Genomic DNA, 69,531 nt, shown 5'->3' on the forward strand with positions numbered 1-69,531 from the left:
CCCCGGCTCACTTGGTGCAATGTTCTGTTCTATAGATGAGACACAGGAGGGGGCTGTCCCATTGCAGCCACCTATCTTCTTAGTGGTGGGTTTGACAGGACACAGCTCTTGGTGGGTGGAGAGTGTTCAGCAGCCCCTCGTCATGAATGACAGACCCCTGCACAGACAGCTGTGGACCTCACACAGCTGGGTTGTCTCCTTACTGTGTGGTATGAGCTGAGGGTTCCTTTGGATTTAAAGGCTGTATGATTCTTTCAGGCCCCTTGGTTCTGAGACTTGAGGCTGGTTTCTGTCCCCAGATCTGTCCTCCAGGGTTTGCTATTCTTTGAGCTCCTCAGCTCTGTGCTCAGACTTCATGGAGTCTGTGGACACCCCAGGAGGGGAGGCTCTCTGATAGGAGCTGGTGGTGGTGTGGAGAGGGTGTTCCCCAATCATATTAGGAGATTGTGGCCAATTCTCTGGAGGCTACAGACAGAAGGCTACACGTACCTCATTTCTGGAAGCCCTTTACAGTGACATGCCATGGTGAAGATGCAGCATCATGGTAGGGCTTGTCCCTTTCTGGGCCAGCTGTAGACCACCTGCCTATTTCATCCACAAGGCGAGTTATGCTGCTTGGGCTGTGCAGAGAGCAAGGTAGGGCACAGGGTCGTATCTTGCAGAGCATCTGGGTTCTGCCAGTGTCCCTGTCCCCAGCTCAGGGCTTAGTTGCAAAGATAAAGCACCCACTGAGACAGCTGAGTCCCCCACAGAGGATGTGCAGGTTCATGGCCAGAACATGAGGACAGCAGAGAGCAGGCCTGGGGATTGGGGCGCTCAGTGATCAGGCTGGGGTCTGAGCCCCTGTGTGAGACACAGAATGGCCAGGGGCTTAGAGGTCTGCCCAGAGTCCCTCGGGGGTGGCGTAGCACCAGTGTGGATGGGAGAGTAAGGAGGCCACTTCAGAGAATGTGATTCAGCCAGGTGAGGCTGACACTGTAGCTGGGATGGTGCACATATGGCCTGGAGCAAATGGGACTCAGGCCCAAGTGTGGGCTGGGGAGGGGAGCCCAGGCTCAGGATCCTGGTGTCAGGCTGCACATTGATCCTGCTCAGGGAGCAGCAAGGGCACTTTCTGAAGATCCCAGAATATCGTTTGCTGGGCTTCATCAAAATTAGGGACTTTTGTGCATCAAACAGCACTATCACAAGAGAGGGAGGGCAGCCCACAGAATAGGAGAAAATCTTTGTAAGTCACATATCTCACTAGGGATTGATACCCAGAATATAATAAAACTTTAAAGTACAACAACAAAATGCAAACAACCTAATTCAAACCCCGACAAAGGACCTGGACAAACATTTCTCCAAAGAAGACACTCAGAGGGCCAAAAGGAATACAGGAAGATGCTCGCCAGCGCTCAGAGGCGGAAATGCAGATCAGAACCACAATGAGAGACAGCTCGCGCCCCCTGGATGTCTTCTCTGAAAAATAAAACCAGAAACTGACCAGTGTCAGCAGGATTGCGGGGAAACTGGAGCCCTGGGTGTCGCTGGGGGAGATGGCTCCCCAAAATATTCAGTTTGGGCTCTTCGTGTGGCCCAGTGATTCTACTTCTAGGAATATATCCAGTGGGCTTGAAAGCAGGCAAACAAACTGGTATTTTTGTACACTCGTTTGTGGCAGCACCACCCACCGTAGCTGAAGTGTGGCCGCACTCGAGTGAATGAGTGCACGGCCGCGGATACACACAACACAGTGCCATCCAGCCTCACAGGAGGAGATCCTGGTGCTCGGAAACCCCACACTACACGAAATAAGCCAGACACAAAAGGACAAACCCCGTGTCATCCCACTTGCATAACTATTTTTACAAGGGCCTAATGTACCAGAAAAGAGTAGAACAGAGGTTGCCAGTGGCTGAGGAGGGGTGGCAGGAGCTAGTTAATGGGCATGCACTTTCTCTGTAGGATGATGGAAAAGTTCTTGACACGGGTGGTGGTGACAGTTGCACAGCACTCGATGCCATACACTTAAAAGTGGCTAAAATGATACATCTTGGGTATATTTTACCACAATGTGCATTTTACCACTAGGCATATGACGACACAGTTCACTGAGACATTATCGGCAGCAGTGGAATATATATCTATGCAGATATATAAACGTGTATCAGGCAATAAATGGCGGTAAAACAGACACTGGCACATTGAACGTTACAGAGGGCAAGAGGCAGCAAAGCATCATTTGCCATCTCTAATAGCATTTCGATTCCACATTCTTTATACAGATTTCATGATTTCTTTTGTTACTGGTACCACCTTTTTTAATAATAAGGGTTTTCTGATTTTATAGGATTACTTTAAATTTTGAAATTAAGCACAAGTTTCTATATAATCCAGGTTAATCTCCCTCCCCTCTTAGCAATCAGCCTATGTCTTTACGATCCACAGGGGGGATAAGACCCAAAATCAGAATAAAAACTGCTTATTTTATATATTTTATGCACACATGTAGGTAAAATGAGAGATTTTTTTTGCTCTGAATTTAACCAAATATTCTTTTAATCCCACAAATAGTACAAGCCTAAACCGATGCCACTTTATGAACTTTAAATATTTTGCAAATTTAAAAATATCCTCTGTTCACTTTTTTACTATGTTTTCTAACACAAGCATTTTAAAAAGACATTTGGGTTTTTTTTTAAGATTTTGCTTTGAAAAGATTATAGACTTGCAAGAAGCTACAAACTACAAAATAGAGAGTGCCATATACCTTTGGTCCTTAAGCTTTCACCTTTAAAAACCCACATGTGGGAAGGAAGGGGCAAGATGGCAGAAGGGTAGGGTCCCCAAGTCACCTGTCCCCAGCAAATTACCTAGATAACCTTCAACTCATCCTGAAAACCTACGAATTTGGCCTGAGATTTAAAGAGAGACCAGCTGGAATGCTACAGTGAGAAGAGTTCGTGCTTCTATCTCGGTAGGAAGAGGGGGCGGGGAAGAAAGAAAGAAACAAAAGGCATCCAAGGGGGAGGGGCCCGCGAGGAGCCGGGCTGAGGCCGGGGCGAGTGTCCCAGGACAGGAGAGCCCCGTCCCGGAGGAGCAGGAGCTGCACCAACCTTCCCGGGCGGAAAGGGGCTCGCGGGGAGGTGGAGCAGGACCCAGGAGGGCGGGGGTGCCCTCGGGCTCCCGGGGACAGTAACAGACACCTGCGCCCCGGGAGAGTGCGCCGAGCTCCCTAAGGGCTGCAGCGCGCACGGGGGACCCAGAGCAGCTCGGGGGGCTCGGGGGCGGCTCCGCGGAGGGGGCTGCGGGGCGGGAGCAGCTCGGGAGGCTCGGGGGCGGCTCCGCGGAGGGGGCTGCGGGGCGGGAGCAGCTCGGGGGGCTCGGGGGAGGCTCCGGGGAGGGGGCTGCAGGGCGGGAGCAGCTCGGGGGGGCTCGGGGGCGGCTCCGCAGAGGGGGCTGCGGGGCGGGAGCCGAATCCAACAGCACAGGCCCCGGAGCACAGGGCGCCGGGACACACCCCAGGATCCGGCCTCCCCTGGGACAGGCAGAGGCCGGGAGGGCCCAGGACAGCAAGGACGCTCCTGCCTCAACCTGAGCAGATCAGCGGCCTGCCCCGGAGCCTCCAGGCCCTGCAGACGGAGAGCTCCCGAGTTACTGCGGGGGCTGACTAGAGGGCTCCAGAGCTGGCCCTGCCACTGCAGTTGTTCCTCCTGGGGCCTCACGGGGTAAACAACCCCCACTGAGCCCTGCACCAGGATGGGGCAGAGCAGCTCCCCCAAGTGCTAACACCTGAAAATCAGCACAACAGGCGCCTCCCCCAGAAGACCAGCTAGACGGACAAGTTCCAAGGGAAGTCAAGGGACTTAAAGTATACAGAATCAGAAGATGCTCCCCCGTGGTTTTTTGGTTTTGTTTTGTTTTATTTTTATTATTATTATTATTATTATTATTTTGCTTTTAGATTTCTGTTTGCTTCCCCCACCCTTTTTTCTTTTTTTTCTTCTCTTTTTCTTCCTTTCTTCCTTTTTTTTCTTTTTTCTTTTTCTCTTTTCTTTCCTTCTTTCTCTCCTTTCTTTTTCTCCTTTTCCCAATACAACTTGTTTTTGGCCACTCTGCACTGAGCAAAATGACTAGAAGGAAAACCTCACCTCAAAAGAAAGAATCAGAAACAGTCCTCTCTCCCACAGAGTTACAAAATCTGGATTACAATTCAATGTCAGAAAGCCAATTCAGAAGCACTATTATACAGCTACTGGCGGCTCTAGAAAAAAAGCAAAAAGGACTCAAGGGACTCATGATTGCAGAATTTAGATCTAATCAGGCAGAAATTAAAAATCGATTGAATGAGATGCAATCCAAACTAGAAGTCCTAATGACGAGGGTTAACAAGGTGGAAGAAAGAGTGACTGCACAGAAGAAAAGTTGATGGCAAAGAGGGAAACTGAGGAAAAAAGAGACAAACAATTAAAAGACCATGAGGATAGATTAAGGGAAATAAACGACAGCCTGAGGAAGAAAAACCTACGTTTAATTGGGGTTCCCGAGGGCACGGAAAGGGACAGAGGGCCATAATATGTATTGGAACAAATCATAGTTGAAAACTTTCCTAATCTGGGAAGGGAAACAGGCATTCAGATCCAGGAGATAGAGAGATCCCCCGCTAAAATCAAAAAAAACCATTCAACACCTCGATATTTAATAGTTAAGCTTGCAAATTCCAAAGATAAAGAAAAGATCCTTAAAGCAGCAAGAGACAAGAAATCCCTGACTTTTATGAAGAGGAGTTTTAGGGTAACAGCAGACCTCTTCACAGAGACCTGGCAGGCCAGAAAGACTGGCAGGATATATTGAGGGTCCTAAATGAGAAGAACATGCAACCAAGAATACTTTATCCAGCAAGGCTCTCATTCAGAATGGAAGGAGAGATAAAGAGCTTCCAAGACAGGCAGGAACTGAAAGAATATGTGACCTCCAAACCAGCTCTGCAAGAAATTTTAAGAGGGACTCTTAAAATTCCCATTTAAGAAGAAGTCCAGTGGAACAATCCACAAAAACAAGGACTGAATAGATATCATGATGACACTAAACTCATATCTTTCAATAGTAGCTCTGAACATGAACGGGCTTAATGACCCCATCAAAAGGCGCAGGGGTTCAGAATGGATAAAAAAGCAGGACCCATCTATTTGCTGTCTACAAGAGACTCATTTTAGACAGAAGGACACCTACAGCCTGAAAATAAAAGGTTGTAGAACCATTTACCATTCAAATGGTCCTCAAAAGAAAGCAGGGGTAGCCATCCTTATATCAGATGAACTAAAATTTACCCCAAAGACTGTAGTGAGAAATGAAGAGGGACACTATATCATACTTAAAGGATCTATCCAACAAGAGGACTTAACAATCATCAATATATTTATGCCCCGAATGTGGGAGCTGCCAAATATATCAATTAATAACCAAAGTTAAGACATACTTAGATAATAATACACTTATACTTGGTGACTTCCGTCTTGCGTTTTCTACACTCGATAGGTCTTCTAAACACAACATCTCCAAAGAAACGAGAGCTTTAAATGATACACTGGACCAGATGGATTTCACAGATATCTACAGAACTTTACATCCAAACTCAACTGAATACACATTCTTCTCAAGTGCACATGGAATTTTCTCCAGAAAAGACCACATACTGGGTCACAAATCGTGTCTGAACCGATAACAAATGATTGGGATCATCCCCAGCATATTCTCAGACCATAATGCCTTGAAATTAGAACTAAATCACAACAAGAAGTTTGGAAGGACTTCAAACACGTGGAGGTTAAGGACCATCCTGCTAAAAGATGAAAGGATCAACCAGGAAATTAAGGAAGAATTAAAAAGATTCATGGAAACTAATGAGAATGAAGATACAACCGTTCAAAATCTTTGGGATGCAGCAAAAGCAGTCCTGAGGGGGAAACCCATTGCAATACAAGCATCCATTCAAAAACTGGAAAGAACTCAAATACAAAAGCTAACCTTACACCGAAAGGAGCTAGAGAAAAAGCAGCAAATAGATCCTACACCCAGCAGAAGAAGAGAGTTAATAAAGCTTTGAGCAGAACTTAACAAAATCGAGACCAGAAGAACCGTGGAACAGATCAACAGAACCAGGAGTTGGTTCTTTGAAAGAATTAATAAGATAGATAAACCATTAGCCAGCCTTATTAACAAGAAGAGAGAGGAGACTCATATTAATAAAATCATGAATGAGAAAGGAGAGATCACTACCAACACCAAGGAAATACAAACGATTTTAAAAACATTATGAACAGCTATACGCCAATAAAAGGCAATCTAGAAGAAATGGACGTATTTCTGGAAAGCCACAAACTACCAAAACTGGAACAGGAAGAAATAGAAAACCTGAACAGGCCAATAACCAGGGAGGAAATTGAAGCAGTCATTAAAAACATCCCAAGACACAAAAGTCCAGGGCCAGATGGCTTCCCTGGGGAATTCTATCAAACGTTTAAAGAAGAAACCATACCTATTCTACTAAAGCTGTTTGGAAAGATAGAAAGAGATGGAGTACTTCCAAATTCGTTCTATGAGGCTAGCATCACCTTAATTCCAAAATGAGACAATGACCCCACCAAAAAGGAGAATTATAGACCAATATCCCTGATGAACATGGATGCAAAAATTCTCAACAAGATACTAGCCAATAGGATCCAACAGTACATTAAGAAGATTATTCACCATGACCAAGTAGGATTTATCCCCGGGACACAAGGCTGGTTCAACACTCATAAAACAATCAATGTGATTCATCATATCAGCAAGAGAAAAACCAAGAACCATAGGATCCTCTCATTAGGTGCAGAGAAAGCATTTAATAAAATACAGCATCCATTCCTGATCAAAACTCTTCAGAGTGTAGGGATAGAGGGAACATTCCTCAACATCTTAAAACCCATCTACGAAAAGCCCACAGCAAATATCATTCTCACTAGGGAAGCACTGGGAGCCTTTCCCCTAAGATCAGGAACAAGACAGGGATGTCCACTCTCCCCACTGCTATTCAACGTAGCAACTGGAAGTCCTAGCCTCAGCAATCAGACAACAAAAAGACATTAAAGGCATTCAAATTGGCAAAGAAGAAGTCAAACTCTCCCTCTTCGCCGATGACATGATACTCTACCTAGAAAACCCAAAAGCCTCCACCCCAAGATTGCTAGAACTCATACAGCAATTTGGCAGCGTGGCAGGATACAAAATCAATGCCCAGAAATCAATGGCATTTCTATACACTAACAATGAGGCTGAAGAAAGAGAAATTAAGGAGTCGATCCCATTTACAGTTGCACCCAAAAGCATAAGATACCTAGGAATAAACCGAACCAAAGAGGTAAAGGATCTATACCCTAAAAACTATAGAACACTTCTGAAAGAAATTGAGGAAGACACAAAGAGATGGAAAAATATTCCATGCTCATGGATTGGCAGAATGAATATTGTGAAAATGTCAATGTTACCCAGGGCAATTGACACATTTAATGCAATCCCTATCAAAATACCATGGACTTTCTTCAGAGAGGTAGAACAAATTATTTTAAGATTTGTGTGGAATCAGAAAAGACCCCGAATAGCCAGGGGAATTTTAAAAAAGAGAAGCATAGCTGGGGACATCACAATGCCAGATTTCAGGCATTGATCACAATGCTGTGGTCATCAAGACAGTGTGGTACTGGCACAAAAACAGACACATAGATCAATGGAACACAATAGAGAATCCAGAAGTGGACCCTGAACTTTATGGTCAACTAATATTTGATAAAGGAGGAAAGACTATCCACTGGAAGAAAGACAGTCTCTTCAATAGATGCTGCTGGGAAAATTGGACATCCACATGCAGAAGAATGAATCTAGACCACTTTCTTGCACCATACACAAAGATAAACTCAAAATGAATGAAAGATCTCAATGTGAGACAAGATTCCATCAAAATCCTTGAGTAGAACACAGGCAACACCCTTTTTGAACTCGGCCACAGTAACTTCTTGCAAGATACATCCATGAAGGCAAAAGAAACAAAAGTAAAAATGAACTATTGGGACTTCATCAAGATAAGAAGCTTTTGCACAGCAAAGGATACAGTCAACAAAACTCAAAGACAACCTACAGAATGGGAGAAGATATTTGCAAAGGACGTATCAGATAAAGGGCTAGTTTCCAAGATCTATGAAGAACTTATTCAACTCAACAAAAAAGAAACAAACAATCCAATCATGAAATGGGCAAAAGACATGAACAGAAATCTCACAGAGGAAAACATAGACATGGCCAACATGCACATAAGAAAATGCTCTGCATCACTGGCCATCAGGGAAATACAAATCAAAACCACGATGAGATACCACCTCACACCAGTGAGAATGGGGAAAATTAACAAGGCAGGAAACCACAAATGTTGGAGAGGATGTGGAGAAAGGGGAACCCTCTTACACTGTTGGTGGGAATGTGAACTGGTGCAGCCACTCTGGAAAACTGTGTGGAGGTTCCTCAAAGAGTTAAAAATAGACCTGCCTTATGACCCAGCAATTGCACTGCTGGGTATTTACCCCAAAGATTCAGATGCAATGAAACGCTGGGACACCTGCACCCCGATGTTTCTAGCAACAATGTCCGCAATAGCCAAACTGTGGAAGGAACCTCGGTGTCCATCAAACGATGAATGGGTAAAGAAGATGGGGTTTATGTATACAATGGAATATTACTCAACCGTTACAGATGACAAATACCCACCATTTGCTTCAACATGGATGGAACTGGAGGATATTATGCTGAGTGAAATAAGTCAATCTTAGAAGGACAAACATTATATGGTCTCATTCATTTGGGGCATATAAATAATAGTGAACGGGAATAGAAGGGAAGGGAGAAGAAATGGGTAGGAAATACCAGAAAGGGAGACAGAACATAAAGACTCCTAACTCTGGGAAACGAACTAGGGGTGATGGAAGGGGAGGAGGGCAGGGGGTGGGGGTGAATGGGTGACGGGCACTGAGGGGGGTTCTTGATGGGATGAGCACTGGGTGTTATTCTGTATGTTGGCAAATTGAACACCAATAAAAATAATTTTATTATTAAAAAAATAAAAATAAAAATAAAATAATAAAATTAAAACCCACATGTGCGTGGGGCTCTGTCCATCTGGATCCTGTGAACAGATTCAGATAACCCCCAACCAGGGTGTGGAACTATACCATTACCCATCACCACACCACCTCTTAAGAATCACACCTTTCAGAAAGGTGAAATCACATCTTCCATTTTTCTGCTAAGCAGCTTCAAAAGCTATCACAACCAACTTTTTCAGAACTTTGAAAATTATTCAAAACTTTGACACAACTCAAGCAGCATCTTTTTCCTTTTTTCAAAATTTTATTTAAATTCTAGTTAGTTGCTGTACATTGTAATATTAGTTTCTGGAGTGGGATCTAGTAGTGGTTCATCACCCAGTGCTTATCACATGTGCCCTCCTTAATCCTCACCCCCATCTAGCCCATCGCCCACTCACATCTCTCTTTCAACCCTTAGTCTGTTCTCAATGGTTAAGAGTCTCTATGGTTTGTCTCCCTCTTTTTTTCCCCCTCCTTTAAGTAAGTTCCCTTGTTTTGTTTTTTTAAATTCTACACAATGAGTGAAATGAGATGTCCCAAAACCTGCAGATGTCAAACTGGAGATCAGGAGAGTTGATGGCATAGTTTCACTCTGAGTCCAAAGGCCTGGGAACAAGAAGAGTCAATGGTGGACATTCCAGTCTAAGGGCAAGAGGAAACCAATGTCCTTGTCAATATTCAGGCAAGGAATGCTTCCTTCTTATGTAGAGAGACAGATAAAAAGAGAATTATTATAAGGAATTTGTTTATACAATAAGGGAGGCTGTGAAATCACCCGGTATTCTTCTTTCTCTGACTGAATTATTTCACTCGGCATAATACCCTCTAGTTCCACCCACCTCATTGCAAATGACACAATTTCATTCTGATCACGATGTCATATTTGGGTCGCATGAATTGAAAGCACTCCCTCAACTTCTATCTTTGGAAGACTTTGTGAATGAGTATTACTTCTTTAAATGTTTGGTAGAATTCACCCCCAAAAGCATTTAGTCTGGGGTTTTTATTTCTGGAACATCTTAAATTTACTCAATCTCTTGTAATAGGTCTATTCAGACATTCTATTTCTACTGGGGTCATTTTAGATAGTCTGTGCCTTTCTAGGAATCAATCCATTTCATCTCAATTTCTCATTAGTTGTCACAGATGTCAATAATGTTCCCACAGAAAACTTTTTTTTTGTAAATAATTACTGATTTTATTATGTGAGTCTTCCTTTTTTCTCATTGTCAGTCTAGCTAGTTTGTCAGTTTTGTTGATCTTGTCTAAGGCCTTCAATTTTGTTGATTTTTCTCTATTTTATTTTGTATTTCATTGATTGGCTCCCATATTCATTATCTCTCCCCCCCCTTTTTTTTCACTGTTGGTTTTGTTTCTGCTTCTTCCTGTTACTTAAGGTGGAGGGTTAGACATGGTTTGAGAACTCTCTCACTTTTCATGTGGGCATTTAAAGTTATACTTACTTTTAAGAGCTGCTTGAGCTATATCTCTTATGCTTTGACATGTTGTGGATGTTGTGCTTTCATTTTAATTTAGTTCACAGTATTTTCTAACTTATCTTGTGATATTTTCTTTGACCCCCTGGTTACTGAGGAGTGTGTTGTTTAATCTCCTCATATTTTCAAATTTCCCAGATTTTATTCTATTATTCATTTCAGGTTTCATTCATTTCGACTAGAGGACATAGTTTTTATGACTTCTTTATTTAAATTTATCAAGGTTTAATTTTTGACCTAGCATATGGTCCATTCTGGAGAATGTTCCATAAGTTGGAAGATGTGTATGCTGCCGCTGTCAGGGGAAGTGTTGTAGAAACCTGTCAAGTCTGGTTAGCTTACAGTATGTTTCAGGCTCATTTATCGTTGCTGGTCTTCAGCTTTGTCATTTTATCCAGTATTGAAAGTGGGCTGTTAAAGTATCCAGCTTAGGGGACGGGGGGGCTCCATGGTTGAGTGTCTGCCTTCAGCTCAGGTCATGATCCCAAGGCCTGGGATCGAGTTCCACATCAGGTTCCCCGCAGGGAGCCTGCTTCTCCCTCTGCCTGTCTCTGCCTCTCTCTGTGTCTCTCACGAATAAATAAAATCTTTTTAAAAAATAAGTAAAGTATCCAGCTTGTTATTGTTTGTCTGCTTTTCCCTTCAATTCTGTCAGTTCCTGAAACAGGAATTTCGGGACTCTGTTTTCAAGTGGCTATATAACTATTGCATCTTCATGACACATAACACAATTCATGATGAACTGATGCTTTTATTATTTTCAAATGTCACTTTTTAAAAGATCTTATTTATTTGAGAGAGAGAGTGTGTGTGTGTGTGTGAGAGAGAGAGAGAGCCCAAGGGGGGAGCAGGAGTAGCAGACTCCCCACTGAGCAAGGACACACCCCCCCCCCCCCCCCGACTCAGGGCTCCATCCCAGGACCCTGGGATCATGACCCAAGCCAAAGGCACATGCGCATATGACTGAGCCACCCAGCCACCCGTCAAATGTCATTTTTTTTTACCTCTAGTAATATCTTTTGTTTTGAAGCCCTAATGATGCCCTGAGCAGAGAATCCAGCCACACCATTCTAGACTCCTGACCTACAAAGTGTGAGATGACAAATAGCTGTTTTTATGCAAGCTGACAGGTTTGTAATCATTTGTTATGCACCAATAGGAAACAAATACAGATCTTAGTACCAAGTGTGAGCTGCTGTTTTAATATCTACCTAAGTGTGTGGTGGCTTTGGAATCAGGCAGAGGGTGGTGGCTGGAAGCACTCTGGGGACATGGTAGAAAAAGCCTAGACTGGATTGATGGAAATGTGGTGGGAATGTGGACACTGGGGACACTAAAGACGAGTGTGCTGTTGGGAACTGGGGGGAAGGAGGCTCCTCACTGTACAGTGGGAGAAGGCTTAGCAAAACTTGTGTCACAGGGAGCCTGGGTTTCTTCTTGCTTTTACAGGGAAAATGAAAGAGGAAACATGACTGGGAGAAGAGCTGTTTAACAACAAATCCCCACGGCATGATGATTTTGGAAATTCCCCTCCATGCTCCTGTTGTATGTGCAGTTTCTCCTTTACACTGTACAATAGCATTCAGTCACATCAATGTGCTGGTTTGTGCACATCTTCCTGTGTGATTTCCTTACCTGTACATGGCTGCTGTGCTGTTACCATCAGAAATATGACATTCCTTTGTACTGACCCCAAATACAAGTGTGTGTGTATTGCCTTATGCAACTGTTTTTTAAACGAGTAAAGGGGTCGTAGGAGAAGATACATGCATTATGTGGCTTCTTTTTTCCTCAAAGATTTATTTATTTGAGAGAGAGAGAGAGAGCGCACACAGTAGTAGCAGGGGCAGAAGAAGAGGGAAAGAGCATCTCAAGCAGACTCTGTGCTGAGCATGGAGCCCAACATGGGGTTTGTTCTTATGACCCTGATATCAAGACCTAAGCCAAACCAAGAGTCAGACACTTAACCGACTGCACCCCCCAGGTGCCCCCATTATGTAGTCTCTCAGAATGAGCTACAGAAGACCTATTGCAGAGTGCTTAATTTCTTCGCATGCACCCTAATGGCCATCTGTTGTCACATGCTTTCAACACAAAGAATTTTCCTGAGTAAGTCTTGTGAAGCAGGTCTGCTAGCACCAAATTCTTTCAGCTCTTGTTTATCTGGGAATGTTTTTATTATGCCTTCATTTTTTAAAGATTACTTTGCTGGATATAAAATTCCTGGTTGATAGGTTTTTTTTCTCACCAGAACTTTGAGCATGTTATTCACTGCCTTCTGGCTACCATCATCTACTTGTGAATACTGTTCAAAATATCTGTGATGACAAAATGCCTCGATCATTTTTGCCTGACACAGCCTTTACACTTTTTTTAAGATTTTGATTTTTTTTAAGTAATTTCTACACTAAAAGTGGAGCTTGAACTCACAACCCCATGATCAAGAGTTGCATGCTCCACGAACCAAGCCAGCCAGGTGCCCTCTGAGGAAATCTTAACTTCCATTTCACTTTTGAAGGATAATTTCACTAAATACATAATTTTAGGTCAGTGGATATTTTCCTTTCTCAACATTTAAATACCCCATTGCCATCTCTTCTTGCATGTGTAGTGTCTGAGGAAAGGTTGAGGGTAGTTCTTGACATTGCTCCTCTATGGGAAGGATTTTCCCTCTGATGCCTTTCAAGATTTCTTCTGTCTTTAATTTTCTTCTGCATTGAATATGATATGCCTAGGTGTATATTTTTTTTATTCATCCTGTTTGATACTCTATGAGATTCCTGGATCTGTGGTTTGGTGTCTATCATTAGTTTTGGGAAATTCTCAGTTATTATAGCTTCAAATATGTTTTATATTCCTTTCTCTCTTTCCTCTTCTGATATTCCCATCATGTGTATGTCATATCTCTTATGATTGTCCCATAGTTTTGCGGCATTCTGTTCTTTTTTTTTTTTTTTCACGTTGCCTGTTGGTTTGGACACATCTTCAGCATCCGCGACTGTTCCCATGGCTGTGTCATCTGCTGATAAGCCCAGCAAACGCAGTCTTCATTTCTGTGACAGATTTTTTTATTTATAACATTGCCTTTAAGCCCCCTCCTTAGCACTTCAATCTCTCTGCTCACACTGCCCATCTGTTCCTTATGCTGTCTGCTTTATCCACCAGAGACCTTAGCATATGAGCCATAATTTATGTTCCTGGTCTGGTAATTCCAGCATCTTTGCCAGCTTCAGGCCTGGTTCTGTTGCTATTCTGTCTCTTCACACTGGGTTTGGTCCTTCAGCATGCTTTGTAACTATTGTCAAACTGATTAGGGGAAAGGGCCTTTAGTGTGAGGTTTTGTTTGCCTGGCTGTGCTCACTGTTTGCTGCAGCTATGGGCCTGAGGACAGACTTCCTGTGGCATCTCTAACTATTTTATTGTGGTAAAATGCACATAACATAAAATTTACCATCCTAAATATTTTAAAGTGTACGGTTCACTGGCATTAATTACATTCTTATCATAGTGCAACCATCACCACCACGGACCTTGTGATCTTGCAAAATTAAGACTTTATACCCATTAAGTAATACCTCCCCATCCTCTCATCCCCAGCCCCTAGCAACCACCACTGTACTTTCTGTGTCTATTCGACTAGTCTAGGGGCCTCATGTAAGTGGAATACTACAGTATCTGTCACTTTGTGACTAGCTTATTTCACATAACACAGTGTTCTCAAGGTTCATCCAGGTTGTACCATGTGTCAGAAGCTCCTTCCTTTTTAAGGCAAAATAATACTCCATCCTATGGATAGATCATCTTTTAATAGTCCATTCAGCCATTGATGGACACATGGGTGGCTTCCATATTTTAAGGACTATGAATAGTGCTTCTATGAACATGGATGTACAAATATCTCTTCAATATCCTGCTTTCAGTTCTTTGGCTTATGTACCAGCAGTGGAACTGATGGCTCATGGTCATTCTATGTGTAATGTTTCTGAGAATGGCTGTACTATTTTCCACAGTAGCTGCACCATTTTATATTCCTACTGACAGTGCATGAGGGTTCCAATTTCTCCATATCTGCATCAACACTTGTCACTTTCTGTTTTCTTTTAAAAATTCTCATTGTGAGTTGTGTTTCCTCACTTTTTCACATGCCCAGTGCTCTTTGAGTGGATGCCAGATACTGTGAGTTTTACCTTGTGGGTGTAGGATATTTTTGTATTCCTACACATCATTCCCAGCTCTATCTGGGATGCACTAAAGTTATTTGAATATAGACAGGTCTTTCAGGTCTTGCTTTTGGTATCTGACCACATGCCTTATGTAGTGCTCAGTCTGGGGCTAATTCTTCCCCACTTCTGTAGTCAGAACTCAACGAGCACTCTATCCTGTGCTCCGTGAATTATGAGCTCTTCATGGCTGGCTGGAACCACTATTCCCAGCCCTGTGTGAACGAACACTGAGTAGTGTTCCCTCTCATTCTTCTGGGAGGCTTTACCTGGCTTTGGGCAGTTTTTGTATGCATTTGTGCTGATCAATGCTCACCTGAGCACCCACAGGGGGTCCTCTTCAATCCTCCACAGTTCACTTCTGTGTGGTTTTCATACCTCTGGTTCTCTATGTGGAGACTTTGGGCCACCTTGGAGTCCTAAGTCAGGCAGATGTTTTTCCAGATTTCATCTAGGATCCTTCTTCCTGTGCTGTGGCCTGTAAACTGAGACAATCCTGGGGATACTTCCATTTATTTCCTGTCTCTCAAGGATTATAATCATGTACTGCCTGAAGTTCAGCTCCTGAAAACCAGTTTCCTATAATTGTTCTTTTTGTATTTCTTCATGGTTTCAGATGGAAGGTAAATCTGTCCCTGATACTCCATCCTGGCCAGAATCAGAGTTTCTTATGATTTTATTTGAACCAAAATCAAAACAAAAAAATGCACTATTTCCTTAAAAATATATATACACCAATAGCACTGAAGTACATTCATGCTTCCTTTCTGAATTTCCCCTTTCCCTTCCCATTCTGGGTGGTTTCTTCCAACTCATATTCTGGTCCATGGACTCTCTCTTCACCTAGGTCTAAGCTGTTATTAAGGCTGTTCAATGAGTTCTGAATCTTGATCCTGTGCTCAATTCCACCATCAGTTATCCAATATCAGCCAGCTCCTGTGTCTGCATCAGCACCACTGTATTTTAATTACTACAGTGTCATAAGATTTGATATTTGAATGGAAATTGTCTTATTTTTATTTGATTTCACCCTTCCACATGAATTATAACTTTAAGACCAGTCTTTAGTGCACTTTAAAAACTATTCCAGACTTGTGTATGTATGTGCATGGCTTAAAACATATTTATCTTTGACAGTTCTGGGGTCAGGGGTCTGAAGTGAGTCTCATGGGGCTACAATCAACAATTGTGTCTGCAGGACTAATTCTTCTTGGAAGAGAACCCATTCCTTGCTGCTTCCAATTTCCAGAGGCTACCACATGCCTTGGCCAATGACCATATCACTCAATCTCTACTTCCATGGTTACATTGCCTTCTCTTAACATGAATCCTCCTACCTATCTTGTGTAAGGACCCTTGTGTTTTCACACTGGGCCAGTGTGGATACTACATGAAGATATCCCCATCCCAGCACTTAACCTAATCACACCTGCAAAGTCCCTTTTACCATGGGAGGCACATTTTTTACAGTACATGGGGATTAGGATGTGGACAACTTTGGGAACCCATTACTGTCTGCCATGCCATGCCATGCCACTCAAGTAATTGCAAGGTCATAGTTTGATTAAATTCACATTAGACCCATGGGTGGATTTAGAGACAGGTACATTTTTAATATTAAGCCTTTGTATCCATGAACTCTGGATATCTCTCCATTCATTTGTTTTTAACAGCTCATTAGGGGGTCCCTGGGTGGGGACCTAAAACTTACATGAATACAATTTAAAAAACAAGTTCATGGGGACGCCTGGGTGGCTCAGCAGTTGAGCATCTGCCTTTGGCTCAGGGTGTGATCCTGGAGTCCCAGGATCAAATTCCACGTTGGGCTCCCTACATGGAGCCTGCTTCTCCCTCTGCCTACGTCTCTGTCCCTCTCTCTCTGTGTCTCTCATGAATAAATAATAAAATCTTTAAAAAAAAAACAAGTTCTTTTCAAAAGAGTAGAAGGGGATTTAATAACAACCATTAAAAATACATGATTAAAAAGCTTACTAAGGCTAAAAGACAAAACTCCCCTAACTTGAAGAAGAGATGCTAAAAAAGGCTGACAACAAAGACATGGAAAACATTACCATAAATGAAGAACACCTAGTGGTATTCACTGTATAATCAGTACTAAAAGAGATGCTATCACCATTCTGTATGACCCTGGGGAGAACCTGGGTCACTCCCTGTACAATCCAGATTAGGAGAGGTTGCTTCATCATTCCTGTTAACCCTGTTCTATTGATACATGTTTCTAGCTCTCTGGGTGAGCACTGTTCCCTTTCTACCTCAACCCTGACCATTTCCATGAATCCTGTGCAGAAGTGAGATGGTAAGCTCTTTGAGCGTCTCCATCAAGAGCAGGTACATTACAAAGCCCTGATCCATACTGAATGTTGCCAATAGTATGCTTTACATCCTTTCCCAATCCATAATTCACTTTTCTGACTTGTTGTTTACACTTGATAGTTTCCTCAGGTCTTCCTAACTGCTAGCCCTAAACCCTTCTTCCAACAGGCTTAAGTAAGATTCTACAGGATACTGAAATGCATATGTGTCCTGGTGCTCACTGTAGCACATTTTATAGTCCTCCCCTGGAAGAGTTCAAGACGACATGCCATGTGCCAAGAGGACAGAACAAAGGGGTCTTGTGAAGCAGTGCCACTACAAGTAGGGATGTTGTAGCAGAAATGAGAGGTGAAAGCTAATGGTTCTGAAATGCTTTCATTTTTCAGAGACTGCTTTGTCCAACAGGATATTGGATTTGAGTCTAAGTATGGAACATTTCACACTGGCCTGGATGATGAGGACACACCTGCAAAGATTCACCTGGAACAAGGAAGGGCAGGCAGAAAAGGCATCCTCCCCACCAGCCAGGGGTGCCCATCACTACTGAGAGCATCTCAAGATCATAAGTTTGTTAGAGCAGGATGGTGTAAAGGAAGAGGAAACATGGCCATGGGCACCCCTGGCCTGTTAGACCTTGGGCAGACATGATTCCATGTGTCCTCACTTATCCAGCTCTTCTTTATCTCTTGGGGCTTCTGGGTCTGCAGAGCAGTGTTGGTGACTCCTTAGCAGAGGAGCATTACCTCTGGACTGGGAGCATTCTGTGAGCAGAAGGAGGGCTAGGACATGTCTCAGGGCAGAGGGTCTGCTCGCCACACATGCAGGAGCTGGCCGGACCCACAACCCAAGTTGTGGCTGCAGGAGGCAGGCAAGCCCAGCCCTTTCCAATTCCCAGCTCAGAACAAACTCCGTCTTTCTTTCCAGGGTGCTATACTTACAGAAAACTGCTACAAATTGGAATGATGATCTGTCTTAAACTGCCCCAGGATAAATGAAAACATGCTACGTCAGTATATTTCATTGGTGTTGCTAGCCACACGGAATGGGTCAACACGCCTCTGGAGAGCTGTCTCCCACCTACCTTTTGCACCCAACCAACAGGAATGTGGGCTTTGGCTCTGTGGGCACATCCCACACCAAGCAACCATGTTCTTCACTTCACCATGAAGTGAAAGGATCATCCCCTTCCTCAAGACCTTCCTCCCATGGAGGGGTTCCCCATGCTCTTGCCTTCTCAAATTGGATGCCATTCTTCTCCAAATGCTCTTTACCTTCTGCCAATTGCATGGAAGTCCAAGGGGCAGGTTCCAGCCTGGGGCCTGGGGTGGAGCTGAGGGAAAGTTCAGGGTATCAGACCTCCTGAAGGAAAGACACTGATATGAAGGGCCTTGAGGGCAGTGGTCCTGTAGGACAACACATAGGATGCAGGATTCCCAGGGATCAGATGCAAAAGAACAGTCTTCACTGAATGGTAATTACCTCTGAGATACTGATAGATTCCTTGGAAGCTTGGGAGATAAGAGGCCCCACATTAAGTGTTTCTGCACATGGATTTGTGTCACCAGGACTCTAGTTCCTTTGCACAAGTGGATAGAGTCTGTACTGGCAGCCCCACGTGAGAACAGAAACATGCAGCTTGAAACGAGAATGGGGAACTGAGCACAAGCCTTTCAGATGAGGCCACAAATGTCACAGAACAGCAGCACGGACGTCCCTCCTCGTTTAACAAGAGGAACCAGGGAAGCCGTGAAAGAAGAAACACCAAGCAAAATCCCATCAGTATGGGATTTTGGTAACAGAGACTTGTGTTACACACGCATTGCATCACACTGGTATTTCTCATAGAAACCCTTAGAAATAAGAGTTTATGGATGCATAATATTCACAATGAATAGATATATATACCCTTCACCAACAAATTACATTTCTTCCCAGATGCATTTCCCATGATGCAACTAAGCCACTGCACAACCCAGTATCAAAATTACTGCACAGGAGAACATAGCCTGAGGAACTGACAAAGGATGGTTTAAAACCATCCCTTCTTGATAATTTAAATATATAGGTCAACTCTAAAGAATCAGTGTGATTTAGCAAAACTGGCCAAGCACAAGCCAACTCAGGAAAGAAAGTGAAGCCATTATTAGCAACCCTAACAAAATATGAAGAAAATGAAGAGCAACTACACCAAAAGGAAATCAACTGCCTGTTCATAGTGGAGGTGAGGGAGAGTACTCTGGAACGCAGGTGATGTCTCAGGGTGTCTCCAGCATGTCCAAACCCTTGATTAAATCAGTGGAAAACAAACACCACAATTCAGGTGACACTAATGGCACAGGTCCTGTAGGAAGGAAGATTTGAGTCATCTCACCAGATCAAGAGCCATGGGTGCTTGCTGAGGGCAAAGAGATATGGAATGTGATATCAGCAAGGACCATGTGACCATTTGCAGAAACTTTAGTTGTTATTAGTATTTTTTCCTCATTTTGTTAAGAATGTATGTATGTCTTGGGCATCAGGGAGAAGCATGAACGTCACCCATGGACTTTGCATCCTCTCCTGGGAAAAGGGTTAGTGCATTTTCATATGCTCAGGATGGTTCTATCATCTTAGATGGAAATATGACTTCATTATTGTGTTTATTTATATATTATGTATTAAAGGGATGTGTATGGATGCAGAATTGACAAGTAATGGACTGTCATGGTCAATTTTATGTGTCAACTGAGCTAAGTTATGGTGTCCAACTGTTTGCTCAGATGTTCTCTAGATGTTGCTATAAAGGTATTTTGTAAATGCGATCGATATTTACAATCCATTTACTTTAAGTAAAGGAGAGATTACCCTGGATATGAGTGGACATAACCTGGTCACTTGAAGGCCTTCGGAGCAAAATCTTGAGGTATCCTGGAGGAGTTCTGCCTTAAGACTGCCACATACAAATCCTGCCTGCATTTCCAGCCTGCCCACATACACTGCAGACTGCAAACTGCAAACCTTAACTTCAACACCTGCTTGGATATCCATGCCTTCAATCTGCCTTTCAGATTTCAAACTTACCAGACCCCAGTCCTGGTATCAAAATCTGTACTAGTTTCCTGGGACTGCCATTACAAAGTAGCACATGTTTCACTTACAACAACAGAAATGTATTCTCTCACAGTTCTGGAGCCCAGAAGTCCAAAATCAAGGTGTCAACAGGGCTCACTGTATCTGAGGGTTCTGAGGTAGTCTATCTCCATGTCCTGGTTTCTCGTGGATTCTGGCAATCTTTGACATTCCTTCACTTGTAGATGCATCACTCCCTCCAATCTCTGCCTCCAGAGATTTTTGTCTCTGCACCTTAACACGACCATCTTCTCCCTGTATACCTCTCTCTCATCTTCTCATAAGACACCAGTGATTTTGTTTTTTATTTTTTTTTAAATGAATTGTTTTTTGTTTTAAGGTTTTATTTTTATTTATTCATGAGAGACACACAGAGAGAGGCAGAGACACAGGCAGAGGGAGAAGCAGGCTATGCAGGCAGCCCGATGTGGGACTCGATCTCAGGCCTCCGGGATCACGCCCTGGGCTGAAGGCAAACGCTCTACCACTGAGCCATCCAGGCATCCCGACACCAGTGATTTTGGATCAAGGATACTCCAGTTCGTGGAGGGTATTATGCCGAGTGAAGTAAGTCAATCGGAGAAGGACAAATATATGTTTTCATTCATTTGGGGAATATAAATAATAGTGAAAGGGAATACAAGGGAAGAGGGAAGAAATGTGTGGGAAATATCAGAAAGGGAGAGATAACATAAAGACTCCTAACTCTAGGAAACGAACTAGGGGTGGTGGAAGGGGAGGAGGGTGGGGGGTGGGGGTGAATGGGTGATGGGCACTGAGGGGGGCACTTGATGGGATGAGCACTGGGTGTTATTCTGTATGTTGGCAAATTGAACACCAATAAAAAATAAATTTATTATAAGAAAAAAAAAAGGATACTCCAGTTCGACCTCATTTTAACTTTACATCTGCAATGACCTTATTTCCAATTCTTAGGTATTGGAAGAAAGGTTTTAAACATCTGTTGGGGGGGCGGTGGACACAATTCAAACCATCACAGATGGTAATACTCCCCAAGTTGATCTACAAATTCATTGCAGGCCTAATCAAAATTTCAGCTTGGTTTTCTTAGAAATTTACAAGCTGACCTTAAAATTCATATGAAAAAGGACTCAGAATAGACAAAACAGTCTTGAAAAAGAAAAACAAAGTTGGAGGACTTAATTTTGTGATGACAAACTTATTACAAAACTACTATAGTTGAAGCAGTGTGGAACTTGCATAAGAATCAAAATACACATCAATAGAACAGAATCAAGTGTCCAGAAATAAACTCTTACATTTATGGCCGATCGTTTTTTGACAGGGTTCCAAGAGAATCAATGGAAAAAAAATAGTCTTTTCAATAAATGGTGCTGAGGCAACTGTATATCCACATGCAAAATAATGAATCTGGACCTTACCTCACACCATACTCCAATTTAACTCAAAATGGATTACAGGCCTACATATGAGCTAAAATTATAAAACATTTAGAAGAAAACATAGGAGTAACTTTTAATGACCTTGGGTTAAGTAGTGACTCCTTAGATATGACACTGAAAGTACAAATGCCAGAATAAATTGGGCTTCTTTAAAGTTAAAAATCTTGTGTGTCATAGAACACATTCAAAAAGGTGAAAAGACAGCCAACCTACTGTGAGAAAGTATTTGCAGATCATAGATCTGATGATACCAGTACCAAGAATATACAAAGAGCTCTTAGAACACAATAACTAAAAAATAATCAATGTGAAGCTATCACAAATGGATGAAAATTCAGTAAAGTAGCATACAAATAGACAATGGCCTTCATAAATCAAACAGTAGCTAGTTAGAAGCTGCCAACATCAGGAACAGAAGAGGGTCATTACTACAGGCATTGAAATGATAATGAGAGAATATTTTCTAACAACTTTACAGCCATAAGTTAATAACTCAAGTGAAATGGACAATTTCTTTGAAAGGTACAAAGTACCAAAACTCCCTCAAAAAGAAACCAATAGCCTAAACAGTCCCATAAGTACTAGAGAGTTAGTTAAATTCATAGTTTAAAAGTCTCAGAACAGAAATTTTGAGGCCCAGTCAGTTTTACTGGCCATCACATGGATGGATCTCAAATGCATTCTGCTAAGTAAGGGAACCTATAATTACAAGACTGGATATGACATTCTGGGAAAGGCAAACGATGTGGGTGGAAATCTAGAATAGTTGTTTCAAGGCATTATGGGAAGAAGGACTCTACTGGGGCTCAAAGGAACTGGGAAGACAGTGGAACTCTTCTATAGCTTGATTGTGGTGGCAACATGACTGCAAGCATTTGTCAAAACTTTCATGACTGGATCAATTTTACTGTGTATAAATTATATCTTAGTAAAAAAAAAAAAGGTTTTGATCAGGTGGATGGCAGATCTATAAGTAATACCTGACCTAACAGAAAGTGGAAAACATCCTGATCTACAATAAAGAATCCTCAACAAGAAGCAGTGTGTCTAGATGTGACTGTGGAAGGAAATGGTAAACCCAGGAATGTCGGGCAGTAACTGAGAAGCAGCCACATCCCTAAGTCTTCACCCCACTCCATACCTCTGGGCTAATGGGCCTCATGGACTATTGCAGAAATCTGGAGTTCTGTTTTCTTTGAGAGTAACACAGGCAATCCACAATTTAGGGCCCTGAATGCTAAAATTAGGTTAGGAGATGGTATATATACTTAATGCGGAATGTTAAGATACAACAACCTCTACTTGAGCTGTCAGAACCTGCGTAAGATCCCTGACATTCAGGAAGGAATTTGGGGTCATCTGGAGAAGCTGACAAGCTTAGAGGAATGTCCTGAAGGTAGTGACATCAGTTGCTCCCATGACTCACCCAGCACTGCCCACACCCCAGAGTTTCCAATCACTTTTCACTCCAGCAGTCTTAATTTCAGTTGGAAGACAAAGGAATAGCAGACATCAAAGGAAAGCCTCAAACACAGAAATTAAACACCAAATCCATCAAGTGAAAATAGCAGTTTGGAAGAAACTAACTCAGCTGGGAGAAGTTCCTTCAGGTTCAGACAAGAATGATGAACACATTCCATTCTGCTCCTCCCACTACTCACCACAACACGAGTCACACATCACAGGACTGTGCAGAGTAGACACATAGACTAGACAGGCACCACAGGACTTGAACAACCGCCCCTTGGGAGCTCCCTGGGCTGTTCCTTCCTCCCATGTGTCCAGGCTGGGTGTAGAAGCCTGCAACCAGAAACACCAACACTCGCAATAGCCCGCACTAAAGCCACAGGAAAGAGTGGCCCAGCGCGATGGAAACCTTCTAACCATCTTGTCTATTCTCGAGGCAAACATGAGACTCGCTGCACCCTCTGTCTCCCAGCAGGTGCTGCAGACGCTGAGTGCACCCATAGAAGGCCAGCCTTCAGCCTCACCCCACAGGCCAGCGGTCCCTGGGGAGCCTGCAGCCCAAGGTATCTCAACTCAGCCTTATTGACATTTGGATCTGGAAGAGCGGCCTGAGAATTACAGGATGTTTAGCTGCATCCCTGAACCACCCACTAGATGCCAGCATCCCACGCCCACCACGGTGATCAACAGTGTATCCAGACATGACCAAGTGTCCCCCAGGAACGTCACTCCTGGTGGAGAAGCTATGGTTCCACGCCCTCCGGCAGGAAGGCAGGAAGGACCCCGGGAAGCTCCTCTGCCCACCCGGAGCAGGAGCAGCTCCTTCCCATCCCAAGCCTCGGCTCAGGGCACCCGATGGCGTCCTGTCATCTGGGAAACAAGTGGACAGGCCAGAACAGCCCTGCTGTGGGAACCACAGCCCACCCAAGTGAGCCAGGATGTGCATTCTAAGGGGCCCCTGAGACGGGGGGTCGGAAGCGAGGGGTCCAGGACGGGCAACACCGGGGAGGGCGGAGCCCCCGGGGGGCCGGTTGCGGAGGGAGGCGCCGGGAGACCACGAAGCCAGCTCTGTGATGGGGCACAGGAGGCTGTGAGCTGCCTGGGGACTCCGGGGCGCCGGGGGCGGGGGCGGGGGCGGGGGCGGGGCAGGGGCCACCACCAGGTGTACGAGGTGAAGCTGCCCAGACAGGTGGTTGGGGTTTCCTCACGTGCTCCTTGGTGTCGTCGCCCTCGGAGCGCCTGGGGCCATCGCGTGCCCTGCGACGTCGCACCTTGGCGCCGTCACGCGCGTCGCTGGTGTCGCAAGTTGGTGGCGTCACACATCGGCGCCGCCCCAGGTCCCACGGGCTCGCTCCCCAGGACCCTCCCCCTCATGGCTGCCCTGCTGCGTGACCCACGCATCCCGCTCGGAGCATCCCCGCCGGCGGCCCCCCGCCTGCTTCTGCTCCTGCTCCTCCTGCCCCCTGCCCAGGCTGCCCCCGGGGCCCACGGACGCCCCCTGAGCAAGGTCGTTGCCTTGAACGTGAACGTGAACGTGAACGTGAACGTGGGTAGGACCCCTCCCGGCCCGGGGCCAAAGTCCTGGCGGCGAGCCCGGGGCTTCCTTCTCCCCGCGGTAGAGACCTGCGCCGGCCCTCCCCTGCCCTCCCCTGCCCTCTCCCCTCCCCTCCCCAACCCTCTCCAGTCCTCACCCTCCCCTCCTCAGCCCCTCTCCCCTCCCCTCCCCTCCCCTCCCCTCCCCTCCCTTCTGCCTTCCCCTTTCCTGCCTCTCCCCGCTCCCCTCCCCTCCTCTCCTCTCCTCCCCTTTCCGCCCCCCTCCCACACTCCTCTGCCCTCCCTTCCTCCCCCCTTTGCTGGACCTCCCCTTCCCAACGCCTCCCAACTACTCTATGTCTGTGCCCTGCCCACCTTGCCACTGCTGCTCCTCACAGGCTCTGTTGCTTTCTCCTCAGCCTGTGGTCGCCGTTACATACAGGGGAAGATTGTGGGGGGCGTGGATGTCCTGGAGAGGAAGTGGCCATGGCAGGTGAGCGTGCACTACAGAGGCTTCCACATCTGTGGAGGGTCCATCATCAGTGAGTACTGGATCCTGTCGGCAGCCCACTGCTTCGATAGGTGAGTGGGCAGGGCCAGATGCCATGTCCTTGGAGGCCCAGGGCCGCTGGATGGACCATGCAGGCTGCATCAGCTGTGACTTGTCAGAGATGGGGAAGAGAATGGGGCCCAGACATAGCTCCTTCCACTGCAGCCGCTCCTTGGATAGGGCCAAGGGCTCCTCAGGGCCATGGATTCCTTGAGATATATCGTAGGACAAGAAGTAAGGAAGGACCTGCCTTAGGGGCAGCTCACCTGACAGGTTCACCATCCTGGGCTGCTGGTGACCAGCAGGTCAGGATGAGTCTCTGAATCCTCCATTGGCCCATGTCAGGACTTCTTTGGGAGCAATTCCACCAGACAACCAGGTTCTGTGTGCTGCAAGGAACTTGCTTCTCCATATCCTGGCTGAGAGCCTGGAGACTGAGGCCGCCATGCTCCAGTCCTCCCTAGGCCTGTGAATGGACAGTGCCCTTGCTTCCCACGTGCAAGATGCTCAAGTCACTGTGTCTTTGTTCTGTGTCCCCACAGGGATAAGAACATTGTGGCTTTTGACATGTATGTCGGCCTGGTGGACCTCAGGTTTGCCAGCAATCACACCCAGTGGTTTGAGGTGAACAAGGTGATCGTGCACCCTACATACCAACTGTACCACCCTGTTGGAGGTGACATCGCCCTGGTGCAGCTGAAATCTCGCATTGTGTTTTCTGACTCTGTGCTCCCTGTTTGCATCGCACCCCCAGATGTGAACCTTCATAATGTTACTTGCTGGGCTACAGGATGGGGACTCATCTCCCCACAAGGTAAGAGAGTTAAGGGGTCAGTTCCTTTATTGGAGCTTGCATAGGATGATGGCTCTATGTCACTACAGGGAAGGAAGAATTATGTCAGTTATGGGGGTGCAGGGATCTGGAGACTGGAATCCCCACCCATCAATCACCATCAGTTTCTTTGTCAGCATGCAGTGTTGTTTTGTCCCTGGCTATCTTCATTGTACACAGAGAAGCAATTACATTTGTTCTGAGTGTAGAATTAATATTTAGAGTACTAAGAACACAAATTTCAAAACAGAGTTTTCTTTAAGATTCTGAATTCAAATGGGAAACCTTGTTAAACTGATTTTAAAAATCGATTTGTTATTCTAGTTTTCTCCATAATGACCTCATATTTTCTTTCTAGGTTTATACCTAGTACCTTAGAATTTTTAGTTATTGAAAACATTCTTTTTAATTGTATTTGATGATCAGTCATAGTTGTTGATTTTTGCATATTGATCTTTGCAGCCACCTTATAGACTTCACTTTTAATAGCTTGTCGATTGATTTTTTTATTTAAAAATCATATTTCCTTCAAATAAAGACTGTTTCATCTCTTCCTTTCCTATATATATATATATATATATATATATATATATATGGTGTTATTGCAGTAGTTGAACCTCCAATTAGAAATGATGCTAGGTTTCCTTTTCCTGCTTTCTATTGTAATGAAAATGCTTCTAATAATTTACTATAAGTTTGTGGCCTGGCCTGGAGACTTTAGCTTGATAGCTTATACCAGGTTAAGAAAGGTTATACCTTTCTTATATGATATCTTATACCAGGTTAATGTCTGATTTACTTAATTAAAAAATGTAATTGATGGAATGAGCACTGGGTGTTATACTATATGGTGGCATATTGAATTTAAGTTAAAAAAATGTAAATAAAAAAAGAAAAATGTTATTGAGGTTAGGATGCTATAAATTCAAAATAGAACTTATAAACTTCAGGATGTTTGAAATAATGTCCACAGTAACAAAGAAAATAGCTATAGAATATACACAAAATGAAATGAAGAAGGAATTTAAACATTTCACTACAGGGATCCCTGGGTGGCTCAGCAGTCTGGCACCTGCCTTTGGCCCAGGGGGCGATCCTGGAGTCCCAGGATCAAGTCCCGCGTCGGGCTCCCAGCATGGAGCCTGCTTCTCCCTCCTCCTGTGTCTCTGTCTCTCTCTCTCTCTATGTCTATCATGAATGAATAAATAAATAAATAAATAAATAAATAAATAAATAAATAAATCTTTAAAAAATAATAAAAATAAACATTTCACTACAAAAAAAAATCATTTAAACACCAAAGAAGATGGAAATGCAGGAAATGAGGGACAAAAAGCTATAGCACATAAAGAAAAGAAGCAGCACCAGAAGAAACAGAAGTAAGTCTCTTCTTATCAACGATTGCTATAAATGTAAATGGATTAAACTCTCCAATCAAAAGACAGAAATTAAAAGAAAGGATAAAAATACATGATCCAACTTTGTGATAAGACTCACTTGAGATGTAAAGGCACCAATAAGTTGAAAATGGAAGGACAGAAAAAGATGTCCATGTAAATAGTGACCAAAAGAGAACAAAGTGGCTATACTAATAATATCAGATAAAATAGACCCTAAAACAAAAAAGATTATAAAAGACAAAAAAGCACATTATGGATTAATAAAAGGTTTAATACAGCAAGAAGATATAAAAATGATAAACACACACCTAATGACAAACCATCAAAATATATGAAACAACAAATGGCAGAACTAAAGGGAGAAATACGCAGCTCTATGATAGTGGTTGGGGACTTCAGTATGCCTCTCTCAGGAATGGACTGAAGATAAGTAAGGAGATTGAGGACTTAAACAGCACAGCACACCAACCAGCTCTGACAGACATGCACAGACACCTACCCTGCAATAGCTGCACACATGTTCTCAAGTGTACTTTGGATGTTTTTTAGGATAGACCCCATGTTAGTACACAAATGAAGTCTCAGTAGATTTTAAAAGGTAGATATTATACAAAGTATCTTCTATGACCACAACAGAATAAAACAAAGATCGGGATGCCTGGGTGGTTGGGCAGTTGAGCGTTTGCCTTCAGCTTGGGTGTGGTCCTGGGGTCCTGGGGTCCCAAGATTGAGTGCCGCATCGGGCTCCCTGCAGGGAGCCTGCTTCTCCCTCTGCCTCTGTCTCTGCCTCTCTCTCTCTCTCTCTGTCTCTCATGAATAAATAAATAAAATATATTTTTAAAAAGGATGAAACAAATCAATAATATAAAGAAAACAGGGCACCTGGGTGGCTCAGTCAGTTAAGCGTCTGCCTTCAGCTCAGGCCATGATCCCAGGGTCCTGGGATTGAGTCCCACATCAGGACCCCTGCTCAGCGGAAAGTCTGCTTCTCCCTCTGCCTGCCACTCCCCCTGCTTGTGCTCGCTCTATCTCTGTCTCTTTCTCAAATAAACAAATAAAACCTTCAAGAAAATAATATAAAACAAAAACTCACAAAATTGTTGAAAGTAAATAACACATTTAAATAACCAATGGATCAAAGGAAAAAAAAATCACCAGGGAAATCATAAAATACTTGGGGATAAGAGAAAAGAAAAAGAAAAGAAAGAGAAAGGAAAGACAACATACCAAATTTAAGAGATGCAACAAAAGCAGTGCTAAGGGGAAAAACTATAGCTGTAGCATTTATTCTTTTATAAATACCTACATTTATTAAAAGAAGATATACTTCAAGTAAGTAACTTGACCTTATGACTTAAGGAACTATAGAAAGAAGAACAAACTAAACCCAAAGCTAGCAGAAGGAACAAAATAACAAGAACAAGAGCACAAAAAAAAAAAAAATGAAATAAAGAGTCACTGAGCCAAACAGTTACATGAAAAGATCAATAAAAGTTACAAACGTTTAGCCAGACTGACTACAAAAATGAAAGAACATCACTGTTGACATCATGGAAATAAAAGAGTCACAAGAGAAAACTACAGATAACTACGCCAACAAATTTGATAACCCACATGAAATAGAAAAATTCCTGGAAACACTCAAATTACCAAAACTGACTCCAGAAGAAATCAAAATACTGAATGAGTAAGTGATTCAGTATTCAAAAACGTCTCAACAATAAAAATGCAGGACAAGATGGCTTCTTCCCTGATTAATACTACCAAACATTTAAAGAAAATTAACATCAATTCTTCTCAAACTCTTTGAAAAAGAAGGGGGAGGGGACACACTTCCCCTCATTCTATGGAGCCAACACAACACTGATACCAAAGCCAGACAAGAAAGCACAAGAAAAGAAAGTTACAGACACTATCCCTCATGAACATAATGTAAAAATCCTCAACAAAACACTAGCAAACTGAATTCAACAGCACATTAAATAATGATACACTCTGATGAAGTGGTATTTGTCCCAGGAGGACAGAGACCATTCAATGTACAAGCATTAACCAGGGTGACACACCACACTAGAAGAGTAAAGGGGGAAACCCACATGTTCATCTTGAGCAATACGGAGAAAGCATCTGACAGGATCCACTGTCAGAAAACTAGGAATAGAGTGTATGTCCTCGGCACGACTCAGAGCATTACGAACAACACACAGCTCACACTGTACTCAGTGGAGGAAGATGGGGCAGCTAACTGAAAACCCAGGAACAGGATAGGAATCCCACTCTCTCCACTGGTACTTTGTGTTGTACCAGAAGCTCCGGACAGTTAAATTAGGAAGAAGGAGAAGAAATAAAAGTCACCCCAGTTGGAAATGAAATAAAAGCTATCTCTCTGCACAGATGACATAATCATACATATGGAACATTCCAAAGAATCCTAAAAACACACAAAACCAATTGCTACAGACAAGAAACAGTTTAAGCAAAGATGCAGAGTACAAGATTGAACATATGGAAATCAGCTGGGTTTCTACACACCTTCAGGGAAGGATCACAAAGAGACATTAAGGATGCAATTCTGCATCATGCAAAAGAAAAGCGACCTATGTGTAAGGTTACCTGAGGAAGGGAAAGACCTGTAAGTCAAACACTATGAAACATCACCCAGAGAGATTTTTAAAAACTTCAATAAATGTTTAGGCAGCTCATGTTTGTGGGCTGGAAGAGGTCTACTGCACCAGCGTGACCCACACATCAGTGCAAACTCCATCACAGCCACTGGCTTTTCTGCAGAAACGGAGAAGCTGACTCTCAAGTTAGTATGGAATTGAAATAGTGAGAACTGTCTTGGGAAAGAAGACCAAAGCTGGACAGATTCACACTTCCCGCTTTCAACAATGTGATCCTAACATGAGGATGTGTGAGCATGGTGGGTGGGGATGGCCATGGGTGCATGTGAGTGTGAGTGCATGTGTGCACATGTGTGTGGGGTGGTGGGTATGCACATGCATGGTGTCTATGAACATGTGCACACATAAGTGTGTGCATGTGGTGGTGTGCATGTGTGTACACATTCATGTGGGTGCTGGGTGTGAATATGTGTGTACACATGTATGTGAATGTATGGGCTAGTATGTGTGTGCACATTTGGGGTGTGTGTGAATGTGTGCACATGTGTGCATGCATGTGCATGCGGGTATAGGTATGCTTATGTGTACACGTGTGTGAATGTGGGCTGGTGAGTGTGAATACATGCATGTGTACATAGGAGCTGGTGTGTGTGAGTCTGCACACGTGTGTGCGTGCATGTGGGGTGGTGGGTTATGCATGCATGCATGTGTGAGTTCATATGTAAGTGTGTGCATGCTTGTGTGTCTATTACATTTTTGTTGAATGCCAAACATTACAGGAGGACATTTAGGACTAAAGCCTGTGCGCCCCAAGCTTGACCTCCACTGGTGGGACGTGGCATTATTAGTGGCCTGGAGTCTGGTGAGAACTTTGAGCTCACTCGTGGGCCCTCCTGGTGCTTAGCTGCTTTCATACACCAGAGGCCCAGGAGCCTCATGGGGGCTGCTGGCCAACGGGCATTCTCTGTCCCTGCTGCACCTTTCCCCGCAGCAATTCTGCACACCCGCAGCACGTTCTTGCCTGGCTGCGGAGGGAAACGGCTGTTCTTGGCACTACTGCTAGGCTGGTGCTGGGGGGCAGGAGCCTGAGTGCCCCTGGTCCAGCCCTGGTCTCAGGACATGCCATGGGCCCCACTGGAGACAGGCCTGCACACTCCACCTGCCACGTCGGGGACAGCCGCGCTCCATGCTGCATCCTGGGGCAAAAATGCCTGTTGCCCTCCAAGCCGGCAGAAGGCTCCTGTTCTGTGGGAGGAGGAAGCAGGCTGTGCTTTTGTGGCTCTGTAGCAACAGCTGGCTGTCCCCTGGACCCTCACATCGAGGGGCTCTCCCTCTGACCCCCTCCCCTGCCTCTGCTGTTGTCTCGTGGGCTCCCAGTGGATGCTCAGGACACAGACCTACCAGTGCATACAAACCTCTCACCTGGTTTCCCAGCGTTCTGAGCTAGCACCCTAGCCACTCCTATGGAAGTCATTGGAATCGTTGTGACCTCGCCCCACACACATCTACCTTCCCGTGCACTCTACCAGAGGCAGAGCAGTTGATGCAGGCTCATCTCTCTGTCCCCTGTCCACCGGGTTCTATGGGGCACTGGCAGCTGTGTGTGCACAATGGGGAGTGAATGCCGCCTGTGCTCTATGTGCACCATTGTCCTGGGCAGTTGGAGGGAACTCAACATCCCAGGCCCCTGTGAGATCAGGGGGCTGTGGGGTCCATGCTGGCGCCCTCTGCCCACCCCATTGGATTCTACCCTCTGCATGCATGGCTCAGGGCCCAGCAGCAGCCTGAGGGCACCGGGGCCCTCACCTCTTCTCTGGAAAGTCCTTCTTCTGGTGTCCCCCTGGGGGTCCAGCTGCCTGTGGGCCTCCTCATGCTATGGCCTGGGAAGTGCCCCTACAGGGGGATGGGGTACCCCAGGCCTTGCCTCTGTTCCCCAGATTACAGCCCCACTGCCTGCTGCCCCTGTGCAGACATGTCAGCCAGTATTTGTGGCAGGAAAGAGCACACTCCCAGTTATTCCACGTGGAGGGGGGGCAGGTGGAGGCCCCGGGCAGGTGGTTAACGGGCCTGGAGGGCCAAGCGTTCCCTAGTACTCATCACAGCAGCCTCTTCCAGTAGTGCTCTCTCCACTGATATCCATTCCCATTTGCACCATCCACCTCTCCTGAGGCTCCTCTCGTGACACCACCCTGTTAGCGCAGCCAGCAGCAACCACTAACACTGCTGACCTCTGCTTTCTGGTGTCTCTCCTCCAGGTCCACATCCATTAGCTCCAAAACCGACTCCCTGGAAGCCCCTTGGGGAGGTGCCATGCCTTCCCCCAAATAAGCAGTCTGTGCAAACAGCTCCTGTCCAGCTGGAGCCGGGCCCAGAGCCGGGGGCTCACGTGCATACTGGCCAGGAGAGCATGGGGTTCTGGAACCAGTGCCTGTGCCCGTCGGCTGACAGGGGCTCCTGCAGTAGCAGCGGGAGAGGATGGCTCTTTGGATCCCATAGGAAGAATCACGTGTCACTTGTAGTCACACTCGCTGACTGAAGTCTGATGCCCCAGTGCAGACAGAGCTGTGTGGAGGGCAGGAGCAAGGGGGGAGCCGCAGGGTGAGCAGAGGCGCCCTGGGGTCCTCTCACTGGGTCTACACTCCTTCCCGGCAGGCTATGTCACAGACCACCTGCAGGAGGCGCAGATGCCTCTCATCTCATTGCCACTGTGCCAGCTGCTCTACGGACACCTGTCGTATATTATGTTGGACATGCTGTGTGCTGGGGACATCAGGAACGTCAAGACGGTGTGCGAGGTGCATCCCACTGAGGGGCCCTGGCCGAGCCTGGGGCTCTCAGATGTGTCTCTCCTTTGAGCCAGGGGGCACTCTGGGTGGGTGTTAGTCCCAGATGGCCCATCCCCTACAGGGTTCAGAAGCACATCACCACAAGGCCTTCAGCCAGGTGGGAGAGCCTAGGATGGCTTGTGAGGCCGCAGACAATGCCCAGTGCCCTCTGGGCTCCCATGCTGCTGGAACAGTGCAGGGCTGCACGTCTGCTTTCTGTCGGCCCTGGAACGGGTGCCACCCACCCTCTGCTGGCAGGACATTCCACCTGCAGCAGAGCTTCGGTCCTGGCGAGGTGGGGCTGAGTGGGTGGGGTGCCCGGACTCCCCTCGTGGAGGAGGCTGCAGACCCAGATGCCCCACTCACAGGAAACCCCTCTTCTCTTCCAGGGTGACTCTGGGGGTCCACTCGTCTGTGAACTCAACCATACCTGGTTGCAGGTTGGAATAGTGAGCTGGGGCCGCGGTTGCACATACCCTATGTACCCTGCGGTTTACACTCGAGTCTCCTATTTCTCAAAATGGATCCATTATCACATAAAGAACACACCCCCACCTTCTCAGCCGCTCCCGGCCCTCTCCCCCATGCTGGGGGCCACCATCAGCATCCCTGTGACCATGCTGGCTGTCCTGTCAACCTTGTGAGGGCTACGGCCCGCAACCTCTGCCCCCGTCCAGCTCAGCCTCTCAGGTTTCCACACACCTGAGCAAGGCGAGGGCCACCAGCCAGGCCCTGATATGGGGCCGGGTCTCCCCACAGAAGAGAGGGCTCAGTGCTCTGGGCTGGATTCGGTAAGATATTAAAGGTTTACCAAGCGAGCATTCCAGAAATCCTGTGTCATCTGTCCACCCAGAGCACAGGCTCCCTCACGGAGACAGAGTGTATCCATCAGTTGGTGCTTGGTGGCCGTGTCAGGGTGAGAAGCATAGACCCAGCTGGCCATCCAGAGGGGATGGCCACACAAGTGCTGGCGTCCAGGGGCAACTAAAGCCTGGCAGGTGGAGGGCCATTGTCTCACCTGGTCAGATCCCCCAATACCCAAGATTTTGTAAGTGCCTAGAATTCCACCATGACGATTGGAAGATGTGAGCTGAAAGTGCACACACAGAAAGAACTAAGAAGATGAAAGCAGAAGTCCATGTGCCAAATGCCAGGAAAATACCAACATTCTCAAAATCTGGTTTTCAAAAAAAAAAAAAATCAAAAAACAAGAAATCACTAATCTAATGAAGATATGAGACCAAAAGTACACAAGACAAGAAATGACAAGGGAAGTTTATCTATTAAACACAATTTCAGAAATATTGTATATTTGTATATTGTATAATTCTATGTAAATAAATGTAACATGAAGTTTCACTTTTTAGGAGAACCACCCCCACAGAGCTGGAAGGTTTACACAGGCCAGAGGACTGAGGAGAAACGCAGACATTCCAGAAAGAACCTCTGCTCCCAGAGGAAGCCCTGGTTCAGATGGTTTCCCTGGGAGCCCGTCAACCCTTCTGCTGCAGGGCCACCCTACACGCAGCCCAGGCAGGGGCTCCCACATTCACACCAGCGGCATGTGCGTGAACACATCTGACCACCCACAAGCACCCAATGTGCAGAAACCCTGGTGAAGGACTGGCAGACAGAATCCAAACTTCTCTTAAGATAGCATCTGTAATGCAGTGAAACACTGGGACACCTGCACCCCGATGTTTATAGCAACAATGTCCGCAATAGCCAAACTGCGGAAGGAGCCTCGGTGTCCATCAAAAGATGATTGGATAAAGAAGATGTGGTTTATGTATACAATGGAATATTCCTCAGCCATTAGAAACGACAAATACCCACCATCATGGTTAGAACTGGAGGGTATTATGGTGAGTGAAATAAGTCAACCAGAGAAGGACAAACATTATATGGTCTCATTCATTTGGGGAATATAAATAATAGTGAAAGGGAATAAAGGGGAAGGGAAAGAAAATGAGTGAGAAATATCAATGAGGGTGACAAAACATGGGAGACTACTAACTTTGGAAAACAAATAGGGTGGTGGAGGGGGGAGGTGGGTGGGGGGACGGGATGACTGGGTGACCGGCACTGGGGATGGCACTTGATGGGATGAGCACTGGGTGTTGTGCTATATGTTGGCAAATTGAACTCCAATAAAAACATATACAAATAGTTGGCTGTGAAAAAAAAATTTTTAATAGTTGCTGTGGCCAAGTTCAAAAAGGGTGTTGCCTGTGTTCTCCTCTAGGATTTTGATGGAATCTTGTCTCACATTTAGATCTTTCATCCATTTTGAGTTTATCTTTGTGTATGGTGAAAGAGAGTGGTCTAGTTTCATTCTTCTGCATGTGCCTGTCCAATTTTCCCAGCACCATTAATTGAAGAGACTGTGTTTTTTCCAGTGGATAGTCTTTTCTGCTTTGTCGAATATTAATTGACCATAAACTTGAGGGTACATTTCTGGATTCTCCTGGATTCTCTTCATAGATCCTGTTCCATTGATCTATGTGTCTGTTTTTGTGCCAGGACCACACTGTCTTGATGACCACAGCTTTGTAGTACAACCTGAAATCTGGCGTTGTGAGCCCCCAGCTATGGTTTTCTTTTTTAATATTCCCCTGGCTATTCAGGGTCTTTGCTGATTCCACACAAATCTTAAAATAATTTGTTCCAAAAAAAAAATAAAAAAAAATAAAAAAATTAAAAAATTAAAAAAATAATAATAATAATAATTTGTTCCAACTCTCTGAAGAAAGTCCATGGTATTTTGATAGGGATTGCATTAAATGTGTAAAGTACCCGGGGTAACATTGACATTTTCAAAATATTAATTCTTCCATACATGAGCATGAAATATTTTTCCATCTCTTTGTGTCTTCCTCAATTGCTTTCCAAACTGTTCCGTAGTTTTTAGGGTATAGATCCTTTACCTCTTTGGTGAGGTCTATTCCTAGGTATCTTATGCTTTTGGGTGCAATTGTAAATGGGATTGACTCTTAATTTCTTTCTTCAGTCTCATTGTTAGTGTATAGAAATGCCATTGATTTCTGGGCATTGATTGTGTATCCTGCCACGCTACCAAATTGCTGTATGAGTTCTAGCAATCTTGGGGTGGAGGCTTTTGGGTTTTCTGTGTTGAATATCATGTCATCGGCGAAGAGGGAGAGTTTGACTTCTTCTTTGACAATTCGAATGCCTTTACTGTCTTTTTGTTGTCTGATTGCTAAGGCTAGGACTTCTAGTGCTATGTTGAATAGCAGTGGTGAGAGTGGACATCCCTGTGTTGTTCCTGATCTTAGGGGAAAGGCACCCAGTGCTTCCCCATTGAGAATGATATTTGCTGTGGGCTTTTCGTAGATGGGTTTTAAGATGTTAAGGAATGTTCCCTCTATCCCTCCACTCTAAAGAGTTTTGAGCAGGAATGGATGCTGTATTTTGTCAAATGCTTTCTCTGCATCTAGTGAGAGGATCCTATGGTTCTTGGTATTTCTCTTGCTGATATGATGGATCACATTGATTGTTTTACGAGTGTTGAACCAGCCTTGTGTCCCGGGAATAAATCCTACTTGGTCATGGTGAATAATTTTCTTTTTTTTTTTTTTTTTGGTGAATAATTTTCTTAATGTACTGTTGTATCCTATTGGCCAGTGTTGTTGAGAATTTTTGCATGCATGTTCATCAGGGATATTGGTCTGTAATTCTCCTTTATGGTGGTGTCTTTGTCTGGTTTTGGAATGAAGGTGATGCTGGCCTCATAGAACGAATATCGAAGTACTCCATCTCTTTCTCTCCAAACAGCGTTAGTAGAATAGGTATTATGGTTTCTTCTTTAAACGTTTGATAGAATTCCCCTGGGAAGCCATCTGGCCCTGGACTTTTGTGTCTTGGGAAGTTTTGGATGACTGCTTCAATTTCCTCCCTGGTTATCGGCCTGTTCAGGTTTTCTATTTTTCCTGCTCCGCTTTTGGTAGTTTGTGGTTTTCCAGAACTGCGTCCATTTCTTCTATGTTGCCTAATTTTTTGGCCAATAGCTGCTCATAATAAATTTTTTAAATCGTTTGTATTTCCTTGGTATTGTTGGTGATATCTCCTTTCTCATTCATGATTTTATTAATTTGAGTCTTTTCTATCTTCTTTTTAATAAAGCTGGCTAATGGTTTTTTAATATTACTTATTTATTCATCAGACACACACACAGAAATAGAGAGAGAGAGAGGGGGAGAGAGAGTGAGAGAGAGATACAGACAGAGGTAGAAGCAGGCTTCATGCAGGGAGCCTGACGCAGGACTCAACCCTGGGTCTCCAGGATCAGGCCCTGGGCTGGAAGCAATACTAAACCACTGAGCCAACCGGGCTGCCCCAGGCTGGCAAAGGCTTATCTATCTTATTAACTCTTTCAAAGAACCAACTCCTGGTTCTCACAAGATACATCCATGAATGCAAGAGAAACAAAAGCAAAAATGAACTATTGGGACTTCATCAAGATAAGAAGCTTCTGCACAGCACAAGATACACTCAACAAACTAAAAGACAACCTACAGAATGGGAGAAGATATTTGCAAATGACCTATCAGATAAAGGGCTAGTATCCAAGATCTATAAAGAACTTATTAAGCTCAACAGCAAAGAAACAAACAATCCAATCATGAAATGGGCAAAAGACATGAACAGAAATCTCACAGAGGAAAACATAGACATGGCCAACAAGCACATGAGGAAATGCTCTGCATCACTGGCCATCAGGGAAATACAAATCAAAACCACAATGAGATACCACCTCACACCAGTGAGAATGGAGAAAATTAACAAGGCAGGAAACCACAAATGTTGGAGAGGATGTGGAGAAAGGGGAACCCTCTTACACTGTTGGTGGGAATGTGAACTGGTGCAGCCACTCTGGAAAACTGTGTGGAGGTTCCTCAAAGAGTTAAAAATAGACCTGCCCTACGACCCAGCAATTGCACTGCTGGGGATTTACCCCAAAGATACAGATGCAGTGAAACACCGGGATACCTGCACCCCGATGTTTCTAGCAACAATGTCCGCAATAGCCAAACTGTGGAAGGAGCCTCGGTGTCCATCGAAAGATGAATGGATAAAGAAGATGTGATTTATGTACAATGGAATATTACTCAGCCATTAGAAATGACAAATACCCACCATTTGCTTCAACGTGGATGGAACTGGAGAGTATTATGCTGAGTGAAATAAGTCAATCGGAGAAGGACAAACATTGTATGGTCTCATTCATTTGGGGAATATAAATAATAGTGAAAGGGAATAGAATGGAAGGGAGAAGATATGGGTAGGAAATATCAGAAGGGGAGACAGAACATGAAGACTCCTAACTCTGGGAAATGAACTAGGGGTGGTGGAAGAGGAGGAGGGCGGGGGGTGGGGGTGACTGGGTGACGGGCACTGAGGGGGACACTTGATGGGATGAGCACTGGGTGTTATTCTGTATGTTGGCCAATTGAACACCAATAAAAAATAAATTTATTATTAAAAAAAAAGAGTACCCTTATTGTGATGAGCACTGAGAAATGTATGGAGTTGTTGAATGATTATTTCAATCATTATATTGAATGATTACAGTTAATATAACCTTGTATATTAATTATACTTAAGAAATTGTGTTATCTGTAAGAAACCTTTAGATAATATGAATCTTTGAATATTTGAAAGCATTTGGATGGAGAAGATGAACCATAGATACATATGACCACTTTTTGAGAAGTTACAATAGAAGAATCTTTAAGCTTATGGGGAAAATTACAAAAAAGTTAGAGAGTGTATAATATTATAGAACAGTTAATTCAAAATTTATCTAGAATGAATTAAAGGTAAAGAAATGAATCAGTGATGTTACTTACAGGTGATAATGGTACAGAGTTAGGTGGGAAAACTTTCTGAAGGGAGATGTTTCTCTCGTAAATTATGAATACACCAAGTGTCTGTCCATCAACTGATCAATGGGTAAAGATGTGTGATTTATATACAATGGAATATTAGTCACCGAAAAAAAATCCTGCTATTTTTAACAACATGGATTGTACCTACAACATGGTACCTACAACATGTACTAACAACATGGATTGTATGTAATGCTAAGCCAAATAACTCAGAAAAAGACAAATAAACTGTAATTTCATTCATGTGGAATTTAAGAAACAAAACAAATGAACAATGAGGGAAAAAAGAGAGGGAAACAAACCAAGAAACAGATGATAGAGAACAAACTGGTGGTTACCAGAGGGGAAGAAGAGGGGAGGTGTCTGAAACAAGTGAGGGGATTAAGGAGTGCACCTGTCCTGATGAGCACTGGATGATGTGTGGAAGTGTTGAAGCCCTGTATTGTGCACCTGAACTAATGTAACATTGTATGGTAATAAACTGGAATTAAAATAAAACAAAGAGCCAAAATAAATAAATAAAATATAAATAAATAAATTTATTATTAAAAATAAAATAAAATAAGAAGATGTGGTTTGTGTGTATACAATGGAATATTACTCAGCCATTAGAAACAACAAATACCCACCATTTGCCTCGAGGTGGATGGAACTGGAGGGTATTATGCTGAGTGAAATAAGTCAATCGGAGAAGGACAAACATTATATGGTCTCATTCATTTGGGGAATATAAAAAATAGTGAAAAGGAATAAAGGGGAAAGGAGAAAAAATGAGTGGGAAATATCAGAAAGGGAGACAGAACATGATAGACTCCTAACTCTGGGAAACAATCAAGGGGTGATGGAAAGGGAGGTGGGCGGGGGGTGGGGGTGACTGGGTGACGGGCACTGAGGGGGGCACTTGATGGGATGAGCGCTGGGTGTTATGCTATATGTTGCAAATTGAACTCCAATAAAATATATACATATTTTAAGAGGGAAATTCATCACAATACAAACATCCCTCAAAAATATTGGAGAAAAAAAATATTGGAAAAAACTCAAATACACAAGCTAACCTCGCACCTAAAGGAATTGGAGAAAGAGCAACAAATAAAATCTACACCAAGCAGAAGAGAGATAATAAAGATTCCAGCAGAACTCAATGAAATAGAGACCAGAAGAACTGTAGAACAGATCAACAAACCCCGGAGTTGGTTCTTTGAAAGAATTAATAAGATAGATAAACCCCCTAGTCAGCTTTATTAAAAAGAAAAAAGACTCAAATTAATAAAATCATGAATGAAAAATGAGAGATCACAACCAATACCAAGGATATTCAAACAATTTTAAAAATGTTTATGAGATACAACAAATTAGGCAACCTAGAAGAAATGGATGCATTTTTGGAAAACCACAAATTGCCAAAACTGGAACAGGAAGAAATAGAAAACCTGAATAGGGCAATAACCAGGGAGGAAATTTTAGCAGTCATCAAAAATTCCCAAGACACATAAGTCCTGGGCCAGATGGCTTCCCAGGGGAATTCTATCAAACATTTAACGAAGAAATAATACCTATGCTGCTAAAACTTTTCCAAAGGATAGAAAGGGATGGAATACTTCCAAAATCATTTTATGAGGCCAGCATCACCTTGATTCCAAAACCAGACGAAGACCTCGCCAATAAGGAGAATTATAGACCAATATCCCTGATGAACACAGATGCAAAAATTCTCGACAGGATATTAGCCAATAGGATCCAACAATACATTAAGAAGCTTATTCACCATGGCCAAGTGGGATTTATCCCCAGGATGCAACACTCTTTTTCAACACTGTTAAAACAATCAACATGATATCATATCAACAAGAGAAAAAACAAGAAGCATAGGATCCTCTCAATAGATGCAGAGAAAGCATTTGACAAAATACAGCATCCATTCCTGATCAAAACTCTTCAGAGTGTAGGGATAGAGGGAACATTCCAGCATCTTAAAAGCCATCTACAAAAAGCCCACAGCAAATATCATTCTCAATGGCGAAACACTGGGAGCCTTTCCCCTAAGATCAGGAACAAGACAGGGATGTCCACTCTCACCGTTGCTATTTACCATAGTACTAGAAGTCCTAGCCTCAGCAATCAGGCAACAAAAAGAAATGAAAGGCATTCAAATCGGCAAAGAGGAAGTCAAAATTCTCCATCTTTGCAGATGACATGATACTATACCTAGAAAACCCGAAAGACTCCACCCCAAGATTGCAAGAACACATACAGCCATTCGGCAGTGTGGCAGGATACAAAATCAATGCCCAGAAATCAGTGGCATTTCTATACACTGACAATGAGGCTGAAGGAAAATAAATTAAGGAGTTAATCCCATTTACAACTGCACCCAAAAGCATAAGATACCTAGGAATAAACCTAACCAAAGAGGTAAAGGATCTATACCCTAAACACTATAGAACACTTCTAAAAGCAATTGAGGAAGACACAAAGAGATCGTAAAACATTCCATGCTCATGGATTGGAAGAATTAATATTGTGAAAATGTCTATGCTACCCAGGGCAATTTACACATTTAATGCAATCCCTATTTTGATAGGGATTTATTCAGAGAATTGGAACAAGTCATCTTAGGATTTGTGTGGAATCAGAGAAGATCCTGAATAGTCAGAGGAATATTGAAAAAGAAAACCAGAACCGAGGGCATCACAATGCCAGATTTCAGGTCGTACTACAAAGCTGTGATCCTCAAGACAGTGTGGTATTGGCACAAAAACTGACACATAGATCAGTGGAACAGAATAGCGAACCCAGAAATAGGCCCTCAACTTTCTGGCCAACTAATATTCGACAAAGCAGGAAAGACTATCCACTGGAAAAAAGACAGTCTCTTCAATAAATGGTGCTGGGAAAATTGGACATCCACGTGCAGAAGAATGAAACTAGACCACTCTCTGTCACCATACACAAAGATAAACTCAAAATGGATGAAAGATCTAAATGTGAGACAAGATTCCATCAAAATCCTAGAGGAGAACACAGGCAACACCCTTTTTGAACTTGGCCACAGCAACTTCTTGCAAGTTACATCCATGAAGGCAAGGGAAACAAAAGCAAAAATGAATAATTGGGACTTCATCAAGATTAACAGCTTCTGAAAAAAAAAGATTAATAGCTTCTGCACAGGAAAAGAAACAGTCAACAAAACTAAAAGACAACCTACAGAATGGGAGAAGATATTTGCAAATGACGTATCAGATAAAGGGCTAGTATCCAAGATCTATAAAGAACTTCTTAAACTCAACAGCAAAGAAACAAACAATCCAGTCATGAAATGGGCAAAAGACATGAAGAGAAATCTCACAGAGGAAGACATAGACACGGCCAACATGCACATGAGAAAATGCTCCGCATGACTTGCCATCAGGGAAATACAAATCAAAACCACAATGAGATACCACCTCACACCCATGAAAATGGGGAAAATTAACAAGGCAGGAAACCACAAATGTTGGAGAGGATGTGGAGAAAGGGGAACCCTCTTGCACGGTTGGTGGGAATGTGAACTGGTGCAGCCACTCTGGAAAACTGTGTGGAGGTTCCTCAGAGAGTTAAAAATAGAGCTACTCTAAGACCCAGTAAATGCACTTCTGGGGATTTACCCCAAAGATACAGATGCAGTGGAAGGCTGAGACACCTGCACCCCAATGTTTATAGCATCAATGTCCAAAATCGCCAAACTGTGGAAGGAGCCTCGGTGTCCATCGAAAGATGAATGGATAAAGAAGATGTAGTCTATGTATACAATGGAATATTAGCCATTAGAAGAGTCAAATACCCACCATTTGCTTCAACGTGGATGGAACTGGAGGGTATTATACTGAGTGAAGTAAGTCAGTCAGAGAAGGACAATCATTATATGGTTTCATTCATATGTGAAATATTAAAAATAGCTAAAGGAATTATAGGGGAAAGGAGAGAAAATGAGTGGGAAATATCAGTGAGGGTGACAAAACATGAGAGACTCCTAACTCTGGGAAACTAACAAGGGGTAGTGGAAGGGAAGGTGGGTGGGGAGGATGGGGTGACTGGGTGACAAGCACTGATAGGGGCACTAGGTGGGATGAGCACTGGGTGTTAGGCTATATGTTGGCAAATTGAAATCCAATAAAAATTTAAACAAAAATAACCCCAAACGTAAACAAGAAAATAAATAAATAAATAAATAAATAAATAAATAAATAAATAAATAAATAATAAATATTTAATGCAATTCCTATCAGAATCCCAGTAGCCTTTTTGCAGAAGTACATTCGCCAGATTATGTGACTTACACGAGATGAGAAGTCAGCAGCTGCCACATTCCACAGGAGGACCTCAGAAACACTGTGTCAGGAGCATACAGTGTGCCTTAGAGAGCTGCCCTCTATAGGTAGAGCTAAATGCAGGAGATGCTGCTTCCCAACTGGGCTCCATGGTCACCGTGGGGTAGCTGGGCCCTGGAGCAGGGAGAACATAATTACCGTAAAGGGTGGTGGGGTCAGGATGGTGGCCAGTGGTATCTAACCCTGGGGGCCACAGGGATGAACCCAGTGAGAACGTGGTGTTTCTAGAGAAACCGCTAACACACAAAATCAGAATGAGAAAAAGGCAGAGAGGCAGCCATTCTTGTGCCAGGTATAATCTCTATCTCTGCCTTTGTGTGTGAGCCAGTCATCAGACCCAGAACCTGGTACCTCATGGGAAGAGCATACATACAGTGGTGATGATCTATGTCATTTACTCAGTAATCATATTCCAGGGAGAGGCCATCCCCAGGCCTCTAAAAGGTCGGTAAACAGAGGGTCCAAGTGCACTCTGACAGCTGAGGACTCAAAGCACCACATGGCCCTTCTGATGGACGAGGTGTGTATTAGGTTTGAGAACAGGTAAGGTTCTCATCCAGGCCTGTCCCAGTGTCTCCCCAAAGCCAGGTACGTCGGGAGCCTTGAAAAGACACTTACACTCTGCAGGGTGTATTGTAAGAGATTCAGCCCCATCCCTGTGGGATTTAGGGTCTGGTGGCCTGCAACTTCCCTTCAAAGCAAGGTCAAGGCAGTACACTCCCCCTCCTCCCACCAAGGAGAACACACAGGGCCCCTCTGGCTCTTGGAGGCAGCATGTTCCACACGAGCAATACTGAATTATGCGGCAAGAAAGGGCTTTGTATGAGGTCCTGGCCAACTAGACAGCGTGTCTCAGCAGATCCCATAGCACCAGATACCCGTGGGGAGCAGACAGGTACTGCGCAAAGTATCTGACCAGCCCTGGTGGAAGATCTGCGGGGCAGCCCTATCTCATGCACCATGTATGCAGTACCTGGCATGCACCAGACCCTGACAGGGGCATCTGGGCATGGAAACTGGGTGCCCATGTGACCAGAATGCCCCAAATGGGCTAAGCCCACATGTCTTAAGGTTAGGGGGCCCAACTGCTCACCACAGTGATTCACTGGGATTGGGTCCATGCAAATCCAGAGGGGATAATAGGCTGTATAAACAGGTGCCACCCTTTGCTGTCATTGTGTAGACACCTTTCCTCAGCCCCCTGCCGCTTCCTTCTGGGCGCCCAAACCAGCTGATAGAGGAAGTAAAAAACAGCTGATTGGCTCAGAGAGCAGACTGCTACTGCACCCAGGGGTGGCCTGAGAACAGTGGTAAGGGGCCTCCTACTGGGTGGAGCTCCTGGCAGGGCACCTGTGGCCCAGGACACAGCTATGAAAGGTGCAGAGGAAAACCTGGCTAAAGATAAGCAGGAAATGGTGAGGCTAGTTGGATAAAGAGCTGGAAGGAGAAAACTGGAAGAGCATGAAGGAGGAGGTCAGAGGAAGAGCCATGTGAAGCCCACCTGAGAGCATCCACCACAAAAGAGGCCATGGCCACCAGGTGCTGTGCAGAGAGCTCTGGAGCAGCCATGACAGCAGACAGGGAGGTGGAGCCTCCTTACCTGAGAGCATCCACTGCCAGCTAGAGAAGCCAAAGCTGGAGTCCTGTACAGCACAACCCCCTGAAGACACTCAACAATTCAGGGCCGTGCTGCCTGCTTTGGACAAGATTTCATCCCAGTTAAGGCTGACCTGTGTCCCCAGGACTGGCTTGCCTTTGCTGCCCACAGTGGTTCAGCCAGCACCCATTTCAGCATGCCTAGGTCACATTTACCTACGTGGGGTCCCCACAGCCTTACCAGGGGCCCCCTTTACAGCATGACCATAGGATCCAGCATCCAGCCACTTTGAAGCTGCCTTGATTGACCTCTAGAAGGTGCAGTGAGGCATCTTACTGGAGGAAGAGCCCTCCCAGGATGGAGCAGTACAGCGGCCACTATACAGTGCAGGGTCGTGGTCCCCAAAAGGGAGATAGTAAGAGTCATTTCAGACTCCAGGGTCTGTGCATCTGCTTGAGTCTCTGGGCTGTCAGGGCTGGTGGGCCTTGGCCAACAGGATTCAGGACAGGACCCCACAGTGAAGGTGGGGCAGAAAGGATGTGCCAGGGACTCCCCACAACTGGCCAGTGATCAGGGGCAGGTCTGGCTCTTCCATGCCCAGCTGTGACCAGAAGAGGCAAGTGTCAGACCCTCTAGAGATAAGGACCCAAGCTACCTCCAGCCCAGAGTGGCAGAGGAGCAGAATGTGAAACAGGGCCTAGAGGAAGGGGTAATGAGCATCACAGGGCTCAGGACCAGCAGCAGCAGGGTCATGGCTCATCCCATGGACTATCTTCAACTTTCCCTCAGAGTTATGACCTACATAACCCAAAGGAAGTGAGCAGGTAGCATGGCTTTAATAAGAGAAGCAAGGATGTGGTGCTTACAGCTGGCTTCTGGGCTGCTGGCTGGAGCAGCTCACCACTATCCCTTCTCAGGAGCACTATCCTTACCACTTGGGAGTGCCTGGCCTGGGAGGATAGCACTACCCCTGCAGGCAGACCTCAGCCAGGAACCACAGGCAGACTGGAGGGACTGCCAGCCTCTTGCCTTGAGGTGGCAGCAACTATGCCACCAGCTCTTGGAAATCACCTTCCTCGTCAGTGTGGACCACATCATAGTTTGGCCTCCTCTTCTGCATGTGCTGCTAACCCACACCCTTCTCCTGAGAGAGTCCAATCAGTTTGACCTAGGACCAGTTACCATTACAGCAGAATAAAAAATATCTGCTTAGGAAAAAAAATCTAGCAAAATATGTGCAGGATCTCTACCCCCCAAACTATAGGCAATATTGAGAGAAATCACAGAATCCCCAAATAAACAGACAACCATGTCATGGGCATGCATAGAAACACCCAATACTGTAAGGTGTCAGATCTTCCCAAACTGGACTATAAAGTCAACGCTATTGCAATAAAAATCTCATCATGTTGTGTAAATTGGCAAGCTGATTCTAAAATTTATGTGGAAGTGCAAAAGCACAAACAGCCAAGACATGCTTGCAGCCACAGAGCACAGTGGGAATATTTGTTCCCTTGGATACAGAAAAGCCACAGTGAATAAGATAGGGAGGTGTTGATGTTCAGGTAAATACATGCGCCAGGAATGGAATACACAATGAAGAAGCAGACGTGGGTCCATGTGCGCAGCTGGTGCACGTGGTGGAGAAGACTGGTGCTGCTTTCATAACCACCTGGACAGTGAGAAGCTCAAACCTACCTCCCACCTTGCAGCTCTAGGTACACAGACATCCAACTGTGAAAGATAAAACAAAGATAATGTAAAATAGTTTCATAACCTGGATGCAAGTAATTATTTTATTTTTTTAATATTTTATTTATTTATTCATGTGAGAGAGAGAGAGAGAGGCAGAGACACAGGCAGAACGAGAAGCAGGCTCCATGCAGGGAGCCCAATGTGGGAATTGATCCCGGAACTCCAGGATCACGCCCTGGGCCAAAGGCAGGCGCTAAACCGCTGAGCCACTCAAGGATCCCCTCAATACAGAAATTTTTAAGAAAATAAGATTGTGCAGCTGAAGTTGTCATAAAGAAATTGCTTTTATGGTGGGAGCCCCACCCAGATCAAGAATAAAAGGTGTTTGGTGCACCAGATGCATCCTGTGCTCCTCCTGATAATTCCCTCTTCCCTCCTCCTTGAAACTTCCTCTAGGCAACCACTATCCATCCTGACTCCATCACTTTGTAAAAGTGATTCCTTTGCTTTTCTTTGAACCTGCATTCCTGTACACCAGAGTTCAGTCTTGCATGGAACTCTGCAGTATGTGTTCTGTTATGTTTAGCTTTTTTCGCTCAATAGTGGAGTTGTGAGATTGCTGCATACTGTTGCTTGTTGTAGCCTTTCCGTTGCTGTATGATATTCTGTTGTATGAATCTACTACTATTGTAAGGGCTGCCTTCTGTTGCTGGTTATTCAATTTTTTTCATGTTTGGGACAATTGGGAATAATGAGGCTACAGGCATACCTTCTTCATATTCCTCAGTGTACATGTGCATGCATTTCTATTTGGTGTATACCTAAATGTGGGTTGCTAGGTCAAAGGATGAAAGCATATTTAACTTTAGTAGGTAATGTCAACCAGTTGAATCAATTTAAACTTTCCCTAGCAGTGTTTGAAAATTTTAGTTGTGGGGCACCTGGGTGGCTCAGTGATTGAGCTAAGAATGAAACTGGACCATTCTCTTACACCAGACACAAAGATGAACTCAAAATGGATGAAAGACCTTAATGTAAGACAGGAATCCATTAAAATCCTAGAGGAGAACACAGGAAGAAACTTCTTTGACCTCAGCTGCAGTAACTTCTTACTAGACACATCTCCAAAGACAAGGGAAACAAAGGGAAAAATGAACTATTGGGACTTATTCAAGATAAAAGTCTTCTGCACAGCAAAGGAAACAGTCGATGAAACTAAAAGGCAGCCTATAGAATGAGAGAAGGTATTTGCAAATGACATATCAGATAAAGGGCAAATATCCAAAATATATAAAGAACTTATACAACTCAACACCCAAAAAAATAAATAATTCAATTAAAAATTGGCAGAAAAAAAAAAAATTGGCAGAAAATATGAATAGACATTTTCTCAAAGAAGACATGGGTGGTCAACAGATATCTGAAAATATGCTCACATCCCTCATCATCAGGGAAATGCAAATCAAAACCACAATGAGATACCATCTCACATCAATGAGAATGGGGAAAATTAACAAGACAGGGAACAACAAATGTTGGCGAGGATGTGGAGAAAGGGGAACCCTCTTGCACTGTTGGTGGGAATGGGAGCTCACGCAGCCACTCTGGAAAACAGGATGGAAGGTCCTTAGAAAGTTAAAATATCCAAATACGCTACAATCCAGCAATTGCAATACTAGGTATTTACCCAAAGGACACAAAAATACCAATTCAAAGGGATACATGCACTCGATGTTTATAAAGCACTACCCACAGTAGCCAAATTATAGAAAGAGCCCAGATGTTCATTGACAGATGAACAGATAAGGAGGATATATATATATATATATATATATATATATATATATATATATATATATATATATATATATATATAATGGAATATTACTACGCCATAAAAAATGAAATCTTGCCATCTGCAATGACATAGATGGAGCTAGAGAGTATTATGCTAAGTGACATAAGCCAGTAAGAGAAAGACAAATACCATATGCTCTCACTCATACGTGGAATTTAAAAAAAAAAACAAAGAAGCAAACAGAAAAAAAAGAATGCAACAGAGACGCAAAGAAAGACTGTTAACTACAGAGAACACGGTGATGGTCACCTGAGGGGAGCTGGGCAGGGTGGATGGGGAAACAGGTGGTGGGGATGAGGGAGGGTACCTGTCATCATGAGCACCAGGTGATGTGTGGAAGTGCTGAATCACTGTATTCTACACCTGAAAGTCACATAACATTGTGTGTTAATTATACTGCAAAAAAAGGAGAAAAATATGAATCCAGGAAACCCACCTGTCCTACAAGGAGACCCATTATAGGGAAATAGAAGAACTTTGACAACAAAGAGACTACCTTGCAGGAACCCAGAGAAAGAGGAGAAACCCGCAGTAAAGGAGAGCCGTGCGGACCTCTAATCAGAGGCGATGGGGCTTTTGGGGTTGCCTCCCAGATGCACCTCACTGTGCCTTTGTGTGACCCCTCCCCTACTAAAAGGTGAGCCCCGGGCTTTGGGGAAGTGGTGACATGTGAGTCGGAGGCTGGAAGCAGAGAAGCATCGACACTGCCACCTTGGTGTCCTGGGGGGCGCAGACTGGAGAATGCCACCACCGTGAGAGGAAAGAACTCACTGCAGGTGTGAAGAGGTCCTCGTGGAGAGAAACTGAGGCCTCCAGCCAACAACCCCGTGAGCGAGTCACCCTGGAAGCACGTCTGCAGGCCACTCGAAGCTCCAGACATTGAGGCCAGCCCACATCCAACTACAAGCTGTTTGGAGGCAAAAGAGACCAGGGCGCCACTCTGAAATTCCTGACCCACAGAAAGGACAGAAAGTAATTGTGTTACGTATTAGCATCATTTGTTACACAGCAATAAATCATTAACGCCTGAGAATAGCTGCAAAGTTTTGAGAGAAAGCAAACGCCAGCCTGCAATTGTGTATAGAGCATAACCGCTCCTCTAGGACAAAGGCAAAGAAGAGTCCTGTATTCCTGTCTTAGGATTCCTGTCTCAGGAATGCATGGCTTCTAAGTAAAGTCTTGGGGGTAAAATAATCCTGGGGGGACAGGCCAGCATGTGAGATGGGTTGTGAACAACAGAACAGTCCCGTATGCATGATTCCAGACAGACGTCGTCCAGAAGACAATAAACTAGTGTCTGGCTTGTGACTTAAGAGTCATCACAAAAAAGCTCAACGGTACATGGAACGGGGAAATGGGCACTAAAACACTCTCGTGTGCTTTTGTTGCCTTGGGACTGGTCAGGTGTTACCTAAGTCTTTGTGAAACAGGTAGGTCGGAGCTCAAGCAGCCCAGGGTACACATTGGAACCCTCATTCCCTGTGGTGGAAAATCAGTAAGGGAGGGAAGAATATTTTTTAAGAATCTCCAGATAGAAGGCAAGGCAAAGGGCACCCGGCTGGTCCAGTTGGAAAAGGGTAGGATTCTCGATCTTGGGGTTGTGAGTTCAAGCCCCATATTACTGAAAAAAATACAATCTTTACAAATAAATAAAATTAAATTTCAAAAAGCAAGGTGAGAAAGTGGATAAGAGAAAAATTGGTAAAGCCTGGCTAAAAGTGTAAAACAGGGGATCCCTGGGTGGCGCAGCAGTTTGGCGCCTGCCTTTGGCCCGGGGCGCGATCCTGGAGACCCGGGATCGAATCCCACATCAGGCTCCCGGTGCATGGAGCCTGCTTCTCCCTCTGCCTGTGTCTCTGCCTCTCTCTCTCTCTCTGTGACTATCATAAATAAATAAAAATTTAAAATATATATATTAAAAAAATAAAAAATAAAAGTGTAAAACAATACAAACAAGTCTAAATATATCAATAATCACCACAGACAGGGCTGGATCACAAGCTCCAGGGAGGCCACTGCCAGCGCTTGGGACACCAGGTTGCACTCTGCAGCCTTCTGCACTGAGGTCTGATACCCCACCCCACCGGACTTGCCAGCTGGGAACCCAGGCAAGGGGAGGCCTCAGCCCCAGGCCTGTCTTGGGAGATGACATGAGCCCACCACGGAGCTCCCGCCCCGGCCTTGCCAAGAACGGTGGCCCAGCAGGGATAAGCTGCTCCAGGCGGAGGACAGGCTGCCACGGAGTGAGAAAGGTGGGCTGACCACAGAGCTGTGGCCTGCTGCTCCCCTGTCCCTCAGTCCTGCTGCCTGTGTCTCTGGCAGTGGACATCCATTGTCTGCCGAGTCCTCCGCAGCCGCCCTGTCCTGAGGCCCAGGTTGACCGAGGGAGGACCCGGCCCACCCTGCCTGCCCAGTGCCCGCACAGGAACGGGGGGCTCAAACAACCCATGCCACCCTCAGACTCCTGCGCCCCTTGGGTTGTGCTGCCCACCTGGGATTCCACCCTGGCAGTGCCTCCTGGGATTATCCCTGCGACAGATGTCATCCGGATCTCCCTCAGGGCACGTCCCACGTGGATACTTCTGCTGGGCATCTCAGTGAGGGTCTCAGCCCCGACCCTGCGGGGACCTGACAGCTGGAGGTGGCCGCCTCTCCTAGAAGGTCTGCAGGAAGCAGGCGTCAGAACACCCAGGCGGGGTGGGGGGGACACCTGGCAGTCCGAGTCTCATGCAAGCCACACCCCCTCGTCCCGCCCCCGGGTCTGCAGGAAGAAAGGCCCTGTGCTGCCCTCAGGGCTGACCTGGGGGACAGTGCCAGGGGGCCCCACCTCACACTCTACGCCTGCTCGGGCTTCGCGGAGAACCCAGCGCACCTGCAGCCGCCGAAAACCCTCCCCCCTAGCCCGGCTGCTGCTGCTGCGGCCACGCCACCGCTGGAAGCCCCTGGGCCTGCGCGAGCCTCCACCCCTGCCCTCACCCCTTCTCCAGGGGCCCCAAGCCTCTGCCCTCGCCCCGCCGCTTCAGAGACCCTTCCCCTATGGAAGCCGCTCACCCTCACGCTCAGCCTCCCTTGGAACCCCCCTTTGGAGGTCCTGCCTCTCGGCCCGCCCCCTCACAGGCCCACCCAGCCCGGTTGCTGGTGGCTCCCAGCTCTGGGACCCTGGACCGGTCAAGTGTGCAATTCTCTGGGAAGGGTGGGTCTGGAGCACATTTCTTCTTTTTTTTGAAAGGAAATATTGACTTTATTAAAATTAAGAATAATTAAAAATCTGTTCTGCAAAAGACACTGTTCATTTTTTTGTATTATATTCTTTTATTCTTTTTTTATTTTTGTATATTTTTTATTGGAGTTTGATTTGCCAACATATGGTATAATACCCAGTGTTCATGTCAAGTGCCCCCCTCAGGGCCCGTCACCCAGTCACCCAATCCCCCCTGCCTACCTCCCCTTCCACTTCCCCTTGGAGCGCATCTCGATGTAATACTTGTTCTCTGGAGCAGGGAGGGCGTGCAGCCCCACCATAGGTCAGAAGGAATCTACCAGGAAGGCACCTGCACGCCCAGAACACTTCCCCTTTCCCCGCCAGCAGGTACCCTGCAGGATGCTTCCAGGATCCAGGCTGGTGTCTTCGACACCCCCTAGGACCTTTCCTGCCAAGACTCTCCAGCATCACAACGGCGCTGCACACAGTCAGTGCTTAATAAGTGCTGGGACTGACTGGCCCACCTTCAGAGGCGCTGGAGCAGGAACCCCAGCCCAGGGACAGAAGTAGAGGGTATGGCCTCTCCTCACCAGCGCCCTGCGGCCTGAATGTCCCCCCACACCGTGTGTATGGGGGGGGTCTTCCAACCCAGACTGTCATGAACTCCTTCCAGAGACCCCCACGCAGAGTGCTGCACCTCCGCCGCATCTACCAGGTGTCCAGCTGCCCAATCTGCAGGGGGCACGGATCCCAAGCCAGTGCCCTTGACCCCTCCCAGCCCCCAGCCCCCAGCTCACACAATCCACCTTCAGGCGAGGCCCACCATCCCAGGGCCCAAAGGGAGACAGAGTGGACGCACACTGCCTGGGTCATGGGGGTGGGCTGCAGTCACTCAGGACTCTTTTTCCCCAGTGACCCAGGCCTCCCTGACCACAGAAACAGCCCCTCCTCTGCCTGCCCCCCCACACAACCCCCCTGCCCCGCTCTAGCCCCCTGCACTCTCCACTTCCACTTGCAAGCAGCTGCCAAACTCCCTGGGGGGGCCAGGACAGAACCCAGGAGCCGATCACGCAGTGCTCCCTGCCAGGTCCCTCTCAGAGGGCCAGCAGGTCAGCAGGGGAAGCCCCAGCAAGGATGGGAGGCTGCTCTCCCGCTGGCTCCCTAGCCCCGCCACAGGGACATCGCACACACTTGCCATTTTTACCAAAGCGCCAGATTCTCTGTGGAATCACAGCATCAGCCCCCAACCCCCCTCACCCCGTCTCTACGAAGCTCTCCAGTACAGCTGGGGGTTCAGCTCTCCCTCCCTGAGAAGGGACTGCTTCCCACCTCCGCGGCCCCCCACCAAGAGGACTAGAGGGGTGCGCAGCTGGGAGCATGACAGGTGCTCAGTGGGGTTCCTGGTCTGAGAGGCCCACCCCTTGGGCTTAGTCCTGGGGAGGAGGGGCTGTTTGGGGGGTATCTGGAGCCTCTCCAGACACCCCCTAGGACTCCCTCCGCAGGACCCCTTCCCCAGGAGTCCTACACTGCCCTCCGTCTCCCTGGCTGGGGAGCTAGCCCAGCTCTCAGCCCCTAAGTGGGGATTTGGGTTCTTTACGAGTCTCCCACCCCATAATGCAGTCCAGAACCTCTGGAAACAGCCAGCTGCAGTTCTGCCAGCAGCCTGGGAGAGGGGCTGCTCCGAGTGTGGGAACTCCGGTGCTTGCCGGCCTCAGTCAACCCTTGGTCACCAGTCACCGCAGCCAGCCTGCCTCAGACGGTATGGGAGGGACAACTGCTCCCCAGCCCTGCTGCGCCCTCCCGCTGACCCCGGCCTGGCTGGACAGCCCCTCAGGCCCAAGCCACTCCCGGGAGTGTCCAGAGGGGTCAGGCGGGGGTTGACAACAAATGCCTCTGATTAATAAAAGTTTGATGGCAATTTCGTATGTTGACGCGGACCCTAAACATTTTCCAGGAACATCTGGCAGAGGAGGAGCCCTGTTTACACTTGCAGTGAGAGCATTTTTTCCAGGTCCTCAGCCTGGGTCTTGCCCTGGGCCCTGGGGGTGGGGGTGGGGGTGGGAAGAAGAGGGGGGAGACGGGAAGGGGGGCTCTGGGCTACCACCACCTCCCCTCTGCAGGGCCCACCCCACTCCCCAAAGCAGACATTCCCTGGGACAAGAGCCAGAAGCCAGGCTCTCTACTCTTCCGCCACCCTCTACCCCTCCCCCCCCAGGATCCCAAATCCCCTCCTCTTCTGGTGATGGAAAGTCCTCCCTTCCCAGACGCTGTCAGGCCCACAGGCCACAGCCTCCTGTTGTGGCTGACCCACTGCCCTGGGCCTGAGGCTTCAGGGGTCCCCGTGGGGGGCTTCGGCCCATGAATGATGGGGCAAACCAAACAACAGTCTGTCTGAGCTGCTGGTGGGAGAGACTTGAAGCCCAGGAGCAGAGTGGGCTCAGGGCTGACCTATAGGTGAGAGGTCAGGGGGTGGAGGGGGCCCAGGGCTGACCTGCAGGGCGGGTCCCCACAGGAGCAGCAAACCCCAACACCACTATTGTGACAGCCCCTGAGCTAGGGCATCAATCAGCACAGGTCGCGTTTGGGGGTGTGCGGGGGCTCAGAGCAAACAAGGTAAGTTTGGAGCAGAACTCTGCCGAAGGGTAGAGCCAGGCCCCAGTCCCTAACCCAGGGCAGCAGGAGTCCTGCCCCAAGGACCCATGGATAAGGATCCCCGCCCCAGCCACCTGGTGGGGGTCCAGAGCAGATGTCATTGTGAGTCATGTGCCAGCTGGTTGCCGCTGGCCCACCCCCACCACCCGTGCCACATGTGTGGTCCTTGTGGGAACCACTGTTTATTTGACTTTCTTCCCTCTACCTTTTAAATAAAACACAGTGGAGCAGAAAGCAGAAGTCACCTCCTATGTCCTTATAAAACACACGTGTGTGCTGTGGGCGGGTGGCTCCCCAGCCAGGCCACTGGCCTGTGCATTGCCCTCCCTTCTGTCCCCGTGGATCTCGGGGCCAGCTTTGGAGACCCTCAGACTCTTGCAGGTGTGGCGGTCGAGGCTGTGGATGGGGGTCCCCCTCCCACCTGGTGTAGACTGAAGGACAGGTGGCCTGGGACCCAGAACAGGGCTGGGGACATTGGGAGCACCATGTAATCCCGCCTTTCATGGAGCACGGGAGTGACTTCGAGGGAGGAGGGTGCTCCCCATGCTGCACATCTGAGCTGGACTTGTGGGTGACGGGGGCACGTGGGCCTGTGCAAGGGGCCCAACTGGGTGGGGCGGAGGTGGGCCTCAGCAGGGTTGTGAGACCTCCCTCGGAGCAGGCGATGCCACGTGAGCCTCAGCACCTGGACACGTCCTCTGTGGTACAGCCGCCCTGTGTCATGCCGTTCCAGGCTGTCATTCCAGGCTTTGCCCACTGAGCTCACCTCTGCAGCCCCTCTACACCCTCCACACAGACATCCTGGGCCACCCCTACATGGAGAAGCCCTGCCCAGGCCCAGGACAAATGCCACCCCCACCCAGTCAGGGTGGCACCCGGACCAGCCCAACAGGCATTACAGCGCCCTGGGCCCCAATGTCCCAGGCCAGAGGCGTCCACAGCCCAGAGAATGGGAGGCCCCACAGTGGGAGGCTGGGACCAGGTCTCCATCCCCAAGCCTGGCAGGGCAGGAGGGCTTTTATCAGGTGTCACCTCTGCGCCCGCACCCATCTCCCTGGGAGCCTCCCCTTCCCTGGGCTGCCTGGCCTGCTCTGCAGCCCTTGGCACAGAGAGCTCACCTGTCAGTCTGCAGCCTGCCTGGGGCTGTGGGGGCCACGCTCAGCCCCCCACATGCCCATCCTGTCAGGACCTCCCCTCACCGGGAAAGGCCCCTCATGGCCACCCTGCCCCCAAGGTCTGAGTCTCCCCTGGAGAGTCGCCTCCACCACCTCAGCTCAGCTAGCCTGCCCCATGCTTCCCACAGTCCCAAGTGCTCTCCTGGCCCCCAGGGGGCTGGAGGGGGTCTGCTCTGGGAGACCTCTGACCCCATCTGACCCTGCTGGAGTGGGGAGCCCTGGGACGGAGGCGCCCCAGCCGGCCCACCACCCCAGCCTCCCAGCCCACTAGCAAGAAGGGGCCCTGTCTCCCTGCCTAAGGCCAGGGCTCAGCCTGGGGACAGGGGCAGGGCAGGGAAGAAAGGACACTTCCTCAGGGGCTTGTGGCGCACCTGGCCCTGAGTGGCCCTCACAGCTGGTGGTCTTTCAGGAGCCTCCTCATAGGACAGTGCAACCCCAGCTACCCCAGAGGCTCTGGCCCGAGCTGCCAGGCTGCCCCCAGAACATGCAGCGAGCAAAAGCAGATTGCTGTGTTGTGCACTCAGCTTGGGGCTGATCCTGATGCATCAGAAAACATCCTCCTAGAGTCCTCTTTCAGGAGCGTTTCCAGAGCTCTGTCCCTGTGAGCTGCCGTCTGGGTCCCAGAGTGAGCCATGGAGGCACGCGGCACATGTGTGTCTGCCCCCGCCTGTGTCTCAGCCAGGCTGTGGCATGGGGCCCCCATGTGGTGCTGGAGTTGCCTCCCTGGCAGAGAGGAGGGAGGGCAAGGATATGCTCACCGGGACAAGGGCCAGTTCCTGACCCCAGGCGCCCAGGGAAGGTGCTGGAGACGGGCAGGACCACAGCACTCACAGGCCTGCCCTGGGGGAACTCAGAGTGCAGCTACATGACCAGGACAGCCTGCAAAGTGTGCAGGTGACGGCAGGTGGGGGGCCCGGGGTGCACCGCCACGCACAGCGCCCCGGAGGTAGCCTGGCTCATCCTCAAGGACCCTCCCTGCTGAAGCTGCACGGCCATCCCTGTCCCCTCCCCAGGATGGCACCCCTTGTTCCTGGCTCAGAAACAGGCCCCTCCCCTCACCACAACCCCACGCCACAGCCAGCCCTGTGTGCAGGTGAAGCTGCAGCACACAGGCCTGGTGAGGAGAGATACCAGAAAGCACCTCAGAGCTTTGGGAAGCTGCCATCGCCCGTTTGCCCCATGATGGGAGCCTACAGCCCCCACAAGCAAGAGGAGCAGGAAGCCCGGTGCAGGTGCCACAGGCGCGGCCAGGAGGAAGGCTGCAGGGCTTTGGAGGCCTCTGTGCAGCCACCTGTGCACAGACACACTCGTGCTCACAAACAGGCACACCCAGGAGAAAGTGTGCATATACACACCCAGAGAACACACACTTGCCTGTGCATGCACAAGTCCCAGGAGAACACACACACACACACACACACACGCAGGCACACCCAGAGAATGCAGACTTGCACATGAATGCACATGTCCCAGGAGAACACACATATGCAAGCCGACCCAGAGAACATGTGCACACACACGCCCAGAGAACGCACACTTACACATGCATGCACACGTCCCAGGAGAACACACATACACACATATACACCCAGAGAATGCACACTTGCACATGTATGCACACATTCCAGGGGAACACGCATTTGCACGTGCAGGCAACTGTGGCTGCCAAATGCAGCGTGGGCGTTCCCTGCGCTTCTGGCCTGGAGCTGGTGAAAGCTGTCACCGGCTGGCCCCCTCCCTGCCCTGCACTCAAGGAAACTTTGTGGGAGGCAAGGAGGGCCGGCCAGCAGCTGGACCCCAGACCCAGGCTGGAGGGTCTCGAGCACCAGCTCCCAGGACTGGCTCCCTGGAGGTAGCCGCCGGGGCCAGGGCACAAGTGTGAAGCATGGGCAGCCTCCTGTGTGTGTGCATGGTGAACCCCGGGGCCTGATTTACGACAGGGCTCCCGCACGTGTGTCAAAGGCGTCGTGTTAAGCACCAGCATAAAAATAATATATAGGTTACCGCACAGCTTTTACAACCTTCCCCAGCCCGGCTTGGGAACACTGGGACCCCGCAGGTGAAATAACACACATCTCAGCATCTGCTGAGGCTGAGCACGCCAGGGCACTGCGTCTGGGCCCAGGTCCACGTGGGGAGGCAGAACAGAGTCCCATTGGGCCCATCCCTGAAGCCTAGGGGCCCAGGGCCTTGGGTGGGGTGGCACAGGGTGTGCTCTGTAGGGGCCTCCCGATGGGCTTTCCCTTCACCCCTCAGGACGTGCCCTGCCACGGGTGGGCTGCAGAAGAGGGCAGAGCCAGGAGAGCTTGCCAGGCCGCAGCCCAGAGCACTGGTCCCCCGAAGCAAGGCCCTGGCACTGGGGCCACCTCAGTCTGCAGCAGGGAGGGAGGATGTGGAGGGGGGGCCTCCTCTGTGGGACAGTGAAGACATGTCCCTCAGCTGTGCTTCTGGGATCAGCATCTCTGTCACACCATGGCTCTTCGCACCCAGGACCAACCCCACAGGGAGGAACACTGTCCCCACAGAGAGGATATCCCCACGGGGAGGGTCATCCCCAAGGGGATGACTGTCCCCACAAGGAGGATGTCCCAGAGGGGAGGACTGTCCCACAAGGAAGAGCATCCCCAGGGGGAGGACTATCCCCATAAGAAGAATATCCCCAGGGGGAAGGCAGGGCCATTGCCACAAGATTTTCTCACCTGTGAGGCATGAGGATTCAGAGTCTGAGTAAAGCCCTGCCAGCACCTGGTCCGTGCCACAGCACCGTGTGTCCTGGGGTCGGGGCCAGCCCAGGCCCTGGTTCCACGACCAGCCAGAGACGCCCTTCCCTCCGCAGGGAGAGCCTGCAGGCCTACATGGGCACCTAGGCTGCTTCTACACTTCCTAGGCTGGGCCCTTTTTCGGAAACCCTTCTGAGCTGACCAGAGACACGCCAGGCTTCAGCCTCTGCAGCTACTGCTACCAGCAGAGTCTCTGGTCAGTTCTGCCACAGCCCAGAGCCTCTGCTGGCCCACAGAACCTGCCCTGGGGTGCAGCCCACCTCAGCAGCCCACATACTCCGGGAGCCCATGCGAAGTTAGGGCCTCGGCATTCGTCACACGGAGGCAGTGGTGAGTGGGGGATGGCAGCTGAAATTGCAGGTGGGGGACAGCTCTGGAAGGAGACAATGCAATGTGCCTCAGGGACACAGCCAGACAGAAGGCACCCACCTGGGGGGAGCAGGCAGCATGGGTGGCAACCAAGCAGGGCACTCAGAGGTCCCCCTCCTGCCCTCCACGCAGCACATGTCTTTGACGGGGGACCCGACATGGGTGTGAGCCCCCTGGTGCCCCCCCAATCCTGTCCACTGAGGGGTCCTCGGAGGGACCATTAAGGAGGCCGAGGTGGGAGGTAGGGCCATGGGCCCCAGCCAGGCCACGTGGGACCTCATGAGCAGGGCTTTGTGTGGGTATCTCCCTGCGGCTCCACGGGGAGCCCACTGTGGGCGGCCATGGGCCAGGCAGACATGCAGAGACGGCAAGAGGGTGTCAGGACGTGGACTCGAGGTGCTGCTAGTCCGGGAGGGACCCCACCGGGCAGTTCAGGCCTCTATCCACTGCTACTCACCGACCCCCACCTCACACCAGGCCTGTGGGTCCTGGGAATGTAACGGACTGGCTCTCCCTGCAGAGCTGGGTGTGTCTAGCAGCCCACGGACCTGGGAGAGGACAGGTGATGGCGCTTTGTCCAGGAAGGCCACGGCGAGACTACAGAACCTCATACCCCCCACCAGAAATGGGGGCTCCGCCTGCAAAGCTGGGGCTTTTTTACCCCTGGGACACGTGGGAATGGCTCAGGGTGGCCCTCAGGGCCAGATGTCACAGGGAAGTCATGGGGACAGGCCAGGTCTGTGGCCGCAGGGAGGGGGAACCACAGGAGACACCCCTCAGGGTGGGCCTCACCCGACCTGGGCCTTGCTTGGTGGAGGGGGGTGGGAGTTCCGGGCCTGGAGGCCACAGGGCAAGGAGGAAGAGAGGACTGCCTGGGTCACACCCAGCGCCAAAGAAGACTGAGAAGGAATTCCGGGAATCCACCAGGAAAGGAAGGAAAGAAAGGAGGAGAAGGAGGAGTACCGACCGACCTTTCTTCCTTCTGCTTCTCTGACCAGAAGATACAACTTAACCCCTTACTGGGCATGTCCCTGCACTCGGGCAGAGGCCATCCTGGGGCCGCAGCCTTCCTGCCCCACGTCCCAAGATACCCTTTCCCTGCCCAGGTCCTTGGAAGCCTCCGGCCAGCGTCCAAGTGCAAGGGTGAGGCAGGACCAGGCCCCCAAGCCTCTGAGTAGATTCCCAGGCCAAGGCCCTGCAGCACTGGCCACCAGGACCACCGCGGCCAGCTCAGCAAGCCCCTCCACAGGGCCCGGGAGGCTAGCAGCCTAGGGGCCAGCTGTGGGGTGGGGGGTGTCTCAGGGCCGTGTGCCTCTGCAAGCCTGGTTCTTGAGGGCCGCTTCTGGGTGGCCTAGAAGCCCCGGGAGCCCCAGGGCCCAAGGACAGGGTGACATCCAGGACCTGAGCAGGGAGGGGCCAGGGCCTTCTTGCAGAGCCCTTCTGGTTAAAGGGCCGTGACCTCATTCAGTAGGTTTGTACTTCGGGTCCCAGGCCAGGAGAAGGGGTGGCCGTGCAGAGCGATCTCCCAGCCAGAGAGGACAGGCAAGGTGGCATCGCCAGCCCTCCATGCCTTAGGCCACTGCTGCCTCCCCGTGGTCTCTCATCCTCCCAGGCGGGTGCTCAGCGGTTTGGCTGCAGCCCTGCCAGAAGGTGAGCCCACAAGGCTGCATTCTGGCCCCACTAACCCCCAACTCAGCAAGCCCCCTGGGAACAGAGGTGAGCCTGACCCAAGGCTGGAGTGAACGCACCACTTCAGCACAGAAGCCTCCAGAAAGAGCAGGGGTGCTGCCAGCGAGGGAGTGCTGGGAGGGCGTGAGAAGGTAACACAGGGGACTGGGCCCGGAGTGCCCCTGCCTGGCACTAGGAGCTCTCTGGGGCTCCATCCCCTTGGCCACATGGACCTCCCCACCCAGTGGGCATCGTCCAGGTCCAAGCAGCAGCTCCTCCTGCAGGAACCACCTGCCCCCTCCCTCCTGAGCAGTGCCTCCCAGGGTGGGCGGCCAGCATCGGCTCCCTCCAGCACCTCCACCTACTGGCCCAGCCACCCCAGCTCTCAAACAGCTGCCTCTGTAAACAGTAGGGATAAAGCACAAAACCAAGTAGGAAGGAGCGTCTCATCTCCCGAGTGTCTCCCAAACCTTGGAGCTATGCCCTGTGTCTCAAACACAGCTTGGGAAGGGGAAGTCCTCCATAAGAAGGGAAGCAAGTGGTGCTGGGCAGCGCCACCTGGGGCACAGAACAAGGCCCAAGCCAGGGGCCCTAGTGCCCAGGACGCACCCAGGGACGACCCAGGGCACATGGCACCCACGACACACTCGGGACGCACCCAGGGAGCACGGCGCCTATCACCCAGCCAGGACGCAGTGCCCACGACACACTCAGGACGCCCATGTACACTACACAGGTGCAGAGCCCACCCTCTGTGGGTACACCTGGGGCGCTTCTCTGTGCTCACCAAGTGGGAGGGGGACACATTCCTGTGCTCAGACGAGGTCCAGGTGCTGCATGGCCAGAGGCCCAGGGGCCAGCTTCTGACCTGTGTCCAGGCCTGCAAGTACCATCCCCAGTCAGACAGAGCCCCTCACAGGGCCTCTGGTGCCCGGGCAGTCTCCGCCCCAGCTCCTGGCCTGCCAGAGAGGCCCGGCCCAGCTCTGTCCCCGGGGCCTCACTTTTCACATTCTGTCCGAGGGCCAGATCCCATAGGCAGGATTCTTCTCCTGAGCGTGCAAGGCCAGCCGCCCGCACCCGCCCCGCAGGGAGTCTCACTGCGCAGAGGCCCCTGGCGTCCAGCAGCCCCCGGCCATGACCCCAGGAGCAGGGCCTGGGCTGTCAGCTGGCACAGGGAGAGGACAAAGCACATCTGCACCGCCTCAGCCAGCTCCCTCCCTCCCCAAGCCTCGGTATCCCCATCTGTCTGTCCTTCGGCCACTTACACGCTCAGTCATCGGTTCATCTACTAAGTGGCTCGTTCACAGGACCCCAGTCTACACCGGAGGGCCCACAGTCACTCAGGCAAGTTGGGGACACACCAATGTCCAGGGACCTGTTAGCATCCAGGGGCAAGCGTCTAGGCTTCCACCAGGGAGTGTCATCTGGGCAGGTAGCCCATGCAAAGGGGCACTGGACACGGGCGTTGAGGTGTGGATATGAGTTTGCAGAACAGGAAGGGTGCTCAGGCCCTGAAGGAGCTGTGCTGAGGGGCCGGGGACTCTGCAACCTGAATCCCAAACAGGCCAGGTAGGATGAGGGCCCATCAGGCCCAGGCAGCTCCCAAGGACTGCAAGAAGGGCAGGGGAGGCCCGTGGGGGCCCAGTTAGGAAGGCCCCCTCTCCTGCACCCCTCCCCTCCTGCACCTGCAAGGCTGTAGCCCCTGTCTGCTGGCCACACCTACAAGGACCAGGTCTCACCACAGCCCCCGGGGGCAAGAGACCACGCCCAGGACCCTGGCCCAGTGGTCCCAGCACCTCTTCAAGAGGAGGGGGCCCCCTGCTTGGGAGCAGATCTTCTGGGGACCACCAGGGGCCAGAACACCCTCCAAGTCTCAGCCGCTCCCGCAGATCCCACTACCCACCCACACGGGAGGCCAAGCAGAGTCGGCCCCACCTGCCCGGCATCCCTGGGGGCCCCGTCAGCCTCATGGGGTCCGCGCCCTGGGGGCCGCCCCCTTTCCTACAGCTCACTGGCTCTAGGCCCAGAAGAAGCAGTCCTGAGTTCGCGTTTTCTCTGTCTACAGCCTCTGGACTTATGTTGCTGCTAGGAGTGGAACTGCCCGTTCCCAGCGATTAACATTTGTCCTCAGAACTTGTGGGGCTGGGTTTGGGAACCCTCTGCATGCAGCATGGAGCCAGGGGGTGGGGGGTTCCAGAAGAGCTCCCACCTCTTGGGCTGGGAACTCCCAGGCGCAGAGCTCTCTGTGACCACCATGTGTGGCAGCAGGGCCCCCGCCATGGAGTGATGGCAGCCCCATTCCCGCGGGGCAGAGGGCCACCACCACCGCATCCCTATTCCGGGCCAGAGGAGGGGGACAGGGAAGCTACAGTGGCCTCTGAGCGGACGCTGCAGGCAGGCAAGAGGGCAGCCCCCCAGCCCCTGCCAGCATCTCTTTGGGCCAAGGGGGCTCCCCCGGGCCCCCCAGCGTCCCAGGAGAGGTGAACGGGATGGGACTCAGGGACACCACATGACGTGACCTTGACGAGGTACCACGTCGGTGCTGAGGGGCATCGGTAAGCCCTGTCCTTGGGGTTCTCTGGGCCCGCAGCTGGCGGAGCCCACAGAGCCCCAGGCAGCCTCAGGGGACAGAGCGGGGGCTTCATTAGATAGCCACGGGGAGTGGGTGTGGTGGGACTAGCAGGTGGGGCCACCACTTGGGCACAGCAAGACTTCCTTACCCACCGCCCACCACAGCACCCACGACGCCACCCCATGACAGTCTGGGCGGCTGCAGCCAGAACCTGGGAACAGCCAGGAGCAGACGGGGCCCGAGTGTGGGACGTCCTTCTGCAGAGCTGACCCAGCAAAGCCACCTCCACAGGGCGTGCAGGACCCCCCAGGCCTCCTCCTCTGCTCTACAGACCCCGCCATAAACATCCCCCTGCCCTGAGGGCCCCCTGCCCTCCAGAGGCCTCCCCCTGCCCTGCAGGCCCCCACCCTCCAGAGGCTGCTCCACCGTAGCCCCAGCTACTCACAGATGGCACCCACTCACAGGCTGCACAGCACCTGCTGCGTGGTGGGAAACCCCGTCCTTCCCCGTGCAGGGGGTGAGGGGCCCTGGGGTGGGGGTGCATGGATGGACCAGGCTGTGGGGCCCGGCCTGGGGCTCTGCGTCCAGCTGCCCCCCCGGCCCCACCCCACAGATCCCTGCAGGCCCCACAGCTCCAGGAGAGCAGCCAGTGGTCCTGGTGTCCTCTTGTAGGGTAGGCCTCAGGTGTGAGCAGACCCGCCCTCTGCCAGGGCCCAGCAGCCCCTGCGCAGCTGCACTAAGGGGCTCCATGTCGGGCCTCACAGCCACCTAGACGAGGAAGGGAGGCAGTAGCATCTGCTGCTCCGGGCACCTGGGGTCCCGGAGGCTAACACGGGCCTGGCAAGGAACACTCAGGACACGTCCCGCACCCACCCACGCCCTGCCCTCTGGGAGTCAGGACTGGGTCTCCACTTGGCTGTGCCATTATGGAGTACCGATGGTGTACAGGCCCATCCCTCCGGGCCCACAGCCTCTCGGCAAAGGCCCAGGTCACACAGGAGCCTGGCGGGGTGCAGGATGGGCAGGGCCCCCCACCCCCAGGATGTGCCCCCAGGCTGAGTGGGTTCCCCCCTGCAGGCACCACTTCCTCCCTAGCTAGCACTTTCAGGCTGGGCAGGCTCTGCTCCCCCAGCAAGAGGAGCATGACTTCACCCCTGCAGAATCCAGAACCAGCAGCACACACGACGCCTGTTGCCCCTGGAGGTGGAGTGCCGAAAGGCAGAGGGGGCTGCCTTGTGGGGCTGCTCACCCCCACCCCCTGGTTCCAGGCAACCTGCCCAGATCCCCAGACCACTGTCTGTCTCTGGGGCTGCTTTTCAGGTGCACACACAGCCAATTAGGCTCCCTCGTGTGCAGGCCCAGCTGGGGAGGCGCCCCAATAGGCACAATGCCAGGAACTCATTTCCCAGGTCTCTGCAGCCAGCTCACTTGACCCCAGCAAGGCACCCCCCTCCGCAATCCCTGGGGGGCAGGATAGACCCGCCCTGCAGAGAACTCAGGTGTGCCCCTCCATTGGGAGAAGCAACCTGGGATGGCTGCCCACAGGAGGCAACCTTGAGTCCTGAGTGATGGGTTTCCCCAGGCAGATGAGAGATTCACAACAGTCCACAAGGAGTTCAGAGCCTTTGCAGGGGGTGTGGGCCACGGGACAGGAGGGGCCGCTGGCCAGGGGGACCAGAGCACTGGGGCAGGCCTCAGGTTCCAGCCAGGTGTGGCAGGCACTGCAGAAGGGCAGCCCTCCTCAGAGGGAAGACTGGGTGGGGAGAGCTTGTGGAGACCAGTGAGGGACTGGTACGGAAGGGGTGCCTGGGGCAGGCCCAGCACGGGCTGCAGACAGCACCCGGGTGCCTTGGGGCCAAGCTGCTGCTCCCTGCACTCCAACATCCACAAGAAGGGGAAGAAGTTGGCAGGAGGAGGCTCCCCATTCTGCAGTTGCTCCCTCTGTCTGACACCGCCTGTCCGCCCCAGACAGGAGCAAGGTGGCTCAACTGGTGCTCGTGGCCAATGGGGGGGCCAGTGAGGACCTCACCCAGGCCTCTGCCATGCTGCCTGGGTTGAGACAGGGACAGGCACCCAGAGGGGACCAGGGCTGCCCCAGGCAAACAAGGAGGAGCTCCCCACACCCACTGAGATATTGTGTGGGGACAGCACACTTCCTGCCCTGCCCCTCCAGCTTCCCAAAGCATCCAGGTCTCAGGCTCTGCTTGGAAGGGGGACAGAGGGTAGGGATTCAGAGAATTTCCTACCTGTCCTTATGTCAGCTGGGCGTTCAGGTCCAAGGATCATGGATCTAACCTGGGACATGGCCTGGGGGTCACAACCCTGCCCTGGGGTCTGGCCTAGGAGTCACGGCTCTGCCCTGGGTCTGGCCTGGGGGTTACAGCCCTGCCCCAGAGTCTGGTCTGGGAGTCATGGTCCTGCCCTGGGGTCTGGTCTGGGATTCACGATGCTGCCCTGGGACCTGTTCAGAGGTACCCTGGGTTATGGTCTGAGGGTCACAAACCAGCCCTGGGATTAGGCGTAGGGGTCATGACCCCATCCTGGGCTTTGACCAAGGGTCATGGCCCCGTCCTGGGCTCTGGTCATGCATTCTGGCTGTGATCAGAAGGGCTGCCTCATCCAGATACCTCCTGACCCAGGAACCGAGCCCTCTACAGGCTATGACCTCGGCAGGCTGCTGGGCAGCTCCCCCCTGGGGGCCTGAGGAGGAGCAGGTCTCAGCCAGCGTGCAATAGGCAGGCCCTGCATTCCCAGCGCCCACTGGAGCATGTCCCCCATCCAGGCCAAGCCCCAGCTGCTTGGGAACCTTCCGCCCAAGGCTGGGAATGGCCCTCCTTACACCCAAGACCACAGTGGCTTCAGGGCTGGGCCCACGGCAGGAACGAGGGACTGCAGAGACAGGCCCAGCTGGCCCCCCTACACACAGCCAGCCTGGGGGCATCACTGCCCCACTACACTCCCTTCCCAACATGAGGCAGGGGTGAAGGGGTAGGCCGCCCACATAGCTGCCCCCCAACACAGGGCCCGGGGGACCCCACCTCTGGGAGGGCTGGCTCCTCAGGCCTGGCCTGTCTTCTCCGAGTCCACCCCACCTCGAAGCCTGCATTGAGCACCACTGTGTACCCTATCAAGTCAGCTGCCTCTCAGCCCAGCCCCTTTCCTGCCCTACAGGGACACAGGAATCCAGCCCAACCCCAGCCACGGAGACATTCCCCAGCATGACGAGTCACATACTTGGCAGAAATCAGATCCCTGGCGGCAGCCAGGGGGAGGTGCATGGGCCCAGACACCCTGTAAGAAAACCTTTACAGCCCCCGTGCCAACCTCAAGTTTGTATGTTTGTCATATGTGGCCCTGGTGAGCTATTTGGTGTGGAAACCAGCCCCCCTGCACACATGGGGGCAACATAAATATGCTGGCTATCCCCAGCGACAGCAACCCACAGCCCTCCCTCCCCCCCCCCCCCCCCCCCCCCGCCCCACAGGAGCACCTCCCCTCCTGCCACCTACTGTGTGACCTCTGGGGAACTCCAGCCCCCTCTGGGTGACCCCCCAGTGATGAGCCACCAGCCTGCAGAGACCAGGTCAGCCCACTCTCTGGGGTTGGGGTCGGGGGCACTGGAGGGATGGGTGTTCAGGGCACTAAATCTGTAGGTCTGGGTACAGACTCTCAGTCACCTAGGAAAACAGTGCCGGGTGACACCGAGACACCCCACCCATCCCCCCCGGATCACCATCCCTCTCTTGAGGGGATGCTCAGGCCTGCGTGGGACCCCTGAGCTCATGGAGCTCCCAACAGTGGCCCGTACCACCTGGTCCTTGGGTAGCCCGCAGGCGTGGCCCCAGCTCCACTTCCCAGATCCCACTCTGGCTGTCCAGGACACGCAGATTTCCAGAACCTGAGTGACCCACTGGCCTACCAGCACCTCCAGGTCCCATGTCCCCAAGTCCCAGGTCCCAGGTCCCAAGTCCCAGGTCTTCATGTCCCAGGCCTGTGTCCCCAGGTCCCATATCCCAGGTCCTGTGTCCCTCCAAGAGACCTCAGCTCCCTGACGCTCACACTACCACACAGGCTCACACACACTCACACATGACCACCTCCCCCCGCCCCAGCTGCTCCTTCGGTCAGCTCAGATGTCCCAATGCCCTTCTACCCGCTGCCTTACAGACAGCCTTGATCCACCTGGACCGGCTCCCTCACCTAGCAGGCCTACCTGTGGTTGGGCACCTATGCCCCCAGCCTCACGGAGAGAACTCCCACTCTTCTTATCGCTAACCTGGAGATGAGGGGGTGGCTTCTGGGGCACAGCTGTGGGTCCCTCTGGTCATGTCCAGGCTCAGAGAACACCTCCTAGTCACGTGAGCTGTCCAGCCCACAGCTGAATGCTGAATGTGGGCTGAATGCTCCAAGTGGGGAGGGCAACCAGCAGCCTTCCCCTTTGAGCAGCCCCCCACCCAGCTGCCCCTGCTCCAGGTTGGGGGTCAGGTGGTGTGGCTCTGGCCTGAAAGGGACGGCCTTCCCTGCAGCCTGGCTTGGCTGTGCTCTGGGTGGGTGCACCAGGGATGCATCTTGGGGGACTGCCTTAGAGAAAGACCCCGCGCTGGGAAAAAGCCCTCGCCCAACCCTGGCCTCTGCTGCCCACCTCCACTTGACCACCCCTGAGGCTGTCCCTCTGGGAGGCCCAGGTGCACTGCCTATAGCCCTTTGCCTCCCTGCCTACCAGAGTCACATCCTTCCTCCACCCATCTGCCCGCAGGCCTCTCTGCGCACAGCCTGCTGCTCTGCCCTTGACGTTCTTGCTGGGTCACAGCATACCTCCTCTGTGTGTACCTGGACAGCCAGGTGCCCACCACCCGCCCCTGGTGATGCTCCTTCCCAGGCCTGCGTGGCTCCCTGAGGTGGGGTTGGGGGTCCTTCCTGCTGTCCCGTTACTGCTCCCATTCACCCTCAGCACTGTGTGGATGGCTGGGGCACCCGACCCCACTCCTGCTTCAGGGTGCACTTCTGCTGGGTCTGTTTGGGACACGGGCAGGCACGGTCCTCGCCCAGTTGTAACTCACCTGACCAGTGTTGCCCTCAGATCTCCTTCTGCACCAGCCTGGTCCTCCAAGTCCTGCTCCAGACACACCTGCCGTGCTGTGTGCACATTCCCCAGCCATCCCCAGGTCAGGGTCTGGGAGGGCGGCAGCCGGCAAACTGTGCAAGTCCAGCCCGTGAGGACCTCTGGGGGTGCACGACTGTGCCTGGCACTCAGGGGTGCAGCCGCCGTCTGTGGGGCAGGGTCCTGGTCAGGTGGGCACTCTGGCCACTCCAGAAGTGCTCCCTGCTACGACTGGGCCCCAGGCCTGTTATCTCCTTGTGGCTTCTGGTTTCACAGCTTCTCCTAAGTACATTGACCCCTGAGGCTGGCGGGTTTCCATCTCTCAGTGAGTGACCAGCCCCCGAGGGAAAGGGTCCAGGCGGCACACCCTGTGGCCTCCTCTCTCCTGGGCATCTGCACCCACCCTCCCTCTGGGACCGGCTGTGTCACAGGTGGGACCGCCAAGCTCCCTTCACATGCAGAATGATGAGTTCAAGAGATGAAATGGAATTAAACTTAATCAGGACTGACAAGTAGACTTGAGTCTAGCAAGCCCCCCAGCCCCCTCCTGGGGAAGCAAGCCTGTCAGCAGGGAGTTTCCTCCTGGCCTGGCCCAGGCCCACAGCATCCAGGGTTCCCACGGATCAGAACTATCTGGAGTCTGATTACAGGGCTGCTTTACACCCACGGTATTACCTTGAGAATGATATCTGGAACTGTGGAGGGGAAGGAGGGAAGGGGGAAGGAAGGAGGAGGGAGGGAGGGGGAGGGGAATGGGAACGGGGAGGGAGGGAGAGAGGGGAGGGGAGGGGAGGAGGGGGACTGGAGGGGAACCCAGGAGCAGGAAGGGAGGAGTGAGGGGGAAGCCAGGGATTTACTTGCTGCACTTGGGACTAACATTCCAACAAGTGAGAGGTGGCTTTCTGAGAGTCAGGAGGTGACCGACCGACAGCAAGCCTGTGACCCCAACCACAAGCAGGTTCGGTGGTTGGAGCAGCCAGCAGGGGTGTCAGAGGACTGGCCCCTGGCTCCCCAAAAGTGTAGCCCCTCTCTGTGCATCAATGGGCTCAGGGCCCACCCCACCCCCAGGCAGTGGACCCCAAGATCCCCCTCCTGGCTCTGTATTTTCATTCATCTGATCAGCAGGAGGCATGTCTGGCTTGCCAGGAGGACCCACATGTGCTGTGTGTCTATAGCGCTTCCCTCCTCCCCAACCCCTGTCCCCTCCCTATCCCCTGGGTTCCTCTCCCCATCCCCAAGTTCCCCTCCCTGTCCACCGTCCACTCCCCATCCCTGAATTGCTCTGTGCAGCACTTCAGACCACCTACTAGAAAGGGCAAGGAGCCCAAAGTGAACTTTCTGAGGACCCGCCTGCCCCAAATGCCTCTGTTCCAGCTCCTGGAGGGGCGGGAGGACGCAGTCCTGTGGGGCTGGGACTTGGCTGCTGACACTGTCGCCTGGTCCTGGGCTGGGCCTGCCCACAGGAGTGCCAGGGCAGAGGGAGGGCACACACACAGCTCACCTGCTCTAAGTCGCAGGCACCCACAGGGCGGGAGAGCATGCAGGATCCTGGGATGGCCTATTCCGCTGGAGCTCCAAGGGCCTTGTGGGGGCTCTGAGCAGAGTCTGGTCC

General features: G+C 49.5%; 1 protein-coding gene and 1 long non-coding RNA gene across 3 annotated transcripts; one reads left to right on the forward strand and one right to left on the reverse strand.

Annotated features, from left to right (window-relative positions):
* Positions 1-9,269: 9,269 nt before the first annotated feature.
* On the reverse strand, positions 9,270-24,495 carry LOC144289212 (uncharacterized). Its single transcript, XR_013357204.1, has 3 exons — positions 24,416-24,495; positions 23,402-23,540; positions 9,270-9,800 (listed from the first exon to the last, which is right to left on the reverse strand). It is a non-coding gene; the product is annotated as an uncharacterized LOC144289212 (long non-coding RNA).
* Positions 24,496-24,524: 29 nt separating this feature from the next.
* On the forward strand, positions 24,525-34,245 carry PRSS38 (serine protease 38). Of its 2 annotated transcripts, none has more exons than XM_077857448.1 (5): positions 24,525-24,757; positions 25,160-25,322; positions 25,833-26,104; positions 32,799-32,932; positions 33,361-34,245. In XM_077857448.1, exons 1-5 carry the CDS (start codon positions 24,580-24,582, stop codon positions 33,613-33,615), a joined length of 1,002 nt encoding a protein of 333 aa, XP_077713574.1. In that variant the 5' UTR covers positions 24,525-24,579; the 3' UTR covers positions 33,616-34,245. The 2 variants fall into 2 exon arrangements, with proteins under 2 accessions (XP_077713574.1, XP_077713573.1); XM_077857447.1 differs by having other exon boundaries at positions 24,526-24,757; positions 32,799-32,941.
* Positions 34,246-69,531: the final 35,286 nt, after the last annotated feature.

This window comes from Canis aureus, chromosome 18 (assembly GCF_053574225.1).
Source record: "Canis aureus isolate CA01 chromosome 18, VMU_Caureus_v.1.0, whole genome shotgun sequence".
NCBI lineage: Eukaryota > Metazoa > Chordata > Mammalia > Carnivora > Canidae > Canis > Canis aureus.

What these genes read in the sequence shown, in the direction of transcription:
- PRSS38 (XM_077857447.1), top strand. Translation starts at nt 24,580, where the DNA reads ATGGCTGCCCTGCTGCGTGACCCACGCATCCCGCTCGGAGCATCCCCG. An exon ending in GCAGCCCACTGCTTCGATAG is followed by an intron (nt 25,323 to 25,832) that starts GTGAGTGGGCAG and finishes GTGTCCCCACAG; the next exon opens with GGATAAGAACATTGTGGCTT. An exon ending in ACGTCAAGACGGTGTGCGAG is followed by an intron (nt 32,942 to 33,360) that starts GTGCATCCCACT and finishes CTTCTCTTCCAG; the next exon opens with GGTGACTCTGGGGGTCCACT.